Source organism: Oryza glaberrima, chromosome 5, assembly GCF_000147395.1.
Source record: "Oryza glaberrima chromosome 5, OglaRS2, whole genome shotgun sequence".
Classification (NCBI taxonomy): Eukaryota; Viridiplantae; Streptophyta; class Magnoliopsida; order Poales; family Poaceae; genus Oryza; species Oryza glaberrima.
The window spans coordinates 4,625,140-4,697,228 of record NC_068330.1 but is presented as its reverse complement, the minus strand read 5'-3'; the positions used below and the strand labels follow the sequence as shown (position 1 = coordinate 4,697,228).

The window sequence follows — 72,089 nt, the reverse complement described above, 5'->3', positions numbered from 1 at the left end:
CAATTGTTATATTGTCACAGGAGTCCCTAGTTGTAGCAAACTCATTCGCCACTAGTATTTTTTTATTAGTGGGAAAACTTCATATCGTCACGGGATACTATAATTGTGATGAATTTGTAAAATATCATCCATATCTAGTGGCATACAATTTTTTTCATAGAAATTCATATTAGCGAAAAAATGTGTTCTCACTATTCATTAATAATTGTTTGGATATGCCATGTACAATTTATTTAAAAACTATTTTTTAAATTTGTATTTCTTCCAAAAATTTTATTCACCGCATATACCGCCTATAATCAGTGGCAAAGCAACAAATTTTGGACAGAAAATTTTTACAAAAGAATTAAAGAGCAACATAATAATTTATTCTCCATATATTTTCCATACATGTTTTTTCTGTAAGCAACACACTCACATGTAGAAAATGGAATAAACATGTTTATTATCCGCTCAATAACAGAATATATTTGCGCCTCCTAAAATTCATATGTCCGTTTTATATAAATCACACAAGTCGTGTATTAAAGTACCATTAAAAACATAATTTATCTCAAAAACATAAACCGATAAGCTAACTTTCATCTGTGTCTTCCTCGTATGCTGATTCATTTCTGTCATCATCTGAAGAACTATACTCACCTCCATCACTGTCAATTTCAGACTCTTCTTCATCACTATCATCATCTTCTGGATTTATTCGATCTGCCTCAACTTGTTCACCTTCAACTTCTGGGTTGTTAAGTGTCCTGTTGGCATCATCTTCTATTACATTTGAGTTTGATGCATCAGTCATCTCCTCATTTTCCTGGCATGCTTGAGAACCAGCATTATTTGATTCACTTAAACCAATTTCTTCTTCAGGTACATCATACAGATCACGAGGTTTAGTTTTTACCACCACACACCATTTAGGATCTATCGTATCTTTGACATAATATACTTGTTCTACTTGAGACGCTAGAACATATGGCTCATCAACCAGCAATTTTCGTGTGGTATTTATCAGGGTAAACTTGTGCCGGTCTTTTTCCCCGTGCAGTATTCACATCCCACCAATCACATTTGAATAGTACGACATGGTACTTACCATATGATAGCTTTACTATATCTGTGAGCACACCAAAGTAATCTTTGTTTCCAGTCTCTTCATCACCTTTTACACATACCCCACTATTCTGTGTTTGAAGTAACATGTCTTTCTCTTTTATGTTATATTTCCATCCATCAATCATATAACTCGAGTAATGAGTCACTCGAGAATCAGGGCCGCTTGCTAGATCAAAGATCTCTTCTGTGATATAAGGATCTCCCTTGGAATATTGTTCCAATATCTGAAATACAATGAATAGATTTAGAAATATATAGTTTGAACTTATTTACTTAATAATATGATAGAACACTCACATATTTCTTGAACCACAAAAAAAACTCTTTGTCATGTTTGTTGGTTCCACTGGTCGTGCACTGTGTACTTGCATATTCATCGTAAATCCTATATAGATAGCAGAAAAATATTAAACAGTTGTAGTGACAAATTTTAGTCTTAATAAAGAAGTATGTCCATATTTAAAATAAAGTAATAGAAATTTGCGTACCTTTCATATTGTGAAATCTCTTCACAATTCTTGACTACATATATCCCAGCCTTTTCTAACTCAATTGGTTCCATTTCACAATATTTATTTCCAAGAAGTGGCCTGCCAACTCTAGCAAATATTTGCAGTTGTGCACTATCAGTACCATTTTCATCAGCATCATTACGGTTTGGTCTGTTAATTCTTGTTTCAACACCATGCAAGTACAATGAGCAGAAAGTAACACATTCTTGCATAATATAGGATTCGGCAATTGATCCTTCTGGGCGGGCTTTATTTTTGACAAATGATTTCAACCTCCTTAGATACCGTTCAATGGGATACATCCATCGGTACTGCACCGGTCCACCAGCCATAGCTTCCTTAGCTAAATGGACTGGAAGATGCATCATTATATCAAACAGTGAAGGAGGAAATATCTTCTCAAATTTGCACAGAGTTACCGAAATGGAGGAATCTAGCTTTTTAAGGAGCTCCATGTTTAACTTCTTGGAGCAAAGTTCTCTAAAAAAGTTGCACAACTCAATTATTGCCTCACATACATCTACTGGTAACACGCCATGGATTGACAATGGAAGGTACCTATGTAGAAAAACATGACAATCGTGGCACTTCATCCCAAATATTTTAGAACTTTTTGCATCTACATAATGAGATACCTTTGCAGAATAACCATCTGGGACCTTGATCTGTGTAAGAAATTCACAAAATGCTTTTCTCTGATGTGAAGACATGGTGTAGCAAGCAGGGTGGAATATATATTTACCATCACCGGTTGGAGTTGCATGAAGTTCAGGACGTATTCCCATGAGCTCCATATCAAAGCGAGATTTGATTGTATCTTTTGTCTTGCCATCTAGATTTAGCAAGGAGCCAACGATACTATCGCAAATGTTCTTCTCAATGTGCATGATATCCAGGTTATGCCTTATAGTCAGCTTGCTCCAATACGGGAGTTGGAAAAAAATACTTTTTTTTCTTCCAAGTACCATACAATGTACTAGAGCGTTTTCTTTTCTTCCCAGATTTCCCAAACTTCACCTGAGATAAACATGTGGCATGAAAGCTTAATATTCCTAACCAATGAGACAAATAAATTATTCTGTATTTAAATTTGCATCAGGGACAAACTATCCTCAAAATCAATTTAATAGTATTATCATGTCATGTCTAGTAAGTAAATCATCGAGCATAGTTTGATTTTTAAATTTAGAACCATCACACAAAAAGATTCAATAATAAGATGGAAGCAATAACCTGTTCGAATTTCTCAAACTGAGAAATAATATCATCTTCTGACAATGGTTTTGGAGCGCTTCGCTTTTCCTTTTGGCCATCAAAAGAAGCATCATTGTTCCTCCAGGCATGTCGCCTCGGCAAAAAGCGGCGATGTCCCATATAACAATATTTGTGCCCATTAACAAGTCTGTGGTAGTAGGTTTTAGTGTGGCATAAAGGACATGCATATTTACCTTTTGTGCTCATGCTAGACAAGTTTCCAAATGCTGGAAAATCATTAATTGTCCAAAGCAAAGCAGCACGTAAATTAAAAGCATCATATGCTTCCACACCATCCCACAATTGCAACAACTCATCAATTAATGGCTGCAAGTATACGTCAATGTCATTACTAGGTGCTTTTGGGCAAGGAATTATCATAGGATTTTACTTTTTGGCTCAACACCCTGCTCTCGACGTTTGCTCGGGACGGGAGGCTATGAAATAGTTGAAAGCAGATGCAACATTAAAGAAAGTAAATCCAGTAGCCTTAAGTCGTACCGGTCTATCACCATATATGGATCTTTCATGCACATCCAAGGTGGCAAGTTATATATAACAAGAACTACAGGCCAAATGCTATATGAGGAACTCATATTTCCAAATGGGTTGAATCCATCACTAGCAAGACCAAGACGGATGTTCCGTGCGTCCAATGCAAATGAAGGAAAGTTCCCATCGAAGTCCTTCCATTCTTTTGAATTAGCAGGATGTCTCATATATCCATCTTGTACTAACTTCTCCTTGTGCCATCGCATATGTGTTGCAAGTTTTGTAGACAAGTACATCCGTTTTAACCTCGGTACCAATGGGAAGTATCGCAATACCTTCTGTGGGACTTTCTTCACTCTTCTCCTCCTTGACTTAGAGACATTATTATGCCCTTCATTTTTCCATCTTGAAATGCCACAAACAGGACAAGAATCAGCCTTATCATAAGCCCCTCTATATAAGATGCAATCATTCAAACAAGCATCGATCTTTGTGTAATCCAATCCAAGATCTGTCATAGTCTTCTTTGCATCACTATATGACTTAGGCACTTTATTGCTACTAGGAAATGCTTTGCATAACATGGAAAACAGAGCCTCCATTGCATTTGCACTAAGATCATAGAGGCACTTGATATTTAACATTTGCACGATAAATGCTAGTGTTGATAAGGTACCACACCCTGGATATAATTCTTGTTCTGCATCTTCTAGAAGTCTGTAGAATTTGTTAGTTTCTTCATTAGTTACTGTAGAGCTATCCATGCCCTCATTCAAACCAGGTGTTGAGCCATCCAGTGATCCCATATTCACATCCATAGCTTCTCCAAAATCATTCATCATCTGATCCATACCATAGTTATCATGATTTTCATCCATATCAATACTGCCACTGTCTTCTGAATCTGGGACGTTTTCTCCATGATAGACCCATAATTTGTAGTCTTTCTGCACTCCATGGATAAAGAGATGTTCCTTTATATTATTCTGATCAAAGAAGTGATTATTTTTGCACTTTCTGCATGGGCATCGGAGGAATTTGTCTGCATTGTAATCTTTGAAAGCAAACCGAATAAATTGGTCAACTCCTTGCTCATATTCAGGAAGACTCCTATTAGATAAATCCATCCAGCTTTTATAATTTATTTTTTTATTGAACTATGTTTAATATTTCAAATACGTGTCCGTATATCCGATGTGACACGCAAAACTTTTTACCCCTGGAACTAAACACAGCCTAAACCATTAGTAATTTATTAATTGGCCATTATTTTTAATTTACCGTCATTACCTATCCATTAAAATAGTATGCGAGATTAAATTTTTGACACTGGCATGGATGCAAAATTAAATTGGACCCATCGGTCAATCAATGGTTTTTTTTTCTGCTAAAACGTAATGTAACTAGCTTGTATTAATCCAATATGTACACTCGTACTGTTGCTTAAAAAACTAATATGTAGGAGTACTACTCTTTATACAGTAGCGTTGAACTCCTCCTTATCCTCCTGTCTAGGAGTATTAAAGCCAGCAGCATCTAGAGTGTACTGGAGGCACCTACAGCAGCAACCAACATATTCTCGATCTGGATCTAGGCAGCCGCTTGCAAAATTTGGGCGGCAGCTTGAAAATTTCTCCTGAGGATTTCTGGGTTAGTACCGGACGGTGAGAAGTTCACAGGATGGCCAGGTATGAGTCGTTGAGGTGCAGAGATTTTGTTGGGATATTTTCTGTAGTATGAGGATTTCTGTGGTTTCTTGAGATATTTGCTCATTCTCAAGTTCGTTAGGATAACGCGTGTTCTTCTTCGGAGGGATTGTTTCTGCTACTAGCGGACTAATAAGCAACCAAAACTATGGTGAGGCAAACCGGCCTCCTTCTCCATTGCCGCAGGGTGTTTAGATTGAGAACCATCTTCCTATTTCCCTCCAAAGATTTGGCGTCAAATTATTTCTCCCGCCAAAAACGATGGGTCTATATATACAGCCTCATTTCCCAAACCAATCTTTTCAACATCTGGAGTCAAACAGAAACAGAACCTTGAGGTTTCTACGGTAGGTTTCCGGAGAGAAGCTGCAAGCGAAGGTAAAGTGCTAAACGATTCAATTCGATCTGGGAATACTATTTGTTAGTCAGCCTTGCACACAAACACACCACTATGTTTGTCCATCACTGCCTCTATTGCTGCAATCGCCGCCAACGATGACACCGCCGCTGCCGATGTCCATCGTATCCATTTGTTATGTCTTCTTCTCAATTATCATTCTTTCGGTTTAATTTGCTATTCATATCTTTTTCGTCCCCTGCTCTTATTGTCTGGACGTAGTAAATATTTTTTTTCAATGTTACAGGAAAAATGAGTTCCCGGCTGCGTCAGGCAAATCGACAAGTGGATACTGCAGATCAACCGGCCACACGTCAACGATCTCGTCAAGTGGGGACTGTGGGTGAACAAATGGCCATTGATCATGCCATTGATAGAAGCGAACAAGACATAGGCAAAATTTCTATTAAACGCAAGCACTTTGATGCATTAGGTGAAATAATTCATTAGCTAGAGCCTGTACAATATATATCTCTACAACTGAATTATTTATATTGTGGGGATAAATATTGTTTAAAGTCCATCTGTACTGTTATGTCTCAATTCAACATGTGCATTGCCAAATTCAGATGATCAGCAGGCCTCTGATGTTGCCATGGATGATGCAGAACAAATTGCCTCTACACTGCTAAACTCAAGATGTATGATTTGTTTCAAATAATGTTTTTGCCATGGTTAAATTGAACTATTTACATTGAAATGTCTAGTTTGACTGCTCCTGTTTTTACAATCTAATGACATAGGTCGTGCTCCAAGGAGGGGGGGCCGAAAAGTCACCATCAATACCAAACTTGTTAAGAAAAGGGCAAGAAGAGAAAGGCTAGATATTTCTTTTCCTCAACCATTTGGAAAAGTGTGTGGAAAGCATGCTAAATTATTTAAAAGTGAGGTTACCGTTATTGTAAGAAATCATGTGCCTCTGAAAGCCAAAAAATGGAAGACCATTGAAAAGCAACATCCTGGTACAATGGCTAATGTTTGGAAGAAGTTGAAGGTTGTTAAATATGCTTATGTCAACATATTTTACATATTTATTTTTTTTAGTTGCCAACATGGTAGTTTTGCTGACATGATACATTTCCTGAGCTGCGCAACGAAGATGAAGATTGTGCTATGAAGCAGGTTGAAGAGCAGTATACTAATCGGTGTTATCGTCTCCACTGCTTGCACCGTAACAAGAAACCAAGGCCAACCCATGTTTCACCAGAAGATTGGGCTTGACTGATAAAACATGTGTGGACTGATGAGGATTTTCAGGTGCTTATTTTTTTAATATAATTGTGCCTTGTTCCATGCATAATAATTGATATGCCTGAAATTTTATTATATAGAAAAGAAGCAACCAGAATGCAGCTAACAGGGCAAAGCAGGAGATGGGCTCTAAAGTGGGAACTAAATCAATTGCTCAAATTGCACATGAACTGGTGAGAACAATATAGCCATTTGTCTTTCACTTTCTCCGTATTTTTGTTAACTGTACAGCTCATTTTCTCATTTACATGCAGAGAAACAAAGAGACAGGTGAATGGCCTACAGCAATGCAAGTTTGGAAAGCAACCTATCAAAAGGCTGATGGAACATGGTCTGTTCCTAATGGCGAACGAGTTCTGGTATATATCTTTACTTATGACAACTTGTTTTTTTATATTTCGGCCTAAACTATATGATATGTGTCAATGTACCTTCTGAGTAGTACTGTTTTACCATTGGAAACGCTTCCATCTGCCCTATCTGTATGATTTTTTTGCTTACTGTTGTTTTCACATTACAAATGATTCTATTACTCTAAAATTTCTACTTAACAAGTCCACCTCACAAGAAGTACATACTAAATGGGCTAGGTGAACTACTGAACTGTGTTGTTACTAAATAATCAGTAAGTGATATCATTTATTTTATATTAGGCTCTGTTCGATCTAATACTTGCAAAAAAAACTAGAATAGTAAGTGATTAAAAATCATAATTGTTGTACCTTGAAACCTTGTATGAGATGTTAGTTTGTTTATGCTTATACATTTTCTTTTTATAATCTGTGTCAACAGTCTGAACTAAATGAAGTTGCTCAATCACAACAAGAAAAGATATGTTCTGCAGCAGTACCACTAGTAGAGCATTTTGCCTTGGTCCTTGGGAGAAAAGCGAACCATTCACGTGGTATGGGCTTACGTGCAATTAATGGAGTGGCTGAAGAAAGGATAAGGTTACTTGCACAAGTTGTGGCTGCTGAAAAGCATGCAGCTGCTGCCCAGGAGCGTGCTGATGCTGCTGAACAGCGAGCAGTAGCTATGGAAGACCAAGTCCGCAAATTGGATGATACAAATGCCCAGTTGCAAGTAGAGCAACAATCTCAACGTGATGAGTTGAACTCCCAGAGAAGGACAGTAGAGGGACAAGCTACAGATGTTGAAAGAATGGTACAACAAAAACTTGATGAGCAAATGGCCATATATTTCTCACGCTTCGCTTCTTCCAATGATGTTTCATCCTCACGATCTCCATCAGATGTAAGAAACAATAAAATATGACTAATGTTTTGTTTTTCTTGAAATGGCTTTTTAAGTACTGAAAGCTAAAAATATATTTGCTCATATTTACAGGACCATTAGAATGCATGATGTTGATCTCCAGAAGTCTATTTAATCAAGCTGAAGACAACCTAAGTCTATTTCACCAAATAATTTAGTATTAGTCCCATTTAAGTTTCTACTGGTTGCTTTAGTTCTCATCATGATGTTTATGTCAGCATTTCATGAGAAATTTTGAGCTTCTTGTTGAGTGCAACATTTGTTTGGTTGTAAGACTTCTGAATAAATATTTCAATATCATTGTTCCTGAATTTGTTTTAACTGAGATGTTATTTTTTTAATGGTGTTTGATGCAAAACAAAATTTGTATTTCATTAATACAATTGTCACGGTGAAAAATAGTAGTGGTCCTGGGGGTTTAAGTTCTTGTGATGAAAAATTGTCACACATCTTACGCGGCCTCATAAAAAAAAAGATTATTTGTGATAAAAAAATTAACATGAACTATTCATTTGTGGCGTTAAACACATCACTATTAATCGTCCTAATGAACGGAAATGGTATAGAGGTGAGAAGAAATTTCACCACATAAAACATCAAAAGTGACAGTAACGCTGCCACAGATCTAACGGAAGTAGTGGCCATATAAATAATCACATTTCTAAATCACAACAGTGACAATTTTATAGTCATAATTATCTACTAAACGTGGCAATTTTTGGGGCCACTATAAAAATCTTAAGTGATGAAACTATCGCCACTATTCTAAACATATTTGTGGCGGCGTATGTCGTCTCTGATGTAACTATTATCAGTGATAAATTTTATCATCACTAATATTTATAAATATTTGTGGCGAACACAAAATCATCACTATGTTATTTGTGGCTCGATTATCAGTGGCGACTAGTGACAACTTCAGAATTTGCCACAGTCGCTTGCTTGTGATCAAAAGAACATTTTTTGTGTCAAAATTAATCATCACAAAAACCAATTTTCCTTGTATATATAAAGCAAAAAAAAAGGAACATACGTATGTAGAACCATCGAAAAAAATCGAGGATCTCTAAAATAGAATTTATACCATATAAAAATAAAATATATTATTCTACGAACTAGATATAGGATACTAATATCAAACATCAAATCAATGTTCTATAAATGTTCACATTTTAAAATATTTTCAAATTATATATTTAATGTGTGATCCCGTTGTATACCTTTAGTTAAATATTTTCAAAGTCTGTTATCCTAAATACATCATGACGCATTGGGGTTGACAAATAGTAGTTAATATCATGATAATTATTTAAATAATTTCACATCATAATTTAGGGTTTCAAAAATCACTTCAAAATTATACGACGCTAATTTAAATCTACATACATAAAAAAAATAAAAACACCAAAATTTAGTTGCATATTTTCTCAAGTAGACATGATTTAAGAATGTAGATTTAAGGCTAAATTTCACAAAACAACATATGATCAAAGTACCTATAGTTTTGTGAAATTTACTATAATTTTAATTTGTTCGAGATTAATATTCTCAAAGTTTTTTATGAATATTTCAGAACTACTTGGTATTTGAAAAGTGAGTATCATACATGGTATGTAGATGTGAAAATAATCATAAAAAATATTTTGAGTTAATAATATTGCTATAATATAACCTCTTAATCCATGATGAGATTTATCGTCGTGTATGTATATTTTGTTTCCTTTGCCAAATAGTTTTGACAACAAATGAACAATCAAATAACATGTCCAATGAACTACTCATGTTATATTTTCTTATGGTTAAAGAATTTCAACATTTCAGGCATATTGATGGATGTATGTCACATACCTCACCGACGTGACTATAAATATTCTCCAACAAATTAGTTATTGTTAATAAGTTTAAAAATAAATATGTTTTTCAAATTAGTAAAGGTGTCTCATGTGATTATCAACAATAGGTGTTGAAACCCAGTAAAAAAAACAATAGGTGTTGAAAATAAACCAAGGGTTAAACTAGAGATATTTATCAAAATATAAATAATAATATGGTGCCCTAGAATTTATCATGGTAGTATGTCTATTTAGTTATAATTTTTTAGTTATAATTTTTTTAGTACCATCGAATGATAACCTCGCTCATTTTCAAATTAGAGTATCCTATCTATACCATAACCATTTGAGTATTAATGATTAACACGATAAACAAATGGTGTCTACTCTATACCACAAATATACTCGAAACCTTTTTAAAAAATATTATTTTGATCACATCCATGTTCACCCATTAGAGAGGCATCTATGTTTAGCTTTAATGATGTTGTCCCATTAATTTGTACATGTGGTATTTTTACAATATTTATATATGGATTTGAAAATAGGTGAGGCATGAAACACTTACGTAATGGATATGAGTGTTTTAATGATGTATTAGGCTTATTTTCTTGGTACATATGTAGTATCATCCATGAATAGGTACATATGTAATTAGTTGAAGTGATTAGGTATAGAAAGCTCATTACCACGTGATTAATTAGATATTAATTATTGTATACTTGAAATTTTGATTTTCTTTAAACAACTTCTATATAAAATATTTTTGCAAAAATATACCATTTAGCAATTTAAAAAGCGTGCTAATGAAGAACGAGAAAGTTGAAGTTTGCAGTTGGAGTATAGAACAGGGCGTAAGAACATTTATATGTAATCAGGGCAAAATGATTTTATTTAATCTAGGAGACATCCTTATCATTTAAATATATTAAAGTATACAATCTATTTCACGGAGTAGAAATGGTGATATATTACTTCTTTAAGCATTATTTTTATAAAAGAATAAATCAGATGCCCGCGTATCTGCGCGGGTTTTCTTCCTAGTTTATAAAATAATTTTATTTTTATACACGTATAAGCATAGGCCTATGTCCAGATTTTTATTTTAAAGAGAATTTATTTTGGGACAGATGCATATTTTTATATTCGGTATATAAAAATTAAAAATAAACTTGTTTTCAAAACGAAGGTCGTCCGTACTAGTCCACTATGCAATCAGCTACATATTAATTACAACAAACACATTATTTCTAGCACTTGACCCCGGAGTCAACCGCCACCCTCCAATGCAACCAGCTATGTTAATTACAACAACAACATCATTTCTAACACTTGATCCGTGTGTCGATCACTCGATCACCGGTCGTGATCCGACGGGATCGTATCCCGCTACTTACGCCAAGTCCGTCGGCGAGCACGAGGAGACCGCCGGTAAAATGGTGAGCTCGCACGTACGACGTCGCACCTCCATCCACGAACGGTTCTCCGTGAAGCGATCCACACACACAGCAGCTATATCGCACATATATCGATCTCCCCTCTACAGCAGCTCATAGCTCAAGAGCAGGTGATCGACGGCAACAATTAATAATGGCGACGCCGAGGTTACTCCTCTGCTCACGCTGTCAGCAGCGGCAACGGCGGCTCCTGCTTCTGCAGCAGCCAGGAGCCGAAGCCGCTGCCATACACTGAGGCAGCGTGAAGACGGCGGTGGAGGCGCACAACATCATCGACTGGAAGACGTTTCCGACGGATCGCGCCAAATACGTCGCCGACTACACATGACCGGCGACCGTTACTCGAACACTCCGTACGTTTCCACTACAAACAGTGAATAAAATTTTGGATATTCGTGACACGCTTTTCAAACTGCTAAACGGCACGTTTTGTGTGAAAACTTTCTATATAAAAGTTGCTCTAGAATATCAGATTAATCTACTTTTCAAGTTTGTAATAACTAAAACTCAATTAATCATACGTTAATACCATATCGTTTTGCGTAAAACACATAATATTAATCTTTTATCTTTATGGTCATGATGACGTCTTTTTAATCTACCATTCATGGACGTGCCTAAAGATTTAAAAGTGTTAACCAAGTCACCAACAACTATCTTGATCTACAAAAGCTCCTAACCAAAATGGTTTTTAGAGATTAAACCAGATAGTGGAGCTAATGTAGAGATCAAATCAGACGCAAGGCCAATTTAGATGAATATACGGGTAAACACCTGTTTTGTGGGCGAATTAGAAGGTTTACAGGACAAACATACAAATTAATTGTATCGCACTTTCGTGTTGAATATGAACAATTTACGGCTAATTCAATAAAGATGGACGAAAAGATAAAATAGAAAACATGACTAAAATGTAAAGGCGAAAGAACAATTCGATTGATTGAGGGGTCTCGGGTCAGAATCAAATCAACCATGGCTCTTATAAAGAGGTTAGTCTTACCTCCAGAGTGATTTCTCCTTATTAATTAAGACTCAGAAAATGTAGTACCATAGCAAGAAAAACTCACAAAATGCCTTAATTGGACTCGGACACGTTGCTGCCGGTTCGACCGCTAGGACAAAGGTGACCCAACCACAGTCTACCTCCTGGTCAGACTGATCAAATAATAGCGGTCCGAACAACCTTCATTGGAAGGCTCTGTTTTGTTCTAAATCTAACCTAGCTACTACCAAATTTAGTTGTTAACACTATTTTTTTTATCATGCATAAAATTTAATAATTCCCCCCTCTAAATAAATTAATAATATATAAATTTGGAATTACACCCATAAGTAAATATAAATGAGTACCTTGGACTCTTATTTTACAATCATATTCATTTAATTCCAAATAACACCTAACAAATTGTAATTATGTATGAACTCTATTTCTACCAAAGGAGCTATAGTTAATACTCAAATATAACCAACATATATATACTATATAATTAGATTTTTAATACCCAAAATATGAGCAGTAGTGACTCATACGGGAAAACATTGGTACTATGATGGTAGAGTCGTGAATGCATGACTCGACCAATCATGATGTAGTTTTATGTTGCCTACGAATATTACACACGTGAGTATGCATTCAGTACAAATTTAATGGGTCAGTGACTTGCAGCTAGTCTCCATCACTCTCATGGATGTGTCAGGGTAATGCACATACATACTTGTGTACATACATACTTGTGTATGTATGCTCATGTCCTTCATATAATAAAAAAACAATATAATATGTCGTACTAGTTAGCAACTACTTCTGTCTAAAAAGAATCAAATCGTGGAGATGAATATGGAAATGCACTATGTCCAGATTCATCTCTATGACAAGATTTTTTAGAGACCGAGTTACCATTGCCCTTTTTAGAGTTCAGCCAGCTTCCTTTAGTATGTGGCTGGGGCAAGCTCACCAGCACTGCAGGGAATGTTATGACTCTATCAACGACAGTTCCAGCTCGGCACCAAGCCGATGTTTCTAACCGATTGCATCGAGGACCGGAGGGCTGTCACCACCCACAAATCTCCTCCAGCAGGGCTACTACTCAGGGCTATACTACTGCTGGGAGAAGCTACTGCTCCAACCGGTTGTCCTCCAGACCTCAACTCAATCGTTCAAGGTATGTTATCATTAACAATATCGGTGACCAGTGGAGCGACATCCTTGAATCACCAGAAGGCTGCCGCAACTTCAAGTATCCAACCCTATGTACTAAGTCGCCTAGCTTGGCCGCTGGCCCCGTTGCTAGCTAAGCTAGCTTGGCTAGCTAGCTGCCTAGCTCGTCCAAGTTCACGTGTGTTTCATCCACTCAATTTCTTGTCATGAACTATTCTCGTAGTGGTTGACCTTTAAAGCATGCGGTTAATTTCTTCTGTGAACTGTTGATGACATGAGATTTAATATTTTTTTTTCATAACGCTTCTTTGGCACAGTTGGCCATTTTATTGATCAATGTATGGTGTTGAGCAAGCTGGTTGTATTTGTTACGGTATATAATTGTTAACGGAATGAATGGATGAGACAGTAGTGTGTCTCACTTAAACTTTTGCACTACTATTGACTGGATTTGTCTTTTCGTATACAGGAAGGACAAAAGTGGTGTGAGCGGTAAAGATCGTAAAAAAATATATAAAGATAACAAATTGACTGGTCTTGTTGGAATTAATAGATGGGCTAAGGCCCATTCGAAGATTAATTCTTTGGAAAATCACAAAGGTCTACCTCATGGGATGGCATGCATGTGGAGTTTAGTACCACATTGCTTATTCTAGGAGAGGGGGACCTCCTAAAAAGAGAGGATGCCCTACCAACCACTTGAAGCATGTGTGGTGGAGAAAAGAGGGAGAACACACGCGTGCGCTCACTCGCCTGGCATGGCAGGCGGCGCGTGCACGACGTAGCCTCCTTTTGCAGTTTTGTTTTGCTGCAGGAAAATTCGGATTTGTTTTGTTGTTGGAAAGATTCCGAAAAATCTGGTGCGTGAAAACGGCGTGGAGTCTAGATAAGTTACGCACAACTTATCTGGGTCGGTTACGCAGAGTGGAGATCGTGCGGGCGCCCTGATCAAGCGACCTATCTCTATATAAACCGTGCCGTCGCCTTCACGCAACACATGCGAAATCAATCTAGGGTTGCCTCTTCCTCTGTGTTGCGCCGTCACTCGTGGACTACTCCATCCCGCTTGCTAGTGTGCACCGGCGATCGGGAGAGCAGGTCTCCGGAACCTCTGCCTTCGACGTCCTGCATCGGGAGAAGGCGGCAATAACGTTTTTGGGAAGCGCTTCGCGCGACTGCTCCCTGTTCGTCCACGACGGCTCGCCTTCCTCTCTGCCTCGCGTGCTGCGCGCCTTCGTCGACGCTCGCAACCGCGAGTTGTTCCTGCCGATCAACCGGTCTTACCGCCACCTCGGTACGTGTTCGACATGTTGCGTATATTTGATCTATTCATGTTTTACTGCTTAGTTTAGATGTGTAGATCTAATAATGCGTTAATGCTAGTATACATCTGTAATGTCATGATTTATTTATGGAATATATTAAATCATTTTATGCCTATAGTCTCAACAATCCAAAAAACCTTATTATAGGCGTTGTGATTTTACTATGGCTGGTTTTGCCGATGCACTAAAGCCGGATAAATTTATCGGTGTGCACTTTAAGAGATGGCAGATCAGGGTCACTCTGCGGCTGACAGCTATGAAATACTTCTGAGTGAGTACTGGCAAGCCTATGGGCGTTCTTAATGCTGATCAGCAGAAAGATTTCGATGAGGCCACTACTCTCTTTGTGGGATGCATTCTTAGCGTGCTTGGCGATCGTCTGGTCGAGGTGTATATGCATATGACCGAAGCTAGGGAGTTGTGGGATGCACTGAATACTAAATTTGGTGCTACTGATGCTAGCAATAATCTGTATATCATGGAGCAGTTTCATGACTACAAGATGGCTGACAACCGTTCTGTAGTCGAACAGGCTCATGAGATACAAACCATGGCTAAGGAACTCGAACTCCTTAAGTGTGTCTTACCCGACAAATTTGTGGCCTGGTGCATTATTGCGAAACTACCTCCATCTTGGAGAGGTTTCGGTACTGCACTCAAACACAAGAGACAGGAATACTCCGTTGAGGGGTTGATAGCGTCTCTTGATGTTGAGGAGAAAGCTCGGGAAAAAGATGCCGCGTCTAAGGGCGATGGTGGGCAGTCCACTGCCAATGTTGTGCACAAGGCGCAGAACAAGAGCAAGGGGAAATACAAAGCTCAGCAGACCGCCAACTTCAAGAAGAAGAACAACAACAACAATCCTAATCAGGATGAGAGGACTTGCTTTGTGTATGGTCAACCTGGCCATCTGGCCAGGAAGTGTCCACAACGCAAGGGGATGAAGGCACCTGCAGGGTAAACCTCTAAGTCTGCTAATGTGACCATTGGCAATACTGGAGATGGAAGCGGGTATGGTAATTTACCTACTGTTTTTTCAGTTAATCAGTCTACTAATTGGTGGGTTGATACAGGGGCCAATGTACATATTTGTGCTGACATCTTATTGTTTTCTTCTTATCAGGTCGCACGGGGTTCCACCATCCTAATGGGGAATGGGTCACATGCTTCTGTTCATGGTGTTGGCACGGTAGATCTGAAGTTTACTTCGGAAAGATCGTGCAGCTGAAGAATGTGCAGCATGTCCCTTCTTTCGACAGGAATCTTGTTAGTGGCTCCCGTCTGACTAGAGACGGATTTAAGTTGGTTTTTGAGTCTAATAAAGTAGTCGTGTCTAAACATGGATATTTTATTGGTAAAGGTTATAAGTGCGGAGGCCTGTTCCGCTTTTCCCTTTCTGATTTCTGCAATAAGTCTGTGAACCATATTTGTGGCAGTGTGGATGATGAGGCTAATGTATGGCACTCACGTTTATGTCATATTAATTTTGGCTTGATGTCTCGGCTTTCCAGCATGTGTTTAATTTCTAAGTTTTCCATTGTCAAAGGTTCTAAGTACCATAGTTGTGTGCAATCAAAGCAACCTCGCAAGCCTCACAGGGCTGCTGAGGAGAGAAACTTGGCACCTCTAGAACTCCTACACTCAGATCTCTGTGAAATGAATGGAGTGTTGACGAAGGGTGGAAAACGATATTTCATAACATTGATTGATGATGCTACTAGATTTTGCTATGTGTATTTGTTGAAAACGAAAGATGAGGCTCTAGACTATTTTAAAATTTATAAGGTAGAAGTTGAAAATCAACTTGACAGAAAGATAAAAAGACTTAGGTCTGATCGTGGTGGAGAGTTTTTCTCAAACGAGTTTGACTTATTTTGTGAGGAACATGGCATTATACATGAGAGGACGCCTCCCTATTCTCCCGAGTCTAATGGGATTGTTGAAAGGAAGAACCGCACACTGACCGACTTGGTGAATGCCATGTTGGACACCGTGGGACTACCTAAGGCATGGTGGGGGGAGGCATTGTTGACCTCGAATCATGTGTTAAACAGAGTTCCTAACATAGATAAGGACAAAACACCATATGAGATATGGATTGGGAGAAAACCATCACTTTCTTACTTGCGCACATGGGGGTGCTTGGCGAAAGTCAATGTACCAATAACAAAGAAGCGCAAACTTGGACCTAAGATTGTGGACTGTGTCTTTCTGGGATATGCTCACCACAGCATTGCCTATAGATTTTTAATAGTTAAATCCGAGGTATCTGACATGCATGTTGGTACAATTATGGACTCTCGTGATGCTACCTTCTTTGAGAGCTTTTTCCCAATGAAGGATACACATAGTAGTTCTAGCCAACCCTTTGAAATAATTCCCAGTTCAATCACACCACCAGAACAAACTGAAAATACACACGAACATGTCACTGAGGAGGATGACAGTGAAGCTCCTTGAAGGAGCAAAAGACAAAGGACGCTAAGTCTTTTGGTGATGATTTCACTGTGTACCTCATGGATGACACTCCTAAGTTAATTTCAGAAGCATACGCATCTCCTGATGCAGACTGCTGGAAGGAGGCTGTCCGTAGTGAAATGGATTCCATTATCGCTAACGGGACTTGGGAGGTGACAGAGCGACCATATGGGTGTAAACCTGTGGGGTGCAAGTGGGTGTTCAAGAATAAGCTCAGGCCTGACGGTACTATTGAAAAGTACAAGGCTTGGCTTGTTGCTAAGGGCTATACTCAGAAAGAAGGTGAAGATTTTTTTGACACATACTCACCTATTGCTAGATTGACCACAATTCGTGTGCTACTTTCCCTAGCAGCCTCACATGGTCTTCTCGTTAATCAAATGGACGTTAAGACAACTTTTCTTAATGGAGAGCTGGATGAGGAGATCTATATAGATCAACCTGACGGGTTTGTAGTTGAAGGTCAAGAAGGCAAAGTGTGCAAATTGTTGAAGTCTTTGTATGGTCTGAAACAAGCTCCTAAGCAATGGCATGAGAAATTTAACAAAACATTAACTTCTGCAGGCTTTGCAGTCAATGAGGCAAATAAATGTGTGTACTATCGCCATGGTGGGGGTGAGGGAGTTATTCTGTGCTTGTATGTTGATGACATACTGATATTTGGGACAAACCTTGAGGTGATAAATGAGGTTAAATCATTCTTGTCTCAAAATTTTGATATGAAGGATTTGGAAGTAGCTGATGTTATCTTAAACATTAAGTTAATTAGAGGTGAGAATGGGATTACACTCTTGCAGTCCCATTATGTGGAGAAGATCTTGAATCGCTTTGGCTACATTGATAGTAAGCCTTCTCCAACACCTTATGATCCTAGCTTGTTGCTTCGCAAGAACAGGAGAATTGCTAGGAATCAACTGGAATACTCCCAAATCATTGGCTCGCTGATGTACCTGGCTAGTGCAATTACGCCTGATATCTCCTTTGCTGTGAGCAAGTTGAGCCGGTTTACCTCTAATCCGGGAGATGATCACTGGCGTGCGCTTGAGCGAGTAATGCACTATCTGAAAGGTACTATGGAATTGGGGCTTCACTATTCTGGGTATCCTGCAGTACTGGAGGGATATAGTGATTCTAACTGGATCTCTAATGTGGATGAGATCAAAGCCACTGGTGGATATGTCTTCACACTGGGTGGTGGTGCTGTTTCGTGGAGGTCTTGCAAACAGACTATTTTGACGAGGTCAACCATGGAAGCAGAACTGACGGCACTGGATACTGCTACTGTTGAGGCAGAATGGCTGCGTGATCTATTAATGGATCTGCCTATTGTTGAAAAACCGGTGCCGGCTATCCTCATGAACTGTGATAATCAAACGGTAATTGTCAAAGTGAATAGTTCTAAGGATAATATGAAATCGTCTAGACATGTGAAAAGACGATTGAAGTCTGTCAGAAAATTGAGAAACTCCAGAGTTATAACGTTGGATTACATCCAAACAGCTAGAAACCTAGCAGATCCCTTCACGAAGGGACTATCACGAAATGTGATAGATAATGCATCAAAGGAGATGGGTTTGTGACCTATGTGAGTTATACTATGGTGGTAACCTAGTGTATGTGATCGGAGATCCCGTGAATTATAACCTGGGAAGAACAAATCATTAGTAAACTAGAGGAGAGTACCAATCTATACCCTTTCTAAGTGAAGATGCATTTACTCTCGTGAGCTGCAAGGCAGGTTGGCTATGTTTTAATGAGTTCTGTTGGCTTTAGTTAGCGAAGATGCTGTCCTGCAGAGCATTCTTGAAAGAACTCAGCTTTGTAAGCTTGACTGTTGGTCGCAGTCTATGAAGATTTTGGGTGAATCTTCTAGGAAGCTTACTAAAGACCTAGGAGTATGACTTATACGCTCCACCCGAGGGGTAGTCTACAGACGGTCTAGTACCAGATAAGACTCTGAGTGAAACTTACTTGCACAAGACTTGCAATCCAAGGCGTAGTCCATTGTTCAAGTTGTGAGTAAGTGTAGTTTGGAGTTCTAGGTGGATGTTCAACCTTAATCGGTCTCCATCGAACTACTGGTATATAAACAGTACATTGGAAAAGGCAAATCTCAGTGGGATTTTGAGATTTGGTGGGGGATTGTTGGAATTAATAGATGGGCTAAGGCCCATTCGAAGATTAATTCTTTGCAAAATCACAAAAGCCCACCTAATGGGATGGCATGCATGTGGAGTTTAGTACCACCTTGCTTATTCTAGGAGAGGGGGACCTCCTTAAAAGGGAGGATGCCCTCCTAGCCACTTGAAGTATGTGTGGTGGAGAGAAGAGGGGGAACACGCGCGCGCGCTCGCTCGCCTGCCAGGCAGGGGCGCGCGTGCATGACGTACGCATCGAATGGTCCGAAGGAAAAATTGGCTCCTCACCTTGCGCAGATGCAGCCTACTTTTGCAGTTTTGTTTTGCTGCAGGAAGAGTGGAGATTGTGCGGGAACCCTGATCAAGCGACCTATCTCTATATAAACCGTGCCGCCGCCTTCACACAACACACATGAAATCAATCTAGGGTTTGCCTCTTCCTTTGTGTTGTGCCGTCGCTCGTGGACTACTCCATCCCGCTCGCCAGCGTGCACCGGCGATCGGGAGAGCAGATCTCCGGAACCTCTGCCTTCGACGTCCTGCACCAGGAGAAGGCGGCAATAAGGTTTTTGGGAAGCGCTTCGCGCGACTGCTCCCTGTTCGTCCGCGACGGCTCGCCTTCCTCTCCGCTCGCGTGCTGCGCGCCTTCGTCGACGCTCGGAACCGCGGGTAGTTCCTGCCGAGCAACCGGTCTTTCCACCACCTCGGTACGTGTTCGACATGTTGCGCATATTTGATCTGTTCATATTTTACTGCTTAGTTTACATGTGTAGATCTAATGATGTGTTAATGCTAGTATACATCTGTAATGTCATGATTTATTTATGGAATATATTACATCATTATATGCCTATATTGTCAACAGGTCTTTCATTATATTTGTTAGGTGTTATCAAAGCGTAATCGTCAAACGGATCGGAAGTAGGGTGTGTACGTAGGACTCCACCATGCATGCAGCTACATTAATTACAACAACAACATTATTTCTAACACTTGACCCCTAAGTCGATCGCCACCATGCAAGCAGCTAGCTATACTTTATTACACAACAACAACGTTATTTCTAACACTTGACCCACTGCGTCGATCGATGATCGCCGGGCGAACAGTCGCACTCCGGTCGTAATCCGAGGGGATCGTTAATTAAGTTTTCCACTACTTACGGCAAGTCCGGCCGGCGGAGCATGCATGCATGCACCCAGTTGAGCTCGCCAGCCGGTAAAATGTTGAGCTCGCACACGTACGATCGATCGATGTCGCATCCTCGACCGACAAACGGACGACCTCCGTGAAGCGATCGAGTCCATCCTTCACCAATCTCAGCTGGCTGCAGCTCACAGCAGCATCCGCGATCACACACACATTTCCTCTACTGCAGCTCGAAAGCTCAAAAGAAGGCGACGGCAACAATGGCGACGTCGAGGCTGCTCCTAGTGGTCACACGGTGGCGCAGCGGTGGGCTCCGCCTTCTGCAGCGGCCAGCGCCGCAGACGAAGGCGCCGCGGCCGCCGCCGCGTACTGCGGCAGCGTGAGGACGGCCTTAATTGGAGGCGCAGAATATCATCGATCGGCTGGAAGACGGTGCCGGCGAACTGCGCGGGCTACGTCGCCGGCCGGCTACATGACCGGCGACCGCTACGGCCGCGACTCCGACGTGGTGATCAACGAGGGCATCGCCTACGCCGAGAGCCTCAAGCTCTCCGGCAATGGCAAGGAGGTCTGTGTTAGAGATATTGTATTTTTATCCGGTTCGGTTTCCCTTAATTCTATCCCGATTCTGTTTCTATAAGTCGGGTATAGAGATAAGGATATACCGTCCCTATATATACTCGTGTCCGTGATCAATCTAAGTTATCGCGTTGACTTTATATGCTTTCAGTCTGGCTGTTCGAAGTCGACGAGACCGCGCTCTCCACCCTGCCCAGCCAAGCTTGGATGTGGGTACGTATACGGTATACGTCAAACACTAGGTCGATATAAATGCATAAATTTGGAATTAATAAATATAAATGTGCTCCCATCTTGGACTCTTGTTTTATTTATATAATCTATCTATTACATACTAAAAGTCCATTAAACTTCCTATAAACGCTCTTGAGTCATCAAGTGGCATCCTATAAACGCTCTCGAGTCATCAAGTGGCATTCTAATAAAAAAATCCGACCATTGATTTTTATTTAAATTGGTGGACCCATTATTTTAGATCGTTAGATCTATTTGTAAGTAAAAATCATATCCGGAAACTCCCCTCTACAAACAAACAAGCTTACGTAATGTGCAATGTACGTACGTACTTCTATATGTTTCTTTCTTTGTCTTTATGAGAAATTAATTAAAACCAAAATTATTTTCGTAGGCAAAAAGGCCCCACAAATAGACTTTCACCTACTAGGTCTACTAACTCTCCCTCTGTCACTTTATACATCTTACAACAAACACTTTTAAACCGCTACTTGGTGCTATTAAATTAAAGAAATCTATAAAATCATAAAAAAAGAAGTAATCGATTATTGATTTCTACTTAAATTGACGGATACATTGCCATGTGGCATTATTTAATCTCAACGTTGATTTTACTTAAATTGGTGGACCCATTATTTTACACCATTGGATTAGATAAAGCAAAACATCCATCCCTCGACTTTCAATTAAATTGGTGGTCCAACATTATCAACCGTTAGATTAGATTAATTAGGCGCACCTCCAGGGTGAAAACGGTCGGAAACGGTTGGAATCGGTAGCATCTCTTCGGAAACGATGCTCGATCGGTAGGTAACTGACCATATTTATCATTTAAACTACTCAGTGTCGACATTAATACGATGCAGAAATAAATTAGAAAAAACAAAATTTAAAAATAGCTAAAAAGGTATGATCGGAAAAAGTACCCCTTATACAGAAACTACGCTCGGTCGATTGGGAATTTCTGTGACTGTTTTTACCTCCTCATGTAAAACCCCACCTCTCGTCCTCCCACGTACTGGAGTACGTACGTACTCTAATACTTTTTTTAGATTGTTAGTATTTTTAAATAGAAAAACCCAAACCTCTCTCCTCTCCCCACCCCTATGCGACATTCAAATCCATTAAACATCTTATAGATGCTTCTAAACTATTATATGGCATAATTAAAGCAAAGAAAAATCTTTGAATTTTTGAAAAAAATAATCCAACCATTGGTTTTTATTTAAATCTATGGAAATATTATTTTCAATAGATTGACACATTATTTTGAGTCATTAGATCTTTTTCTTTTAAAAAAAAAGGCCAAACCTCCTTGCATCTCTCTTACTCCGTTGCGGCATGCGGTGTTAAACGTCCACCTATAAACACTCTTAAGACGTTATGTTGCTCTCATAGATCAGATAAAATCCTAAAAATTCTGACAAGAAAACAAAACATCCGACCATCGGTTTTGACTTAAACATCCAATACATTATTTTAGATGGTTAGATTGATCATTTAGAAAAACATCCCAAACCTCCCTCTCTCCTTGCCATTATTTTCTCTTTGTTTTCTATCTCCTTAACAATTAAAATTAAAATTAAAATTATCTATATGGGCAAAAAAAACAAATGGACCTCTATCTATTACTTATATCCCGTTAGACATATAGTGACTTTCTACCGACTTAATTAATTTCTCTTAACATGCATACGGGGCTATGTACTTATACAAATTGACCTTGATACTTTTAAAACAATCTTTTTCGGAAATAAATAAATGTTCTTAATAATGATGTTCATATCATCCAACTTACAAATATGATCTATGAAGTCACTAATAAATTAGAGAAAAAGAATTTTAAGTGACATATATAATTTTTTAATCATAAATGTACTCATCTAGCATTATAGACAACAAGTTGAAAATAAAGGTGTGGTCGGTTGAAGATCATACCAATAAGCATGTGGATTGCACCTAGGAATCTTAATAATGATACAACCTTGAGGTGGCCTTAGAAATATATCAAGTCAATTCCATATAAGAATTAAAGGCCATGTCCATTTTTTTTATTTTTCTAGTAAAACATGCTAACATTTTAAATCATGAGTCCTGATGTTGAACAATCTAGAAACATCTCCCTTCATTCCAAAATATAAGGCACAACCACCCTTAACCCAAATACCAAGAAACTATTATTATCACCTCCTAATTTGTATCACCCTAATAAATATAATGCATGCACCCAATAGATTAGAGATCTTGAGGGTGGAGGATTTTAAAAAATAATAATTTAATGGATAAGATGTGCTAATCAATTGCATGTATGCATGCACGCCTTATATTAATTATGGAACATCAGAAAAAAATAGTTGTGCTTTATATTATGGAATGGAGGGAGTATTATTTGTTATAAGACACTTCAGTTTAGTGATAATTCACAAAAAATACTATGACCACTACTTCAATATTTCATGAGATAAAATTTATAGCATATACCTTTACCCTATGCCATAAATGCATTTATATTTTCACCCTAAATTGCAAAGATCAAAGCATTTCAAGGATGATTCATAGAATGGAACTTTGAAAAAAAATAGGGCATGAAATAAATTGAAAACTAAAAAAATGTTGTTGGATTTAAAACCCATTCTAAATAGAAAAAAACATTTTATGAGGACTGTTACAATGAATATATATATATATATATATATATATAACTTAAAATAAAATCAAACAAAAATTGATATTATTGGATTTCTTTTGGGGTATCGAGATATCCTTCTGGGGAGTCAAAATACCCTAAATTTTCTCATAGGAACCACCTTCATTGTTTTGACATAATGCTTTCTCATAATTTCAAAACTGCATGATCTCAAGTAATTTTATTTTAGAATTTATATGTTGCAAGTGTAATTGTAAGAAAATAACTAGCATTCAAAGCACACTAAATAAGCTTAATTTTAGTTTAGAATATAGTAAAAAAATATTTTAATAAAAAGTCAGCCACACATAAATATTCATAATAAAATTCACACACATTATATAATAAGGTGCCCGCGCGTGTGTCTTTCTAGTTAGTTTAATACCCATAATATCATCAACAGTGACCCTTATGGGAAACACCGAAGCCGTGTGATGGTAGAGTTGTGGCTACGTGACTTGATTCAAATCTTAGTGTCCATGAATATATTACACACACGTGAGTGTTCGCGTCTTTTTCGATCCCAACACGAGACTCGCCTAAAGATTTGTGGTGTTAACGGAGTTGCCAACAACCTCGATCTAGACAGCTTGAAATCGATCAAGATAGATTTTGAAGATTAAACTAGCTAGCGGAGGCGATTTAGATATCAAAACTAGCCATGAGGCTGATTTAGATCAATTTGAAGATAATCACCCGTCTCGTGGGTGAACGGAAGGTTTACAGGACAAACCTACAAAAGGATAATTGCAATCTCGCAGCGACGACGGCTGATTTATGGCGCAAATCGATAAAGATGGACTGAACTATGGTAAAGTAAAAACATAGCGGAAAAGTAAAGTAAAAGCATGATTCAATATATTGTAGTGATTGAGAGATTGGGGTATTGGGGATAGGAATCAAACCGACCTTGGCTCTTATAAAGGAGTTGGTCTTGCCTTCTACAAGTACACTCCACATCCAACATAGGGTAGAAACCAATGGAAACCTGAAGCATCTCTTAATCGCACTATGACGGTCTGACGGACCCATCACGCCTGTCAGATCGGCCCACCGACGGTGGTTAGACCGGCTTCGTGGAGGAAACCCGGCGCCTTCCAAATTTTTGTAATATTTCCCTATTTTGACTCTAAGTGTTTAATTTGGATGTAAACAGAGAGTTTGTCTTCACTAAGAATTTAATGGGTCAGTGACTCGTAGCTGGTCTCCGTCATTCTGTCATGGGCGTTTTGGTATAATACATGTACATGCGTAGCAGTGTATGTGTGTGCCTGACTTTCGTATAATAAAAAAAATTAACATAACCCTTTGTACTGCTGGCCAATTTTTTTTCAAATTATCATTTTTCTTTTCAGAGTATAGCCATACGACCACGCGAGCTTCCTCCAGTAAATGGTAGGAGGGAGTGCACTAGAGCTACAGGGAACGCTACGACTCTCTCAATGGCTGCTCTAGGCATCAAGCCAGTATTTCTAACCGATCGCGCAGAGAACCAAAGGGCTATAACCACTCACAACCTCCACTTGCAGGGGCTACTACAGCTAGGAGAAGCCATTGTTCCAGTCGGTTGGACTCCAGACCTCAACTGCTTGTTCAAGACCAGCGAGCAGAAGAAGTTAGTGATCGCTGGCTATGTTATTGTTGGCAACATCGGTGACCAGTGGAGCAACATCCTCGGAGGGCCAGAGGGCTGTCGCATCTTCAAGTACCCTAACCCCATGTACTACGTCGCCTAGCTCGTCTGACAGCGTTATCATTAGCTAGCTAGTTGGCTAGCTAGCTATATCGATGGATCCAAGTTCGCGTGCGTTTGATTTACTCAATCCAATTCTTATGTTGTTTTTTTACCTTTCTCTACTATTATATATATTATGTAAATTGAACGTGTTTCTGCCACTACTTTGATATGTTGTTTATGTTTGAATTGGTTTTTGCGTTGGTATATATATATTTGTATATAATTGTTTTTTTTTCAAATTTTGACCAGCAACAACACGATTAAAGTTGTTTCCATTTAGTCCGATTGGTAAGTCGTGAGTCCATCCATGACTTCGCCTTGTCCGCGTACATGGCTCTGTCGAGCATCCTTTTCCATCCACTAATTACATACGTTGCCATACTATCGAAAAGTTCTATTAAATTACGTTTCCACTTGTCATCTAATTTGTGGCCTCATCTACGACCGGCCAACATTACCATGAGTAACTAGACAATATATGTACATACGACCTGTTACTTTCACTACTACAAAATAGCTTTTTACAAACGGTCAAAATGCATTTTCGCATGCGGTTGGGCGAACCGCATGGAAGAAAAGGACTGCGAAAGCATGACAGCCAGCGCAACCACATGAGAAAATCTGATTTTCACATGCGGGCGCTTAAGCCGACCGCATGCGAAAAGGAAAAAATTAGAAAAAAAATAAAAATTCCAGAAATAAAAAAATACACCGCTACTATAGGTGACCCACCACCGTTCCCGTCCTCCAGTCGCCGCCGCTGTTGTCCTCATCCTCCAGTAGCCCCCGTCGTCCTCATCCTCCTCCCTTCTTGCCACTAGTATGGGGGTGGGGGAGGGCGGCGGCCAGCGGATCTGGGCGGGGGAGGGTAGCGGCCAGTAGATTGGGGTGGGGGAGGGCCGCCGCCGCCGCCCACGCCTGACCCCGCCATGGCCCTTGTGCGTGGCCGCCGCTGGAGTCACACTGAGCCACGTAGGGCAGCGTCGCTCTGTTGATGAAAAACACGAGGCCTGGGAGATCTGCTTAACTCCAGTGCAGGTCCAAAACTCGTCTTTGAGTATGCTAGCGTGCCAGTTGATTTGATCATGCAATCAACAAGAAATAAAGGCAAAGAAACCATGGTTAAATCTATAAATGATAGCCGATCGGCTAGGTGCCGATGACATATCATTTATCTTTGAGCCGATGTCATATATGCATCGATCGGCAAGCATTAATAAATAAAACAGAACTAAATCTACTCGATCGGCTGTAGATATTAACGATATATAATCCTTATATCGATATATACTTAAATCAAGTGATTGGGATAGATCGGTCGCCATGCCAAGACAGTATAAATCACTTAAATCGAAATATATATTAATAATAAGATTATATATGTTCGTAGCATAGCCGATTAGATAGATCTAGCATGTATCGGCTAATACTCCGATACTACTCTACGTTAAGATATTAAAGCAAGCAGAATATACCAAACGAAAGCCTAATACACTCAGATGCAATAAGATCTTGACATAAAGGCAGATTTAACATGTCAATAAAGCATATAAAGCAAATATAGTTAAATCAGGTAAGATTGGCTGAAACTCCGATAGTACCCTAATCGGCAACCAAGAAGCAGGCTAGAGATTGCGATTCTAATCACGACTCATAAGATCAAACAACTGATGCAGCTATAAGTATAAAGAGAAGAACAATATCTAAACAATCAAGCTGTTGGAAGTTTCATAAGGTGGTGGATACCGTATATAATCTAAGCCAACATCGATATTTGACCTAATCGGCTGCCCTCTATCAATAGATGTTAGCCGATTGTAGGTTAGATAGCGATATTGTCAGAGATTATATAAGATATATGATAACTCGATGAATTACATAAACAAGATTAGAGTATCATAAAGATGGAAGCACTAATCCCGAGAACGCAAGTCGTCATAACAAGTATTACCTCTTGTTTTACCTCTTGTTGAAGATCGAAACCGATGCAGCTCAACCCGAAAGCAAGAACTCGTCGAAATAAAACTAAAGCAAAAAGGGTGGCGACGCGCCGAGATTGTATTGAACGTGTGTGTTAATTGATTACATGGGTTTCGGGGTCTATTTATACCCGAGAAATTACAAACAATGTCCATATCGGACATGACTCTTATCTCTAACAAACTCTAAGATATAGTAAGTCTTTACGGCAGACTTTTGCCTAAACATATCTCTAAGGAAATTACATAAAATATCCTAATTAATAGATACAATTGCCTTCTCAGGACTTTATCCATGCATGGCAATCACCTTGAAGCATATCAACTCAACCCAATGACTTATACCAAGTTGTATTGTCGGAATCGGCTATATCAACTTACCTAGTCTGACTCGGACTTAGCCGATTCCAATTGTAGCCGATCCGAACTTCAGCTGATTCCTACTTTGTTTCACCGATGATCCTCATCTTCGATTCCGGTTCGATCCAGTCTTCATCTCTGGCACTAATATTGCAAAATTTGGTCGTTAACACGCTCCTGGCCACCTCAGCGGCACCGCACGCTTCCATCTTCACCTCATCGGTCGCGCCGCGCGCTCTTGGCACTTCCTTGTCGGCCGTCGGCCGCCGCCCTCCTTGTCGGTGAGAGAGAGGGAAAGGAGAGGGAGGAAGAGAAAGAGAGGGAGAGGAGAGAATGAGAGAGTTCTCGGTGAGAGAGCGGAGAGGAAGAGAATGAGAGAGAGGGGAGAGGTGAAGTGGAAAAATTTGAAGTGTTGAGAAGGAAAAGAGACTGAGGAGGGGAGAAAATATCTATGTAAAAGAGAAGGAATATTTTTACATGTGGACCAATTAAGAGGTCCGCGTATGAAAATCTGTTTTTACATACGGCCCATTAAAAGGACCGCATGGGAAAATAGGCTCATATTTGCATGCGGCTCTTTAAGAGGACCGCATGGAAAATAGATTTTTTTCATGCGGGTCTCTTCACTACTACAACATTGATTTTCCTAGACATCCCCCCTTTTGTTTCCACGCGGTCCGTAAGTGGAACCGCACGGAAAAATAAAAAAATGGCGCTGGGTGTCGCCCGCACGGAAAAATCGATTTTCCCATGCGGGCGTCCTAACCCAACCGCATGGGATATTCCTACCTCCTTTCCCTCCCAACCACTTCAAAATTTCCCTATCTCTCTCCTCCTTTTTCCCTTTTTCCCGTACAACCTCAACCACTCCCAACTCCACATCTCTCTCTCTACCTTATCTCTTCTCCTCTTCTCTCCGGCTTCCCACCGGCCTCTAGCTCCTCCCCGGCTGGCTTCCCCTCCTCCTTCCCCCTCCCCTAGGCGAGGCGGTGGCCGGGCGCGGCGGCGGGGCGGATGGCGGCGGCTGGGCGTGGCGGCGGGGCGGATGGCGGCGGCTGGGCGAGGCGGCCGGGCCGACGCCTCATCTCCTCCTCCTGTGCATGGCGCCGACACCTCCTCTCCTCCAGGCGGCTCTCGGCGGCGGCGGCCTGGGCGACGGCGGCGGCGGGGCAGACGGCGGCGGCTGGGCGAGGCGGCCGGGCCGACGCCTCGTCTCCTCCTCCTGTGCATGGTGCTGACGCCTCCTCTCCTCCAGGTGGCTCTAGGCGGCGGCGGCTTGGGCGACGGCGGCAGCCTGGGCAACGGCGGCAGCGGGACGGACAGCGGCGGCTGTGCGAGACGGCCGGGCCGATGCCTCGTCTCCTCCTCCTGTGCATGGTGCCGACGCCTCCTCTCCTCCAGGCGGCTCTCGGCGCGCGGCTGACGACGACGACGAGGCGGCGGCCGGAAGTGGCGTACGTGTGCGCGACGACGATGACGACGGTAAGGCGGAGGCCGGGAGCAGGCCGACGATGACGAACAGGCCAGGCGGTGAGCCGGCCGCGGCAGCGAGCGGGCGAGGCGGCGGCTGGACGAGCCGGGCGCTGGGCGCGGCCGCAACCAAGCCATGTGGCGAACTGGGCGCGGCGGCGGCTGGGTGAGCCGGGCGCGGCAGCGAGTGGGCGAGCCGGCCGGCGAGGCGGCGAACCGGGCGCGGCGGCGGCCCAGATGACGACGTCGACGAGGAGGACCCAGATGATGACATCGACGAGGCGGCGGTTCGGCAGCAAGCCGAGCGCCGCGGCGGCACCGAGCGACCGATTCGTTTGTTTTATTTTTGGTATTTTTGATTCCGTGCGGACGTGTTTGAAAGCGCAGTTTTTGTCATAAACCGATTACCCTCCGCTCCAAATGGCTCTATTTTTCTCCCACAAAGTTCCCGAAACCAAGTTTATCAGCTTAAAACTGAAGAATCTACTCACAATTTTAATGTAGAACTGAAGAAGCACAATTTCCTTTAATGACGAGGACCGTTTCTTTCCTCACTCTCCAGGTGAGATAGCTGATACGCCCAACATCGGCCTAAAAGATGTCGCCGGGGATCGGTTGAAGCTACACTCTTGCTCTGCCTCGGTCTCCCGTAACCCGAAAAGGTTGGTTCTTCCCCTACAACCCCTACCCCTCCAAGGCAGTACTCTTCATCTGTTGACGAATAGAGGACGACAAAGATCTCTCTCGCAAAGAAGCAAGAAATGTAGGAATGAAACAAGGCCATGGAAAGTCCGAATGTCGTGGATGGACGTTGGAATCGGCCAGCTGGTAATGGCTTCGATCTTCGTGGGGTCAGCCTTGATCGAGATGCTCTGTATGAAGTTCTTGAATTTGAAACTGCCTGCAAGCTGGTATTAATCTCAATGAGAGGGACTTGTTGGTCAATACCGAAAAAACCTACTTATGGTGGTACCACCGTTTCCGGTTCGGCCAGGGGGCTTCGAAGAGTGAATAAGTTCGCAGTGATGTGTAATTCAATATCCTTACCACGCTTAGAATAAAATACAAATAAAGATAGAAGGGTATAACACAACCGCACGGGATAATCGATTATCCCGTGCGGTTGGACCGCCCGCATGCGAAAATGCTGATTTTCCCAGACGATTGGCTCCAGGCGGGCCGGACAACCGCACGGAAAAATCAAAATGCCCGTTTGGAAAAATCTTGAATGTAGTAGTGCTTAGTGAGCCATATGCGAAAATAAAGCTCGATTTTTGCAGATGGACTAGATACGGTGTGGTTGTAATCTATAGGGGTCCTTGTATAGAAATATCGTTTTATTAAGTATTTAGAACATGATTTTCCAATCGAAAATAATATAGACACTACTACAGGTATGGTTTTTCAATACGGCTGAGAACCATCTTTCCATGCGGTTGTGCCGAAATCGTCTGTAAAAATCAGCCTTTTTGCATGCGGCCGGCGCAACCGCATGCGAAAATAGGATTTTCGCATGCGGTTGCTCATACCGGCCGCATGCGAAAATAAGTTGAGCAAACAAAAAAAAATAAAATCGAAAAAACCCAAAACCAAACCCTAGCCCGCCACCGGAGCGCCGCATCCACGCCGCATGCCGTCGCCGGCGGCGGATCCATCGCTCCCGCCGGCCCCCGCCGTCGCCGGCGCCAGATCCGTCGGCGGCGGCACCGGATCCGTCACCCCCACCGCTCGGCGTCGTCATCGGCGGCGGATCCGTCGCCCCCGCCGCCCAGCGTCGTCACCGGCGGCGGATCCATCGCCCCCGCCGCGGCCGTCGTCGTTGTCGGCCGCTGAGCCGAGGTTGCCAAGCCGCCGCCGCGACCCCGCTGCGAGCCCGCCGCCGCCGTATCCGCTCCCGCCGCCCGCCGTCGCCGCTCTCACCGCGGCCGTCGTCGTCGGCGGCGGATCCGTCGCCCCCGCCGCCCAGCGTCGTCGCCGACGGCGGATCCATCGCCCCCGCCACCCATCGTCGGCACCGGTGCCAGATCCGTCGGCGGCGGCTTCGGATCCGTCGCCCCCGCCGCGGCCGTCGTCGTTGTCGGCCGCCGAGCCGCCGCCGCCGCCGTAGCCGCTCCCGCCGCCCGCCGTCGCCGCTCCCACCGCGGCCGTCGTCGTTGTCAGCCGCCGAGCCGAGGAAGCCGAGCCGCCGCCGCCCGCTGCCCGCTGCTCGACGCCGCCTGCCGCCGCTTCTCGGCGCCCCCTCGTTGGCCACGCGCAAAGGAGAGAAAGAGAGAGAGGAAGAGAAAGAGAGTGAGAGAGGAAGAGAAAGAAAAAGAGAGGGGTGAGGATATCAGAGAGAGGAGAGAGAGAGGAGAGGAGAGGAGGGGAGATGAATATTTTTGAAGTGGTGAGGAGGGAAAAAACTGAAAAAACTGTTGATATTTTTGCATGCGGACCACTTAAGGAGCCGCATGGAAAAATAGATTTTTGCATGCGGCTCCTTAAGTGGTCCGCATGTAAAAATAATCATTAAAAAATTAATTAAAAATGTGAGAACTTCGAATCAAATTTTATGGTCCTAAATAAACTCATATGAAAAAGTTGCCAAAAATAAAGTTGTAGAAGTCGTTGAGATCTACCAATTTTATTTTGGTAATTTCTCCATCCAAGTTTGATTGAACTATATAAATTTGAATTTTGAAATATAAGAAATTCAAATAGTTTTTTAGGTAGTAAATGATTTCAAATGGAAAAGTTATCAAAAACAAGTTGTATAACTTATCAAGATCTACAACTTTTCTATTGGTCATTTTTCTATATGACTTTGTTTGAACAGTATGAATTTGAATTTCAAATTATAACAACTTCAAACAACATTTTCAGATACTAAATGATTTCAACTGAAAAAGTCGTCAATAACAAATTGGTGTAACTCATTAATACCTATAACTTTTATTTTGGTCATTTATTCATCCGACAAAGTGATTTGTAAGATTATTCACAGAATGTACATATCTATTATATAGTTTTATAAACTATAAGAGAGAGATGTAAATTTTGTGAAAATGTTAGTATCACTTTGTCAAATGAAGAAATGACCAAAATAGAAATTATAGATCTTGATGAGTTATACAACTTTATTGTTGTTGACTTTTTCAGCTGAAATCGTTTATTGCTTCATAATATTATTTGAAGATTTGAAATTTAAATTTAAAATTGATAAAACAAAGTCACAAGAAAAAATGGCCTAAATAATAACAGTAATAACACAATAACATGATAGAGCATGATTTTAGAAACATTTAGGATAAAGAATCATCCAATTTGGAGTTCGTATGAGTGAGATACACTAGTTTCAAATTTTCAAATTTTTCAAATTTTATTTTCGCATGCGGGCGCTTAAGTGAGCCGCATGGAAAAATCGATTTTTCCATGCGGGCGCTTAAGTGAGCCGCTTGCATGTGCACCTCTTAAGAGACCCGTATGGGAAAATCGATTTTTCCATACGGGCTTCTTAAGGAGCCGTTTGCGAAAATGCCGCGCGATTTTTGCAGGCGCCACTAGTTATGGTCCGTTTGCAAAAATTATGGGGTCTCGTATAGAAAAATCACTTTTGTAGTAGTGAGATACGACGTTGTTGTTCGACCCCAGTGTATGATCAAAGCAACGATAAAAACCTCACAAACGATACATGATTCAGGCCGTGATGAATCTTGGCATGCGTCTATTAGCTGTGCCCACGCCGTAACACGGTCGGACAACAATCGGATGGCATCGTTGTACGTTCAGCAAGGTTCGATTCAAATATATACTTGACCACGAGGTGAAACCGTTATTATAACTTTTGTCAAATCCCGTTGCAATGCACGGGCCTGCCCCTCTGCTAGTAATATTAGAGAAAGGTACTAGAAAAACATACGTATTATAACACAAAACACATATGAAGCGCACTCTACCACGCAACCAAGAAGCGACATTAATAACAACAACAACGTTATTTCTAACACTTGACCCCTGTGTGTCGGTGGCCGGGCGCCCCGTCGCACTCCGGTCGACGTCGACGGTCGTCATCCGACGGGATCGTAATCCACAACTTACGGCAAGCTAGTCCGGCCGGTGGAGCATGCACCCAGCTGCTGATCTCGCCGGTCAAACGTTGAGCTCGCACGTACGACGTCGCACCTCGAAGAACATACGGACCTCCGTGAAGCGACTCCCTCACCAATCACTCGCCTCTACTATATAAACCCCATGGCCTCCTCGCTGAAGCTCACAGCCTCCTCGATCACACACATCTCCTCTAAAGCAGCTCACAGCTCAAGAGAAGGAGAGGGCAACAATGCCGACGGCGAGGTTGCTCCTCCTCCTCACGGTGGTGGCAGCGGCGGCGGGCTCCTGCTTCTGCAGCGGCCAGGAGGCGAAGCCACCAACGCCGCCGCCGCCACCGCCGTACTGCGGCAGCGTGAGGACGGCGGTGGAGGCGCACAATATCATCGGGTGGAAGACGTTTCCGGCGGATTGCGCCAAATACGTCGCCGACTACATCACCGGCGACCGCTACGGCCGCGACTCCGACGTGGTGATCAACGAGGCCGTCGCCTACGCCGAGAGCCTCAAGCTCTCCGGCAGTGGCAAGGAGGTCTGGGTGTTCGACGTCGACGAGACCGCACTCTCCACCGTGCCCTACCAGGCTAAGCATGGCTACGGGTACGTATATATACTCAAACACTAGGTAAACTTGTTTTTTTATTATCAATATTTATCCCATCATATTTTTCATGAAAAAATAGTCATGCACTTACATTGTAAATCCCTAAATTATATATTTACTTTTCATGTATTTAAAAAAGTCCCAAAAAGTGTGTCGACATAATTATAGCAACCGTATTTTTATCTTGCATAAAATTTTATAATTATTTCCCTCTAAAAAATAATAAACCTAAATTCTAATATAAACCTAAATTCTAATTTTATAAATATAAGTGATTTACTATTTTATTTATTTCACTCCAAATAACAATTAGCAAATTGTAATTATATATGAACTCTTTTTCAATCAAAGAGGCTATAGTTAATACTCAAAAATATCCAACAAACATATATGCTATATAATTAGATTTTTAATAATGATCATAATATCAACAACAATGACCCGTATGAGAAAACACAGACGTTGTCATGGTAGTGTTGTGGATGCATGACTCCTCCAAACCGTGATTCGAATCCTAGTGTCTACAAATATTACATACACACGAGTACATGTTCAATAAGAATTTAATGCGTAATTAAGTGACTAGCTAGCACATGGTCGCTGTCACTCTCATGGGCATGTTAGTGTAATGTGCCTGCGTAGTGGTGTATTTGCGCTTGGATCTTTCGTATAATAAAAAGAAGTAACATAAATAACACGTTGTACTACTGGTTGGCGATTACCATCTTTAAATCATCATTCCCCTTTCTAGAGTTCAGCCATACGACCACGCGAACTTCCTCCAGTACGTGGCTGGAGGGAGCGCACCGGCATTGCAGGGGACGCTGCGACTCTACCAACGGCTGCTCCAGCTCGGCATCAAGCCGGTGTTCCTAACCGACCGCACCGAGGACCAGATAGCCATCACCACCCACAACCTCCTCTCACAGGGCTACTCTAGCTGGGAGAAGCTACTGCTCCAGCCGATTGGGCTCCAGACCTCAACTCAAGCGTTCAAGACAAGTGAGCGGAAGAAGCTAGTGGATGCCGGCTATGTCATTGTCGGCAACATCGGTGACCAGTGGAGCGACATCCTCGGATCACCGGAGGGTTGCCGCACCTTTAAGTACCCCAATCCCATGTACTACGTTGCCTAGGTGGGCCACCAACATTATTGCTAGCCAGCTAGCTATATCGGTGGATGCAAGTTCGCGTGTGTTTCATTTACTTAATTTCTTGTCATCAAATATTCTTAGCGCGCGGTTACTTACTCTTTGACGTGTATGCTGGATTTCCTTCTTAGTTTGCTTTGTGAGAGATGAGATTTAAATTTGTAATAACGCTGGTTTGGCATGCCAAACCAGTTGGCTATTTCATTGATCATTGTATTATGTTGCCTGGTTGTAATTATTGATCAATGGATCAAGCAGTACCTTACATTAAAATATTCACTATTGATTGGATTTTTCATTTCATATACGTGAAGGAGAAAACTGATGAGTGTGGGAAGATCTTAGAAAAAGATAACAAATATGGTACATCTCTATTTCAAAAATTTTAAATTATTCTAGCCTTGCCCTACTTTAGCTTTACCAGATACTGGCTTTAACAAGTGGCAATTTAAAGCCGCAAGTAGATTTTTAGCTCTTGAAATTCTCTCAAATTAAAGTCCATTTTCATTGAAATAAAGTACTTTTTCACCCCAACAATTTCAAAACCAGATAGTAGAAAAAACTTGATGCAGAATTTTCATAGCAGTTTTACTTGAAAGTAAGGTGGTTTTCCTATTTCTACCCTCATTGTGCATATTTTGTTGGTGTATTGTCACTTAATTAGGTCTATAACAATGAATAAAACTTGCATAATTTATGTTCATGCTAAAGAAATATGCAGCTCTTTCAAATGAAGTCGGATATGATGATAAATATGAAGATTGTATCCCTCAAAGAGATGTACAACTTTTCTTGCTGAAAGTTTATTCATTTGAGATGGTTGAATTATTCTTTTTTTATCTCAGATCTGTTTTGAATGTATTTTTCTTATATTTCCAAACAACCTTAGATAGACACATGTATGTTCTATAAGAAAATTCTAGCCCTCGACGGGATCAACGACTTTCAAATTCAAGGTTTGTTCCTAAGAGATCATTATGGTTTCAAAAATTTGTTTTTTCTCAGATCTATTTTTGGTTTTGTCCTTTTAGTTCTCAAAATGACCTCAGATGGTGGCTTGTTCTATATTAAAAGTGTAGAGTTCGCTGACATCTTAAAAGTGTACAGTTCGATGACATATACAACTTTGTAGTTGGAAGGCTTTCGAATATGGAACATTTAGGTGCGTAAATATTCGTTATAAGTTTTGGCCAATATTTTTACAAGGGTTTCTACGTACTTTAGAATGTCCACACTTTAAAAAGTTGAAAATTCATATTAAACGTGATTGAGGTCAATCAAGCTCCTATATAGATTCTCGTAGTACTTCCTATAATATGAAAACTTTAATGCTTTCATGGAATATTTTTTTACTATTGCCATTCACTAATATCAAGTTACATACAAAATTGTTGATCCGGACGATATCTAAAACTTTGTACTCTTTTGTTTGAGATCTGTCGACGAGCTATACTCGAAAATGTTATTTACATGGGATGAGGATGGTGCTACTGAGGTATACACGAGGATTACAATAAAATAGATGGGAGAGGTATACACAAGATTACTATAAAACAAATGGGAGACGTGGATTTTTATACTACTTCAGGCACTTAGGATGGGTAATAACCCAACTCCAGTTTATATATATAGCTATGAAATATATCACACTGATTACAATGGGGGAGCAAGTTAGCTAATCTATCCCATTGACTAGTATCTTATGAGAACTAATCCGACGATTTGTAGTCGGTGGCTAGCGATCAACTTTCTCCTGGCTACATAAAAGTTTTTTTGGCAAACGGCTAAAACCTATTTTTGCAAATGGTTGAGCAGTCCGCCTCCCCATAGGTGTATATAAACATCGGCATTTTTCCAATCGGGCGACGCACCCACTCCGGAAATATGATTTTCGCAGGTGGTCAGTTAAGTCGCCCACTTGTGAAAATAATTCGTAAAATTAAAACCCTAGTTAGCTCCGATATACCGTCGCTGCCGCTGTTGTCGTTGCCGTTGTTGTCGTTGCCGCAGTTGGTCATTACCACCACGGTTCGCCATCATCAGTGTTGCCGCCAAGGTGCCACAGGTCCAGCGGCCAACGCCAGCGAATCTACCCCTCTCGAGGTCGGCGCAACTAGATCAACCAGCGTCGAGCACACAAGCACTAGATCCGCTATCATCATCGCCACCGCGAGGCCCCGCAGCTCCAAGGGATAGCAGCGGCAGATTAGCCTCTCCTAAGGGCTAAGACCAGCGGTGGCAGATCTGCCGCCGTCGAGTTCCCAAGCGTTAAAAACACCGTCATTGTCACCTCGAGGCCCCATAACTCCCGAGGCCGTTATTGGCGGATTAGCCTTTCTCGAAGCCGGTGCTGCTGGATCCGCTATCGCCAAGCTCCCGAGTGCCAGAATCGCCATCACCGAGCACCCCATCATCACCAAGCTCCCAACGCAGCATCCACCATCACCGAGCTCTCCAACACCGGATCCGTCGTTGTTCGAAGCCCATGCAAGACGCTGGAACCAACTCTTATGTATGTGGCTGCGGCCATTGATTTTGCCGTTGCCATCATCGAAAGCCCAACGCTCCTCTGCCTCCACCGCCCGAAGCTGCCTTCGTTGCCGCTGCCAGAAGCCCACCATAGATGCCCTCAGACTCACATCGCTGCCTGCAGGGGAGGAGTGGATACGAGGGAGAAGGGACCGATCGATTAGAGAGAACATGGAGAGAAATGAGGACAGAGGCTGATAGGTAAGAGAATAATTAATTAAAGGAGACAGACACGACGTGTGGCTGGTCAGTGCAATATTTTTACATACGGGTTTCTTAAGAGATCTATCTGCAAAAAACAATCTAAATTAACTTTTGGGGGCTGCTATATGCCGGAATCCCGTTGGGGTACTGTCCCAACGGGATCGCTCCCTGTCCACCTCCCTCAGACGCGAGAGCGCAAGCCACCGTGGGAGCAGCACAGATGAAGCTAACGCCAGTGGCGCTGACGCGGCCGGCGCCGACGACCTCTGGCGTGGAGGACGCGGCTGCCGGCGAGCTCCGGCGTGGTGCATGGTCGCATGGACGGCGGAGGATCTGCGTGGTGACAGAGACGGTGCCGGCGACGAGCTCTGGCGTGGGGCGTGGACGACGGAGGATCCTGCGTGGTGATGGCGGCGGCGCCAGTGACAAGCTTTGGCGTGGAGGACGCGGTCGCCGGCTGAGGTGATGGCGGCTGCCGGTGATGAGCTCCCAACGGAGGACATGGTCGTCGGCGACGAGCTCCGATGTGGACCATGGACGGGGGAGGAAGCGGCTGCCGGCGATGAGGTTTGGGTTCAGTGTGGAGCGTGGACGGGAGAGGACGCGGCCGCTGGCGACGATGCCTCGACACCTCGACGCCCAGCTCCTGGTATCTAGTAGGTATCATCTGAATATGATACCTCACAAGTATCACCCCGATACGTCGTAGAAATCGCACGATACCTGATAGGTATCATATGATACCTCACGAGTATCGCCTGATATGTGATAGGAATCGTATGATACCTGATACGTGGTAGAATCGCATGATACCTGGTATGTATCACCCGATACCAGCTAGTTATCAAGTGATACATATAAGTTATCATATGATTCTTGCCACGTAGAAGATGATAGTTGCGAGGTATCAAGTGATACTTAAGTAGGATCATGTTAAACCTGGGAGGTATCATGATCATCCTTAGTATCATGTCCTGTTTCACCAGGTTTCATAGGTGATACTTTGGGAGAATCATGTGATACCTGGGAGTATTGTCACATCCTGATTTTCGTTTTAGGATTTATAAATTATTTAATAAATTATTATTAGAATTTATATTAAATGTTCAGTAATTTACAAGTGAAGCTAAATGTGGGAAATAAAATTTGCTAAAAATAAAGTATGGCTGGATTTAATTTTTATTAAATTCGCCATAGTTAATTATACTATCTGGAATTTTCTCGGATTTTTCGGAACTTAATTCCTAATTTTAATCATACAAAGAACATTTCAGTAATTAATCACATATTAAATTAATTATTAAATGGTCCTCTTATAACTTTGTTAAATATTTATAGTGTTCAAGTACTTTCAAGATTTTTCTTGAAATTATTCGAGCATTGGAAGTATTTTTAACAATTCAAAGATCATTTTACTGATTAATTTAATTGGAAAAGTAAATTAAATACCATTTTCCTTTTCGGGCTGAAACTGGAAAAGTTCACCTTCATTCCTCGGCCCATTCTCCCTTCCTTTCGGCTGGCCTTATCCCTCTCCGAAGTCCATTTCAGGTCCCTCCTTCAATCCGGCCTAGTAAAGGAAGCTCACAGAGAAAGTCAGCTTTACGTCCCTTGCTACTGTTCATCTTCAACCTCAGGACAGCCGAACTGAGACCGAGTTGGCTCAGTTTTTCCCCTCCAAATCCGGCCTTATCTCTCGTGTATTCCGAAAATTAGTTGAGGGGATTTTTTTCCCTTATCCTCCTCTATCTTTTTCCCCAAAAATCCAGTTTTATCCCTTTGAATTAGACGTGAATTTGGATTCGTTTTCGAGTTTATCTCTCCACCAAACCCTAGGTTTTCCCGGCGCGATTCCTTGCGTTCCACGCCCGATCTCTCTCTCCCGTGGCTATAAATAGAGTCCCCTCCCTCTCCTCTTTCGTTTGCCACCATCGCCCGAGCTCGCAGTCGGCCGTAGCGCCCTAACCGCGTCTGCCCTAGCGCCGCCGTCGCCGCCAAGTTTCCAGCCGCGCCGCGCCGCCTTTGCAGCCGCCTTCTCCGGTCGCCGTCGCCACCATCGGGTTCGCGAGGAGGAGCCACACACCGTCCACCACTCGGCCAAAGCCGAAGCCCGCCGGAGCGCCGCCGACGCCGTCAAGCCGATCTGCTTCGCCTCCATCCGCGCCGTGCCGTCGCCTCGGTCGTCCCCGACCTATGCCGCCAACTCCCTTGGCATCGGAGCACCGAGGAGAAGCCCGTCCACCCCTCCGTTGCCGCTGCTCGTCACAGGAAAGCCACCGTCGTCGTCGTCCCTACTTCGCCGCCGTTCGGAGCTCATCGCTGGTTGTCTTCCATCGTCGTTCGTCGTCGTGCCGCCCCTTGGAGAGTTCGCCTCGTCGTCCTCTTCGCATAGATGCCCTCGGTTGGTGCGGCTGAGTCCTCTAGCGCCGGCGACCGTGTGGTCCAGTGTCTTATTCCGGCGATGATGTCATCAGTGACGTCATAAAGCTCTTTTCTTTTCTAAAATAAATCGTTAATCCTTTTCTGTATAAGGCTAAAATCAGTTTAATCTTAAATTCATAACTAATTCATATGAAGTCGGAATGAGGCCGTTCAACTCTCTAAATTCATCTAAAATCATGATCTACATGTTTGTTTACTTTTATGTACTGTTTATTTGGTTTTTATTAGTCTTTTTCTTCGTTTTGCTTGTTAGCTTGTCGTTTCCGTCGTTGCGAAGGTTCGTGAGTGCGTCGGAAGTGTTCAAGAAGACTAATTGAAGACCGATTATTGCAAGGCAAGTCACACAAATCCCAAACACAATTCCTTTGAGCATGTTGATCCTATATTTAAATTCTCTATTTATTTCAACCGTGCATTTATTTTTGAATGTCACCGGGTGGTGTGAACTTATTCCTTTGTTATGGCCAATTTGCATTGAATACCCTATTCCTTGATACATTGGGTAATAAATTGATTAGCTTGAACCTATATATTGGTTTGGTTCAGCTAAATGCTATATATATATATATATATATATATATATATATATATATACATATATATATAAATTGCTTAGCCATGCTTATAAACATTAGCACATGATTGGGATAACTAATGTTACACTATCACTTATGATTATATTTAATGGTAGCTCACGATGGTCAATCGTGATTGGTTAATTAATTATTTGCCAACTAAAACTTGACAATGGTGGGTTTTGAGCACATGGTTTTAAATATCGTGCTCATGACAATTAAGGACCGGTTCACGAGCTACTGTTGTGAGACATTAACCGTGCCAACCATAAGCCAGCGTGGGCAACGGCTTTACCTTTTGTATAACATGGTTCATTGCGGGGCACCAGACTGACAAGCGGCGAGAAGTCCATGGGGGTCGCTGAGGAGTCCATGCCTCTGGTTATATTTATAGAGGGGGTGATTATGATCTAGGAATGGTGCACTGTGGTGAGTTGTGTTGTGCAGGGGTATTGTCACAACCTCTATTCGGGTACTTTCCAGTATCGCGACGCATGGTAGACATGATGTTGAGGCTGTGTCTTGTAGGGCTAGTGGTACACCTCTGGCCAGAGTAAAACTATTCGAATAGCTGTGCCCACGGTCATGGGCGGGTTGAGCAATGTTTTTCGTGATTAGTCTCATACCTCTCACAATAATTATTGATGCTATAACTGGTAATAATTTGCTTAACTCCTGGTTTGGAGTTAGATCTGTATAGCCGGGTATGGTTGTTCAGAATGGTTGGGCCTGAGCAGCATGGGCATATTTGCTGTGTGGCTTGTTGAGTATGTCATATAATCACCTTGCAATAATCAATCAACCTCAGTTGAAGAAAAAGGATCTAGAAGGAGAAGACGTTTGGCTTATACCCTAGTTGAGTTGCCTGTGGGAGTGGAGCTGAAGCCATCGCTAGACCGTTAATTCCGCTGCTATTTTTCTTTTCTTTTGTAAGTATGTAAAGATGTTATTATAATGGATTTGTATATTAAATTGTCAATTTGTGTACCTCGGCTGATTCCTGGACGAGGATTTTATATACAAATAAGTTTGGAAATTACTAGTGAATTTCCGGGCGTGACAGGTATCATGATCCTCATATGTATCATGTCTGGTACCATCAGGTTTCACAAATGATATCCTAGGAGGATGTCACACCCCAAAGTTCTTTCCCAAGCCTAAATTGAAGTTATAAATGGTCTCAAGAAAATACTTGTGCAAATAAAGAGAAATCCCTAAGAAAGTAATACAAATAATAATCGAATTTGACATGTGGAATTTTTCTTGAGTTCTACATATCGAAATTCACTAACAGGATTTTTAGTGGAATTTTCAGAGCCCTAGAAATAATTTTAACCAATTAAAATTGAGCACATGCAATTTTAATCCCAGGAAAAATCCTTTTTCCTTCTTTTTCCTTTTTCTTTCTTTTCTTTTCTCTTTTTCCTTTGAATGGGCCGCCAGCCCATTCCTCTTTTTTTTCTCCCCCTCCTCCCGCTGGGCCGGCCGAAGGCCGAGGCCCAGCTAAGCCGCGTGGGCCGGCCGCCCGCCTCCCCTATCTCCCCAGGACGCCGACAGGTGGGCCCCACCTGTCGGGGTCGTCCCCTTCCTCCGGCCGCCCGTTCCCACGTCGCCCGCCCCGGTCGTGCGCCGCGCCTCCCGCGCCTGCCACCCCTCTCTCTCCCGCCCGCGCCCGCGCCCGAGATGGCCGGGATTCGATTTTCGAATCCCGCCTCTCTCTCTCTCTCTCTCTTCTCCCACTCCCCCACGTCGGCCGGCGATTCCTGCCTCTCCCGGCCACGTCTGGCCCCCTCTCTCCCTATTTAAGCTCCGCCGTCGCCCCCTCTCGCTTTTTCCCCATTTCGCCGAACTCTCCCGAGCTCTCCAACGCTCTCGCACCGTGCATCCACCCGCCGCCGCCTTTCTCGCCGCTCCGGCCGCCGCTCGCCGCTGCTAGGTTCACCACCGCACCGCGCCGTTGCCGCCGTCGGGTTCGCGTGGCCGAGATCCACCTCGTCCACCCCTCCTTCGTCGAGGTTCGCCGCCGGAGCGCCGTTCCCACCGTGCGACGGTGAGAGCCACCATGTCCGCCGCCTTCGGCCAAGGTTTCCGATCGCCGTGGTTCATCTCTCTCCCTCTAACCTCTCTCTTTTCTTCTCTTAGGGCATTCCGGACCTCGTCCGCCCGTCGCCGCCGTTTGCCCGTGGTCGCCGTCGCCGTTCGCCGTCGTCTTCCTCCGCGCCGGCCACTCTCGGTGAGGCATCCCTCTTCCCTCTATTCCCCTCCCTCTCCTTCCTAGCCGCCGCTTAGCGCCGCCGCCTTCGCGTCGCCTTCGCGCTGACGCCTCCGCCGCCGTATGCCGTCGCTGGCAACGCGTGCGCGCGCGCGCCGTCGCCATCGCCGTGGCCGGTCGGCCGGCCTTGAGCCGAGCCGAGCCAGGTCGCCGCCGTCCGTCCGATTAGCCCCGGGGGCGATCTGGGCCGTCAGTCCCGTGGACCGGCGGTGGACCACCCGCGTGGTCCCGGTCCACGGTGGACCGCCCCCCCTTTGAGCCGCTGCCGAGTGGGGCCCGCGTGCCGGCGCCCCTTTTCCCTCTCTCTCGAGCCGCTGACCGGTGGGCCCCGCGTGTCGGCGCCGCCCCCTGATGACGTCAGCCCTGGGATTTATTGCGCAATAAATGATTTAAGGACTTTTTGTTATAGTAATAAACACAGTGAATCTTCTAAAATTCATAACTAATTCATCCGTGCTCCGTTTAAGCCCATTCAAGTCTCAGTAAATCAAGAAAAATGTGTAGAATCCATTAAAAATGGTTTTGTTCTCTGTTTCAGTAGCCTTATAGCCTGTTTGCAATGTTTGCCTTGTATGTCGCTAGACTCCGGTTCTTCCGACGCTCCGGTGTATTTCGAGATAGTCGCCGAGGTTTCTCCAGCAGCAGAGCAAGGCAAGTCATGCTTGTGACTTGAACATGTTGATCCTATATTGCAAATGCTCTATTGTTTTTCTTCCAATATTGCATTGTTTTATAATGTTACTATGGGGTGTTTACCTATTGTTATAGCCATGCCATTTTGATACCATGCTCCTTTGTTAGCTTGGGTTATAACATGAATAGATTTTGGACTAGGAATTTCTTAGCCATGCTTAGTTCCACTAGCATACAATGGGGAAAGCTCACTAAAATATAGACTTTAGGTTCAATTGGTAAGGTTGGTTTAGTACCACCGTTTTGGTGTTGGTTAATTAAAATGAATCACATGGTGGGCTGTGGGTGCATGGTTTTGCTAGTCGCACCCATGGCAGTTAAGGACCGGTTCGCAGGATGCCCTGGAAGAACTTATCGTACTTACCACAAGTCAGCGTGGGCAACGGCTGGGCTTGTAGTGTAGCTTTCCTCTAGTCGACGCATCCAGGCAAGAGTGGGCGTGATGGAGCGGGGCGGGCCCTGCGACGGCCTCTGTCACTTCCGGATTCACCTAGGCACGAGAGGGGACTGCCCGTTGCCCACTGCCCGCTGGGGACGGGGGTGAAACCTGAGGTGTGGTGTGCTTGGCTAGAGGGGGTTGTGCGAAGGGTCCTGTCACGGCCTCTTTCCGGTATGTCGTGGTGGCATGTCGGCGCACGGAAACGTGTCGTGGGGCTGTGTCTTGTGGGTACAGTTGTACACCTCTGATCAGAGTAAAACTATTCGAATAGCCGTGCCCGCGGTTATGAGCGGTCAACCAGATTCACCGTGATTAGTCTCACCCTAGTGTAGTCTAATGAAATTGGATAGTATAGGTGGATGGTTGGGCCTGTTGCAATGTGGGATAGCGTTGGACAGCGGATGATCAATATTAATTAATTATTACAACTGTTTAAATCTTCCAACTTCTGTTTATAAATGCTCACTTTATGCAAATGAACCACTCTAGCTCTCCTTTGATAATTCCCTGCATCATATCCCCATTCCGGTATGACTTGCTGAGTACAGTGGGTAGTACTCAGTCTTGCTCTATTTTTCCCAACCCCAGAGTACGAGTATGTGTCAGATGGAGGTTTCTCCGAGGAGTAGACTTCGTCCGTGCCGTCGAGGATGCCTGTGGAGTGGTGTTCCTGCTGCAGTTCTAGTCAAGGCTTAGCTCCTGTTGTTTTTCGTTTTTCCGCTGCATTTATGTAAGACTTTTATAATGTTTGTAAGATGTGGATCTGAATGTCAACATTATCGTTTGTGTACCCCGGCCGGTCCTGGACGGGGATTTTAATGCACATTCTGCTTGGAATTCTATTCGGGAATTTCTGGGCGTGATAAGTTGGTATCAGAGCCGACCTTGACCGTAGGACGAGCCAAATGGAAAAACCTAAGAGCCCTTCTAATCCTTTTCATTGCATATGTTCTTTGCAATTGGATTTGTTCCGGGAAAATTGGTATCTGTTCTTGTGATTCAAGGGAAAAATCTTGGTCGCTCGTTTAAGTGAGATTTGTCAAAACAAGTCAGTCTAAGGTTTTAGTAAAATTATTTGGGGTTTATTCGTTAGTCAGTTGGGATTTGATGGGTGAAATGCATTAGGTCCTAGCTCAGGAATATGGGTTGCAAGGTATTTCTGCCTTTATTGTTATTATTAGTATGTATCTAATTTCCCCATTATTTTATCGTTATGTAAGTCTGTCTTATTTATTCGCTCTCATGCAAAATGATCTATGCATAAAATCTCGTTCTTATTTGATTCTCTTATTTGAGTCCTTTATTGCTTTATTTAAATTTGGATTTGAGCATGCATTGATCCTACTCCTTTGTCTTCTCTAGATGGCCGGCCACCCACCCAACCACCACGGAGAAGGCATGATTGACTTTGTGGCAGAGTTAGCACGTATAACGCTGGTAGTGGGCTACCCCAACGCGCCAGAGTACACGACTGTTCCACCGCTCAGTGGCGAGCTTCCTCACCGTGTCCGCCTGGAGGTCCATGGCTATGTGGGCACCTGCCTCGCTAACATGGTGGTTGAGGCGTCCGGAGGCACAACAGATCACGCCTGTCAGGAGGCAGCATACTTGATGATGGCCAGACTACGGGAGCGCCACAACTACATCTTCCACGACACGGCGTATCGATTTCACCCTCGTCAAGCCAGCGGTGATGATGTCAGTACTTTCCGTCAGACAGCCGGCGAGAACGACACCACCTTTGGTCACATGTGTGCTGTGATGAGGGGATTGGATAGGATGCACTCGGACCTGCACAAGGCGTCCAAGGCCTTGAATGATGGGAAGCTCATGAGGATCATCGCTCTGAAGGACGAGATAGCGCGCCTGAAGAGGGAGAATGCTCAGTTAAAGGGTCTTCCCGCGCCAGGAGGAGTCCGGATCTGCACTACGCCCCGCAAGACGACGACTGCACCCGTGCGCATCCAGCTCGCGCCCAGGAACCCACCTCCGCCCGCAGTTCCCGCACCTCCCGTTCCGCCCGCAGCTCCAGCACTTCCCGCCGCTCCAGCGCCAGCTCCAGCTCCTGTTCCCGCGTCAACTCCCACGTCCGCTCTCTCCTTCGCTCCAGCATCAGCCGCCAGGGGTCCAGCCAGTGGCAACGGAGGTTGGTTGTCTGCTACTCCCAGTGGCAGTCGCGACCTCAGCAGCAGCAGCTCCAGTGGCTCTGAGCCGGGCAGCGGCGAGACTTATCTGCCAGGCTCCAGGAGTCGCTCAGAGGGACCTGGTTACGAGCAGGAGGATGCCTTCGACTCCACCGACTTTAGGTTCCGTTCCGAGCATTAGGCTCGTCTTCCATTAGTTTATCGATTGTCTAGCATTTGTTTGTTAGTTTGTGTGTTTAGGTTGCTTGCTCGTGGGTCAGTCGACGGTCGATATCATGTGCCTATGATATGGCTGTCTTAATAAGGATTTTTGCTTGCTTTTTAAGTGTTTTAATTCAGATAAGAACAATTGCAGTTTTAAATTCCTATATAATAAAGCTTAGTTCTTGAGCCTCTGTTTTTCTTCTTTTCCCCGTCTGCTCTTCCTCCAGATGGTCTACACCAGGAATGGTAGCCGTACAATAGGCGAGGGCAGCAACGGCGAAGAGCGCACTGATGGCGTGCATCCCAACAGCGATTCCGGCAATGGTCCACCACCACTTCCCGAGAATCCGACGCTAGCCCAAGTGATGGCACATCAGACTCAGATGATGGCAGCCATGATGTAGCAGATGCAGCAGCAGCACCAGCAGATGCACCAGAGGATGCTGCAGCACGCCGAACAGCAGCACCAGCAGTTTGGTCCCCCTCCTCCTCAGTCCAAGTTGCCAGAGTTTCTACGTGTCAGGCCACCCACTTTCTCTAGCACCACCAACCCCATGAAGGCGAATGACTGGCTCCATGCCATAGAGAAGAAGCTGAATCTCCTGCGGTGCAATGATCAGGAGAAGGTTGCTTTCGCCACACACCAGCTTCAAGGTCCTGCGTCAGCTTGGTGGGACAATCACATGGCCACCCGCCCACCAGTTACTGAAGTCACTTGGGCAGAGTTCTGCCGTAGCTTCAGGAAGGCGTAGGTGCCAGACGGGGTCGGTGGCACAAAAGAAGAGGGAATTCCGGGCACTCCATCAGGGCAACAGGACTGTGACAGAGTATCTCCATGAGTTCAATCGCCTCGCGTGATATGCACCAGAGGATGTCCGCACCGACACCGAGAAGCAGGAAAAGTTCATGGCAGGTCTGGATGACGAGCTGACCAACCAACTGATATCTGGGGACTACGCTGATTTTGAGAGGCTGGTTGACAAGGCAATCCGTCAGGAGGATCAACGCAACAAGATGGACAGGAAGAGGAAGGCCGCTCAGTTCAGGGCACATCAGGGAAGTCACCAGAGGCCGCGCCTCACTCCCGGACAGCAGGGTGGACCTACCACCATGATCGTCCGCCAGTACCGCCCGTTCAACCCTAGCAACTTCCACCAGGGCGCCAGTGGCAATCAGAACCACCATGGCGGTCAGCCCAACCGCGGTGCAGCTCCACGCCCACCAGTGGCACCGGCACAGTCAGGCCCGTCCGAGCAAGCCAAGAAGGAGACTGGAACAAAACCAGGGTCCTGCTTCAACTGTGGTGAGCTTGGCCACTTCGCTGACAAATGCCCGAAGCCTAGGCGTGCCGGGCCAAGGTTTGTCCAGGCTCGTGTCAACCACGCATCTGCGGAGGAGGCACAAGCAGCACCAGAGGTCGTACTGGGTACGTTTCCTGTTAACTCAATCCCTGCAACAGTACTTTTTGATTCTGGTGCAACGCATTCGTTCATTTCAAAGAAGTTTGTCGGGATGCATGGGTTAATAAGAGAGGAACTTAGCACACCAATGCGGGTTCATACCCTAGGGAATAGCTCCACTTCGGTTCAATTCAGCCCTTCTATAACAATAGAAATTCAAAGATCACCATTTCTAGCCAACCTCATTCTTCTCGAATCCAAAGACCTAGATGTCATTCTTGGGATGGATTGGCTGACCAAGTTCAAGGGAGTCATTGATTGCGCGAATCGCACAGTCACCTTGACCAACAAGAAGGGAGAAATAGTAGTGTACAAATCACCAGACTCACCAAAGCAAGGGGTCTCCTTGAATCAGATTGAAGCGGAAATCCCAGTGGTTACCGTGGAGAAGAATTCGAGGAAATTGGAAGATATCCACATAGTCTGCGAGTATCCAGAAGTGTTCCCCGAAGACCTCACTACCATGCCACCCAATTGAGAGATCGAATTCCGGATTGACTTGGCACCGGGAACCGCTCCAATTTACAAGAGACCGTACAGAATGGCGGCCAACGAACTAGAAGAGGTCAAGAAGCAGGTTGATGAGTAGCTGCAGAAAGGGTACATTCGACCAAGTACTTCACCTTGGGGTGCACCGGTCATTTTTGTGGAGAAAAAGGATAAGACGAAAAGGATGTGCGTCGATTATCGCGCACTCAACGAGGTCACAATCAAGAATAAATATCCGTTGCCGCGAATCGATGATTTGTTTGATCAACTGAAAGGAGCTAAAGTGTTTTCTAAGATAGACCTGCGATCAGGCTACCACCAGTTGAGAATTCGGGAAGAGGATATTCCAAAGACGGCCTTCACCACTCGGTACGGGCTGTATGAGTGCACGGTTATGTCTTTCGGACTTACCAACGCACCCGCATTCTTCATGAATCTGATGAACAAAGTGTTCATGGAATTTCTGGACAAGTTTGTTGTGGTATTCATCGACGACATACTTATCTATTCAAAGTCTGAAGAAGAACATGAACAGCATCTCCGTCTGGTACTCGAGAAGTTGAAGGAGCACCAGTTATACGCCAAGTTCAGCAAGTGTGATTTCTGGTTGACGGAAGTCAAATTTCTGGGCCATGTCATTACAGCTCAAGGTGTGGCAGTTGATCCATCGAACGTGGAGTCAATTACCAAATGGACCCCACCGAAGACCGTGTCGCAGATTCGAAGTTTTCTTGGACTTGCAGGTTATTACCGCCGATTCATCGAAAACATCTCCAGGATCGCCCGACCCATGACTCAGTTGCTTAAGAAAGACAAGAAGTTTAAATGGACGGCTGAGTGCGACAAGAGTTTTGAGGAGCTCAAAAAGAAATTAGTATCCGCACCAGTTTTGATTCTGCCCGACCAGCTGAAAGACTTCCAAGTCTATTGCGATGCATCCCGCCACGGACTTGGATGTGTCCTAATGCAAGAGGGCAGAGTGGTTGCGTATGCCTCGCGGCAGTTGCGTCCACACGAAGCGAATTATCCAACTCATGACCTGGAATTGGCAGCGGTGGTTCATGCTTTGAAGATCTGGAGGCACTATCTGATAGGCAACCGCTGCGAAGTATATACGGACCATAAGAGTCTGAAATACATCTTCACCCAACCGGACCTAAATCTCCGACAACGAAGATGGTTGGAATTAATCAAAGACTATGATATGAGCATTCACTACCACCCGGGGAAAGCCAATGTGGTGGCAGACGCATTAAGCAGGAAAAGTTACTGCACTGCCCTATGCATTGAGGGCATGTGTGAGGAATTGCGGCAGGAGTTTGAGCATCTCAACGTGGGAATTGTTGAACACGGGTTCATAGCCGCTCTGGAGGCACGGCCTACGCTCATGGATCAAGTCAGAGCAGCTCAAGTGAATGATCCTGAAATAGCAGAGCTAAAAAAGAACATGAGAGTCGGAAAGGCTCGGGATTTCCTTGAGGATGAACACGGCACAATCTGGTTAGGAGAAAGATTGTGTGTACCTGACGACAAGGAACTAAAGGATCTGATACTCACCGAGGCTCATCAGACCCAGTACTCCATTCACCCAGGCAGCACCAAAATGTATCATGACCTCAAAGAAAAGTTTTGGTGGGTCAGCATGAGGAGAGAAATAGCTGAATTCGTCGCACTCTGTGATGTTTGCCAACGAGTGAAGGCAGAGCACCAAAGGCCAGCAGGTTTACTCCAATCTCTTCAAATCCCGGAATGGAAATGGGAGGAGATTGGAATGGACTTTATAACAGGACTGCCCCGGACATCATCGGGTCACGATTCAATCTGGGTAGTCGTGGATCGACTCACTAAGGTTGCTCACTTCATACCAGTACATACCACGTATACGGGTAAAAGGTTGGCGGAGCTATACCTCTCGAGAATCATGTGTCTACATGGAGTACCCAAAAAGATTGTATCTGATCGAGGGAGTCAGTTCACTTCAAAGTTCTGGCAGAAATTGCAAGAGGAATTGGGGACCCGTTTAAAATTTAGCACGGCCTATCACCCGCAAACTGATGGTCAGACCGAGCGAGTCAATCAAATCTTGGAAGATATGTTGAGAGCTTGCGCTCTTGATTTTGGTGGAGCTTGGGACAAAAGCTTGCCATATGCGGAATTCTCGTACAACAACAGCTACTAGGCCAGTCTACAGATGGCACCGTTTGAAGCTTTATACAGCCGGAAGTGCCGCACACCTCTCTTCTGGGATCAGACAGGCGAGCGTCAACTGTTCGGGACAGAGGTATTAGCGGAAGCAGAAGAGAAAGTCAGAACCATCAGGGAAAGGTTGAGGATTGCCCAGTCTCGACAGAAGAGCTACGCGGATAACCGCCGAAGGGAGCTCACTTTTGAAGCAGGGGATTACGTGTACCTTCGTGTCACTCCGCACCGGGGAGTACACCATTTTCAGACGAAAGGCAAGTTGGCACCACGCTTCGTGGGACCATACAAAATCTTGGAACGAAGGGGGGAAGTTGCTTATCAGCTAGAACTTCCATCCAATATGATCGACATTAATGACGTGTTCCACGTGTCCCAATTAAAGAAGTGCTTAAGAGTACCCGAAGAACAAGCTGATTCGGAGCATATTGATATTCAGGAGGACCTGACATATGTGGAGAAGCCGGTTCGTATACTTGATACCAGCGAAAGAAGAACCAGAAACAAGGTCACCAGGTTTTGCCGAGTTCAGTGGAGTCACCATTCAGAGGAGGAAGCAACCTGGGAAAGGGAAGATGAGTTGAAAGCCGCCCATCCGCACCTCTTCGCCAGCTCCTCCGAATCTCGGGGTCGAGATTCCGTTTAAGGGGGGTAGGTTTGTCAAACCCCAAAGTTCTTTCCCAAGCCTAAATTGAAGTTATAAATGGTCTCAAGAAAATACTTGTGTAAATCAAGAGAAAACCCTAAGAAAGTAATACAAATAATAATCGAATTTGACATGTGGAATTTTTCTTGAGTTCTACATGTCGAAATTCACTAACAGGATTTTTAGTGGAATTTTCAGAGCCCTAGAAATAATTTTAACCAATTAAAATTGAGCACATGCAATTTTAATCCCAGGAAAAATCCTTTTTCCTTCTTTTTCCTTTTTCTTTCTTTTCTTTTCTCTTTTTCCTTTGAATGGGCCGCCGGCCCATTCCTCTTTTTTTTCTCCCCCTCCTCCCACTGGGCCGGCCGAAGGCCGAGGCCCAGCTAAGCCGCGCGGGCCGGCCGCCCGCCTCCCCTCTCTCCCTGGGACGCCGACAGGTGGGCCCCACCTATCGGGGTAGTCCCCTTCCTCCGGCCGCCTGTTCCCACATCGCCACCACCGCCGAAATCGCCGCCGCGCCCACGTCCCGCCCCCTCCGGGCCACGTCGGCCGCCCCGGTCGTGCGCCGCGCCTCCCGCGCCCGCCTCCCCTCTCTCTCCCACCCGCGCTCGCGCCCGAGATGACCGGGATTCGATTTTCGAATCCCGCCTCTCTCTCTCTCTCTCTTCTCCCACTCCCCCACGTCGGCCGGCGATTCCCGCCTCTCCCGACCACGTCCGGCCCCCTCTCTCCCTATTTAAGCTCCGCCGTCGCCCCCTCTCGCTTTTTCCCCATTTCGCCGAACTCTCCCAAGCTCTCCATCGCTCTCGCACCGTGCATCCACCCGCCGCCGCCTTTCTCGCCGCTCCGGCCGCCGCTCGCCGCTGCTAGGTTCACCGCCACACCGCGCCGTTGCCGCCGTCAGGTTCGCGTGGCCGAGATCCACCTCGTCCACCCCTCCTTCGTCGAGGTTCACCGCCGGAGCGCCGTTCCCACCGTGCGACGGTGAGAGCCACCATGTCCGCCGCCTTCGGCCATGGTTTCCGATCACCGTGGTTCATCTCTCTCCCTCTAACCTCTCTCTTTTCTTCTCTTAGGGCATTCCGGACCTCGTCCGCCCGTCGCCGCCGTTTGCCCGTGGTCGCCGTCGCCGTTCGCCGTCGTCTTCATCCGCGCCGGCCACTCTCGGTGAGGCATCCCTCTTCCCTCTATTCCCCTCCCTCTCCTTCCTAGCCGCCGCTTAGCGCCGCCGCCTTCGCGTCGCCTTCGCGCCGACGCCTCCGCCGCCGTATGCCGTCGCTGGCAACGCGTGCGCGCGCGCGCGCCGTCGCCATCGCCGTGGCCGGTCGGCCGGCCTTGAGCCGAGCCGAGCCGGGTCGCCGCCGTCCGTCCGATCAGCCCCGGGGGCGATCTGGGCCGTCAGTCCCGTGGACCGGCGGTGGACCACCCGCGTGGTCCTGGTCCACGGTGGACCGCCCCCCCCCCTTTGAGCCGCTGCCGAGTGGGGCCCGCGTGCCGGCGCCCCTTTTCCCTCTCTCTCGAGCCGCTGACCGGTGGGCCCCGCGTGTCGGCGCCGCCCCCCCTGATGACGTCAGCCCTGGGATTTATTGCGCAATAAATGATTTAAGGACTTTTTGTTATAGTAATAAACACAGTGAATCTTCTAAAATTCATAAATAATTCATCCGTGCTCCGTTTAAGCCCATTCAAGTCTCAGTAAATCAAGAAAAATGTGTAGAATCCATTAAAAATGGTTTTGTTCTCTGTTTCAGTAGCCTTATAGCCTGTTTGCAATGTTTGCCTTGTATGTCGCTAGACTCCGGTTCTTCCGACGCTCCGGTGTATTTCGAGATAGTCGCCGAGGTTTCTCCAGCAGCAGAGCAAGGCAAGTCACGCTTGTCACTTGAACATGTTGATCCTATATTGCAATGCTCTATTGTTTTTCTTCCAATATTGCATTGTTTTATAATGTTACTATGGGGTGTTTACCTATTGTTACAGCCATGCCATTTTGATACCATGCTCCTTTGTTAGCTTGGGTTATAACATGAATAGATTTTGGACTAGGAATTGCTTAGCCATGCTTAGTTCCACTAGCACACAATGGGGAAAGCTCACTAAAATATAGACTTTAGGTTCAATTGGTAAGGTTGGTTTAGTACCATCGTTTTGGTGTTGGTTAATTAAAGTGAATCACATGGTGGGCTGTGGGTGCATGGTTTTGCTAGTCGCACCCATGGCAGTTAAGGACCGGTTCGCGGAATGCCCTGGAAGAACTTATCGTACTTACCACAAGCCAGCGTGGGCAACGGCAGGGCTTGTAGTGTAGCTTTCCTCTAGTCGACGCATCCAGGCAAGGGTGGGCGTGATGGAGCGGGGCGGGCCCTGCGACGGCCTCTGTCGCTTCCGGATTCACCTAGGCACGAGAAGGGACTGCCCGTTGCCCGCTGGGGACGGGGGTGAAACCTGAGGTGTGGTGTGCTTGGCTAGAGGGGGTTATGCGAAGGGTCCTATCACGGCCTCTTTCCGGTATGTCGTGGTGGCATGTCGACGCATGGAAATGTGTCGTGGGGCTGTGTCTTGTGGGTACAGTTGTACACCTCTGATCAGAGTAAAACTATTCGAATAGCCGTGCCCGCGGTTATGGGCGGTCAACCAGATTCACCGTGATTAGTCTCACCCTAGTTTAGTCTAATGAAATTGGATAGTATAGGTGGATGGTTGGGCCTGTTGCAACGTGGGATAGCGTTGGACAGCGGATGATCAATATTAATTAATTATTACAACTGTTTAAATCTTCCAACTTCTGTTTATGAATGCTCACTTTATGCAAATGAACCACTCTAGCTCTCCTTTGATAATTCCCTGCATCATATCCCCATTCCGGTATGACTTGCTGAGTACAGTGGGTAGTACTCAGTCTTGCTCTATTTTTCCCAACCCCAGAGTACGAGTATGTGTCAGATGGAGGTTTCTCCGAGGAGTAGGCTTCGTCCGTGCCGTCGAGGATGCCTGTGGAGTGGTGTTCCCGCTGCAGTTCTAGTCAAGGCTTAGCTCCTGTTGTTTTTCGTTTTTCCGCTGCATTTATGTAAGACTTCTATAATGTTTGTAAGACGTGGATCTGAATGTCAACATTGTCGTTTGTGTACCCCGGCCGGTCCTGGACGGGGATTTTAATGCACATTCTGCTTGGAATTCTATTCGGGAATTTCTGAGTGTGACAGAGGATCACATGATCCTCCTCAAAAGTATCATTATGTGTGATACCTGTGCAGTACCACATGACCCTACTTAGGTATCATGTCTAGTAACAAGATCCTATGGGTTTCGCAGATGATACTTTAGTAAGATCGTGTGATACTTGCGTTTCTACCACATATCATATGATACTTACGAGGTATCAGATGATACCTATCAGGTATCATGCGATTCTTACCACGTGGTGGGTGATGCTTGCGATGTATCAGGTCCTGATACCTAGCCGGTATCGGGTAATACCTACTAGGTATCATGCGATTCTACCACGTTTCAGGTGATAATTGAGAGGTATCAGATGATACCTATCAAGTATCATGTGATTCTTACAACGTAGAAGATGATACCTATCATGTATCATGCGATTCTTACCACGTAGAAAATGATTCTACCACACTCCACAGCCAGCCATGACCAAGTTAACAAGTTCTTTGCACCCAATCTTGTCTCTTTGCTCCCCCGAAGCAGCAGATGGATAGGATGAAGGCCCGAACTTGTAGCAGGATCGACGACCGGCGATGAAGGCGCCGACCGGAGAGGGCCCGCGACGGAGTGGGGGCGCCGGCGGAGGGCGCACCGGCTGGCCATGCAGATGGAGCCGAGGGTGGGCGTTAACGGCGGCGCCGTGGATGGCAGGCGGCGATGCTGGAGCTCCAGGAGGCAATCCGATGACCACTTCGCCGACGGCCACGTCGCCGGTGACGGAGTTGGGGCACCGGCGGAGGGCGCACCGGCCGACCACGTGGATGGAGCACTAGGCAGCAATCTGGCGACCACGTCGCCGGCGGCCACGTCTCTGGCGACCGCATCCTCCTCTCCCCGAGCGGGTCTTCTTCCCCAGCCTGTGCCGAAGTCGCCGATGGCCACCTCCTCCTCACAGCTTAGCGCTCAGGCTCGTTCCTATTTGGATGGGAAAGGTGGACGAAGGGTATCCCGTCGGGTATACCGGTATACAGTATTTCCGTTAACTTTTACATACGGATGTTATTTTAGCCCGTTTGTAGCGGTCGTTTAATTATAAAAATAAAGAGGTATGTATCTGCAAAAAAATATTTTTTAGTATCCGTCCAAAATAAATTCACTTTTATACATTAATTTGAACATAAACTATATATCCAGATTAATTGAAAAAAATAAACTTATTTTAGAAAATTAGAAGAGAGGGTGTGTCGGTAGTACTCCACTATATATGCGATTAAGCATCTACATTAATTACAACAACAACACTATTTCGAACACTTGACCCCTGCGTCGATCTCCACCAAGCAAGCAGCTACTAGTACATTATTACTACAACAACAACATTATTTCTAACACTTGGCCCATGTGTCGATCGCCAGGCGCAGCGTCGCACTCCGGTCATAACCCGACGGGATCGTACTCCGCTACTTACGCCAGCTCCGGCGGCAAGCGCGCGGAGAGATCGCCGGCCGGTAAAATGTTGAGCTCGCACGTACGACGTCGCACCTCGGTTCACGATCGTGAAGCGATCGACGCAACACAGCATTATAAACCCAGTGGCCGGCCTCCTCGATCACACACATCGATCTCCTTTAGCTTACAGAAAATCACAGCTCAAGAGAAGGCGACGGCAACAATGGCGACGGCGCGAGGTTACTCCTCCTGCTCACGGTGGCAAAGGGCTGCTGCTTCTGCAGCGGCTAGGAAGAGGCGTAGTCGCCGCCGTACTGCGGCAGCGTGAGGACGGCGGTGGAGGCGCACAACATCGTCGACTGGAAGACGTTTCTGGCGGATTTCGCCAAATACGCACTGGAACGGGATCGCTTATCTGTGACGGGCTGAAAGCCTCATCACTATCGGTAAGGCCTCCGTCACTGAGCAAAGGTCACTGATGTGAGGAAAAATCTCAATCGGGCAAAAGGCCGTCACGGATAGATGTTATCTCAATCGGGCTGAAAACAAAGTCCGTCACAGATGAGTTTGACCCATCAAACTAGCGTAGTTAAGAGCCCGTCACGGATGACTAATCTCAATCGGGCATACCACTAAGCCCGTCACGGATGACTAGTCATCTCAATCGGGCATTTAGATAGAGCCCGTCACCGATTGATTTGACCCCACGTGTTGAGTCAAACGAGTCACGGTTCAAATGACTTATCTCTATCAGGCTTACTCTAAAAGCCCAGCAAGGATGACATAGCTCTATCGGGCTTATTCTAAAAGCCCATCACGGATGACATATCTTGTTTTGGCAATACTAATATGCCCGTCAGGAATGAGTTTGGAACCAAAAAGAAAATAAAATTTTATAATTTGGCTAGCCTCAGGCCTTTGCTAGCCATGCCCGCTGCAAAAATTGACAGAAGCATATATATAGTCACATTCCCAGCAACCCCATTCCCAGCATCACAGCATTCACAGCCAATTCACAATATTTATATTCCCAACATCACAGCATTTACATTCCATCACAAAACATGCAGTCACAGCCAATTCACAACTCATTCAGATTTTTATTCCATCACAACACATGCATTCACATCACATATACTCCCTCCGTTTTACAATCTAAGGCTTTTTAGCATTGGCCACATACATATAGATGTTAATGAATCTAGACACATATGTCTAGATTGATTCATTAACATTTGAATAAATGTGGCAATGCTAGAAAGTCTTACAATGTGAAAAAGAGGAAGTATATGTCATTCACATCCATTTTTCTCTCCAAACCGCCGACATGCATCAAAACCTGCAAAGCTAAGTTAAATTGGAACAATTTTATATGTAATTAGAAATGCAAGTATATACAGAGACGAGCTACCTAGGATTTTACTCTAAAAACTTTAATTGTATTACAAAGAATATTTACAAAAATCAAATGTTTGTCGCATATGCATTGCAAATGTTCTGCCATTCCGAGACGAGCTTCCTAGGACTTCACTCTAAACATCCCTTTCGGTGACAAGATATCATCTAGTATGAATTGTGCTATCTCCTCTCTAATGATTTCGAAGTTGATTTCCGGAATCCTTGAAATAAATTCCTGCATGTTCGGCGCCAAGTTAGTCTACATACTTGTAAATTCGTCATCCTATGTGTGTATAAACAATTGAATTACACACCTCAGGGTCGAGCAATGTCACCTTGTCTGCGAAGCTCCTCATGTTATGGCAGACATGGAACCCGCACTGGTCGCCAACTTGTTGACGTATTGGGAAGTCTTTCTTGTGACCGAGTTTGGGATGCCCATCCTTATGCCTTCCGCCTCTTGCCACGTATTGGTCCCATGCCTCGTTCAAGGCATATTCGATGGCCGACCAATCGTATATTTCTGGCTTGATATTGGAGTTAAGGTAGTGTACCAAACTCCACTTCAGCGTTATTACTAGAAGAATCCAATGTTGCCTGCGAAATTATTAAATTGCTAGTTACATACTACAATTGCACGCGTCGAGTATTTGAGTACAAGTACGGTACACGCTTACTGTTGATTGTAGGCACACATAATGAAGTCCTTGTCTTGATGGACAAATAAGCAGTTCTTGATATAGCCCACCATGTTTGCTCGATCGTTTTTCAGCGTTGTCTTGTTGACAACAGCTGGATCGAGTAAGGCAACATGAGGTGCTTTACGATGGACATGCTTCCAGGTTAACCTACGAGCAAGACAAGAGTCAGGGTAAGCGTAATTTATGGACAGTTACTACCATATCACGTACCCAGAAATACTTACAAGGAGTAGCACTTAAGGAGGTTGGTGTCGATCGCTCGCACCCTGTAGAGATCCCTTAGATCTTTGAAGTCTACGGCGATGAAGGCAGTAGGCCCAAGGAACGGCTGACCATCGTGTTGGCCCAACATGGAGGTCTCTCTATTCTTCCTCCTTGCGTTGGACTTCTCCATGTAGTACCCGTGCAACTCTTTGCATGCAGGGCCCATCTTGAATAAGGCATCGTCTCCGACCAATGGCATGCCCAATGTGAATTCGGCTGGAGGCTTTGGAGGAGCTACTGGCACCTTGCCAAGATCAAATTTCTTTGGGGCTAATGGCACCTATACTTTTCCTCTCCCCGTTCCAACAGCTTTTCTGCGTGTGTCAAGCTTGGGTAGAGAAGATTTCACCCTCTTGCTCCTTTTGGCAGGAGGGGGAGGTGCGGCCTGCTGTCGACCTCCATACCGTCCTCCCCAAAATCTGTATCATACTGTAATTGGAGATCTTCATCTCTTTGTTCAACGACAGGAGGGAGAGATACAACAGTTGGATGGGGACGCGTCTGCAGCGGACGAGAACTTGGCGCTGGCCTTGGAGTTATATTGATCTCAATGCTGTGCTTGGGCCATTGAATAAAGGTCCCACGTGTAGCCCCAAGGGTCAGAATCTCGTCATTAGGTGGGTGTGGGATAGTGTAGCCAACCCAATCGGGCTTCACTAAGTCCACCTGAACTTTAGCATTGCTGGCTAGCAGTTGCGCCCCATGCACTCGGGTCTCCGGGGTAGACTTGAACGCTTGACCCTCTGCGGCAGTAATTGCAAATCCTGGTGTCACCCTAACGACTAGGGTACACGATGTGGGTTCCTGCGATAGATTCATTAGTGTCCTTAGTATATGTTGCAATGTATTGTGGTGCTAATACAATATATGCGTTATTAAGTTGTTTTTACCGTTATGTGGTCCACCGCAGCGGGACCTTCAGGTTGTTCTGCCGGAGCCTCAGTTGATGTGCAGCTGCTACGCCTCTGCGTGGGGCTCACTTGTACTTTGGGGGATGTGTGCCTCTATCCGAACCTCCATACCTAACAGCTTGGCAGTGAGCTCTTCTCTAAGCTCTTCTTTAAGCTCCACCCGAAGTTGGGCCATAAGGCGTGCAGCTTTCTGCGCCTTGGAAAGCTTGTGCTTCTTGTACTGCCACGCGTATTGGGGAAACCCAAACTTCCATGGAACATTGGAGCCAATGCCCCTTCTTCGTCCACGGTGTTCTTCGTTTCCCAACGTTTTCGTGAGGATGTCATCCTCGCGTCTTTGTGAGCAGACCTGTCTCTCAGCATTCAGTTCGACCTGGGGTACAGTTAGGATGCGTTAGACGAAGAATACGATACAACATAATGAAACTTATTCTATGTGTTCAACTTATGATTTTCTGGTACACCGCTTGATCTTCGGGATTTGGGAACGAAAGAGTTCCGTCACTATTCTTCTTCACCCTTGCCCTTGCCTAGTTCCGTGCCTGCTGGACCGGGATATCAGCAAGCAGGGTGTTAGATTCCACTGCAGCTTCATCCTCCTTGTCCCATTCTGCCTATTTCCCCGCGTAGCCTCCGGTGCCAAGCCGGTGCGGGTGAAGGTTCCTTGCCTGCAGATCACGGTAGTCCTGGCTTTTTGCCCGAGACTCTTTCGTTGATTTGGCGGCATGGAACTCATCCCACACGGTTCGGGTGATGAATGGGTATTTCCCAAATGGTTCTGGCTGGGCGGGGTTGAGGACGTACTCCGTGACCAGCATTGTCTTGAAATTTTTCCAACAATTGCCCATCTTACGGATAGCCTGCCGCTTGAGTCCTGCCTCGGCCTATGTAGGGTATTGGAAGCTTTCCTTGAACTGCCTCCAGGCCTCTTCTTTTTCTTCTTGAGGGACCAGATCGATGTGGTCCTTCAGAATAGTGAAGTTCCCCTTGCCAACCTTTGTAATATCTCACTTGGGCCATCGGTCGACCGTGCTACACGATCCTTGAACCATTCGTTGAAACGAGCACCATGTTCTCTGTTGATCCAAATATCTGATCGACCAATATTGTCCCGTCGGACTTTCGCTAAATGCTCCTCAAAGTATGGGGTTACTTTAGCTATATGTTGCAGCACTGCGAAATGAGCCTGCGCGTAGGAAGCTTGATCAGGAACTATTCTTTTTCTGCCAGTTGTGTCGACACCTGCCAACCTTCCTTCGTGGCGAGACGCAGGAACTCCGATAGGATCAGTCTCGGCCATGTAATCGATACAGAACTCAATAGCTTCCTCGGTCATGTAACCTTCAATGATGCTCCCCTATGATTTTGCTCTCTTCCAAACGTAGGACTTCAGAATTCCCATGTACCGCTCGAACAGCCACATTTCTCTCATTAAAGCTGTCCCACATATTTTTGTTTGCTTCACTAGGTGAACAGTGAGATGAACCATAATATCGAAGAAAGCCAATGGAAAATACATCTCCAAGTGACACAGGGTACTGACAATATCGGCCTGCAACCCATCTAGGTCTTCTGGATCTATAATCTTCTGACCGATTGCATTGAAGAAGGCACAAAGCCGTTGGATCGTGTGACAGACTTGTGGTGGTAGAATGCCTCTGATAGCAACTGGCAAGATCTGTGTGATTAGCACATGGCAATCGTGAGACTTAATTCCAATCAGCTCTAGATCCTCCAATTTAACGTACTTACTTATTCTCGCACAACAGCCCGAAGGAAATTTAATATCTGCCAAACATGATAGCATTGCGATCTTCTCATCCTTCGACAATGTGTGGCAAGCTGGTGGGAGGTACACTCTTCATGTCTTCTCATCCGTAACATGCTGAAGTTCACTGCGAATGTTCATCTCCTGTAGATCAAGACGCGCATTCAACTCGTCCTTTGTCTTGCCAGGCATATTCAGCAATAGCCCCAGCATGCTATCGCACACATTCTTCTCTACGTGCATCAGATCAATGCAATGACGGACCTCAAGATCTTCCCAGTAAGCTAGCCGCCAAAATATGGATTTTTTCTTCCACATCCTCTTCTTGTCCTCCTTGCTACGTTTTCTTTTCTTCCCAAACTCATTAGTAATGTCCTTCACCATGTTATGTACCTGATCTCCGGACAAATCATTGAAAATTTTCTTCTTCCTTCTAAAGGAGTGCCGTAGGGGGAGCCATCTTTTCACGCCCTAAAAATCGCCTAAATTAATAATCCATATTTTAAATCATTTCTAGAAATTATTTTAAAAGCCTACAAGTTAAACTCTAATAATCTAGGAAAAATTTCAACATAAAATTGTGCTATATAAAATTTCATTAAATACTTTGCTTATTTATCTATTTTCTAGATTTTTTGAGAATTATTTGAGCAAGGAAAGTATTTTTAATAAATGAAACATCATTTCACGAATTATTTTAATTGGAAAAGTTTTTAAAATCCTCTCCTAGGCTGTTGGGCCGAATTCGGCCCAACATCTCTTTCCCTCGCACGCGGCTGTGCAGCCCAGTCGGCCCAGCTGAGCCGCCCTTTTCCTTTTCTTTTCTTTTTTCCGTTTTTCCTTTTTCTCAGCCAGCCCAAGGTTAAAAGTCTGATCTGCCTCCCTCGGCACTGTTCATCTTCAACCTCAGGACAGCCGAACTGTGACCGAGTGGGCTCGGTTTTTCCCCTCCAAATCCGACCTTTTCCCTTTTGTTTTCCTAAAATTAGTTGAGGGAAAATACTCTCCTCCTTATCCTCTTCCTTTCCCTAAAGTCTCAGAGACCAATTTCTCCCGGATAAACCAAATAGAGTCCGTTTGAGTTTATCTCTCCAAACTAACCCGAAGATTTTCCGGATTCGATTCCTCTTGGTTGGAGCCCGATCTCTTCAATCCAAGCCTATATATAGCATCCCCTTGGAGTCCTCTTTCATTTGCCCCAACTCCCGAGCTCCCTCGTCACCCGTAGTGCCACCGCCACGCCGCCCGAGCCGCCGCCGACGCCGGCCGTCTTCCAGCCGCGCCGCGCCGTCGCTAGCGCCGTCGCCGCCGCTCCCCGTCGCCGCCGTTAGGTGCGCACGGAGGTGGGGAACCTCGGCCGCCTCTTCGCCGCCGTCCCTAGTCACCGGAGAGCCGCCGCCGCCGACGACCCGAGCCGCGCCGCCTTAGGAGCTCGACGCCGGCCGCCGTTCGTCGTCGTCCGTCGCGTTTTCTTGCACCGGTGAGTTCGCGTCATCGTCCTCTACGTGTAGATGGCCTTAGATCGCTCGGCCGACCTCTCTATCGCCGGCGAGGTCGTCGCTCGCGTCATGCCGTGATAATGATGTCATCATGACGTCATAATCCTTTTCTTTTAGTTTTTCTTTATTAGATGCAAATCGATTAAACTTCGGAAATTTATAACTAAATCATCGTAACTCCGATTCGAGTGGTTCAAGTTGCTAAATTTTTCTAAAATCAAGATCTACATGTTAAAAATATCCACATGTACTGTTTATGCTTATTTTGTACTGTTTTGTTGATTTTGTCGTTTTGCTTTAGTTTTCGACGTTCCCGAAGAGAGCGCTTTCGTTGAGGAAGGTTCGGAAGTGTTTGTAGAAGCTCAAGGCAAGTCACACAGATCCCAAACAACCCTTTGAGCATATCGAACCCATTTAAAGCTAATGTTTTATTTCAAGTTATGCATTATTTTCGAATGTCATCGGGTGGTGAGCCTTTCCCAATTAATTAATGGCCGAAGATGACTTTATTTTCCTATGGGTTATAATTTGATTAGCTAGAACCTTATATATTGGTTTGGTTCAGCTAAATGCTATATATATATTTGCTTAGCCATGCTTAAAAACATTAACTCATTAATGGGATGAATCATATATACTACATTATTAATTATGGTTATATTTAATGGTAGCTCACGATGGTTAATCGTGTAATGTTAATTAGTTGATAATTAAAACCTGATTAAAGGTGGGTTGTGAGCATATGGTTTTGAAGGTCGTGCTCATGACAATTAAGGACCGGTTCGCGAGCTACTGTTGTGAAACATTTACCGTGCCAACCACAAGCCAGCGTGGGCAACGGCTTTACCTTTTGTATAGCATGATTCATTATAGTGTGCCAGACTGTGAAGCGGCGAGAAGTCCGTGGGGGTCGCTGGGGAGTCCATTACCTCTGGTTTTGAGGGGGAGATTATGATCCAGGAACGGTGCACTGTGGTGAGTTGTGTTGTGCGAGGGGTATTGTCACAGTTCCTTTCCAAGGTACCGTGGTGGTATTGAGGCGCATGGTGACATGTTGTGGAGCTGTGTCTTGTGGGTATAGTGGTACACCTCTGATCAAAGTAAAACTATTTGAATAGCCGTGCCTGCGGTTATGGGTGAGTTAAACAATGTTTTTCGTGATTAGTCCCACACTACTCATTAATGGTAATTGTGTTAATCAATTTGACTCCTGGTTTGGAATGGTATATTCCTGGTTTGGAGGTTTGATTTGTACAACCGGGGTTGGTTGTTCAGATGAGGTTGGGCCTATGCAACACGGGTGTGTTGTGTAGTGTTTATTTAATACTACTTAATTATTCAACTATTTTACTATTCTCTTTAATATTTAGTAAATGTTGTTTATGCAAATGAGCTTTATTATGCCGTCCTTTGTTATCCTGTGCACTTGCATATTTGCTGTGTGGCTTGTTGAGTATGTCATATGCTCATTCTTGCAATATTCATTCATCAGAGGAGGAGTACTTCAGTGAAGGTGATGATCTGGAGGATTAGGCTTGGTCCGGGTTAAGTTGCCTGTGGAGTGGAGTCGCCATAGCTGTTCCGTCTTTTGGTTTATTTTTCCGCTGCGTAGAATTTTATTCTTTGAGAGAAACTATCCACCTCTGTAATAATTTATTTTGCGAATATTAATTAGCTGTTTAAGAGTACTCTATTATCAATTTGTTATTGTGTGCCTCGGCTGATTCCTAGACGAGGATTTAACACACATGTAAGCGTTTGGAATTTTGGATAGAAATTCCGAGCGTGACACATCTCCTATGACCCATGTAAACCATCTTTCTTGATTTCTTCAGCCACATACTGTGTGTATGTTCCATACAGTCAGAGCATGCCTTCTTTCCTTTCACGGTTTATCCAGAAAGATTACCCAGCGTGGGATAATCATTAATGGTGCAGAACAATAGAACTCGTAGCGTGAAGTTCTCCTAACCATATGCATCCCAAGTTTCCACACCCTCTTTCCACAGATTCTCAAGGTCATCGATAACAGGCTTCAAGAACACATCGATATCATTGCCGGGTTGTCTCGGACCTTGGATTAACAAGCACAACATAATATATTTCCTTTTGAAGCACAACCATGGCGGGAGGTTATAGTTTGCAATAAGAACTGGCCAAGTGCTGTGAGAACTGCTCTTGTCTCCGAAAGCAATCATGCCATCCGTACACAAACATATCCTCATGTTTCTGGGGTCGGCAACAAAGTCCTTGTGCTTTCGATCTATATTCCTCCATTGAATCGAATCCGCAGGGTGTCTTAGCAAACCGTCATTCCTTCTCTCTGTGGCATGCCAACGTACTTTGCTTCATTGGGGTTGGCAAATATTCTCTTGAAACGACCAATGATTGGTAGATACCACACAACCTTCGCTGGACCACCCCGCTTTGACTTCTTTCCCTCCCCCGTGCTCTTCTTTCGCTTGTATTGCAGACAGGACAAGCATCTAAGTCCGCGTATTGCTTGTGGTACAATATGCAATCGTTTGGACATGCGTGAATTCTCCGGACCTCTAACCCCAGGGGACACAGAACCTGTTTTGCTTCATATGTCGTCTCGGGCAATGTGTTCTCCTGAGCAAGCATGTCCTTCAATATTCCCAAAAGTTCTGTAAAACTCTTGTCTGACCATCCACTACTAGCCTTCAACTTCATTAGGTCTAATGTTGCTGACAATTTGGTGTGCTTTGGCTTGCATCCTATGTATAGAGGAGTCTCCGAGTCACTGACCAACCTGCTGAACTTCATGGAATCTCTCTCATTCATAGCTGGGTAATCAACGTCACGTAACAAGTCTTGCAGCAGATCAGGGTCCACATGAACCATTTCACCACCCAATGGAGATGGGACAAACATGTCATGCTCTTCTTCATCTCCTTCTTCATGATTGTTTGCACCACTTCCGTCTGCAGCTGCACCATCAGTACCCGGATCTTGCTCTCCATGCTTCACCCAACATGTGTATCTCTCCATGAATCCCCGACGTATCAAGTGAGCGTGTACTTCCTTTTCATTTTCCCACGAAATCTCATTCCTACAATCTCTACATGGACAACACATGTACTTGTCATTTCTTCTTATCCTATCCTCCTCTGCGGCTTTCATAAAACTTAATACGTCATCTCTATACTCCTTGTACTGACGCCTCAAGCCAGTCGTATACATCCAACTTCGATTCATCGCTGAACAATGAACAAAATATTAGTTAACATCTCATAACATAAGTACTACTAAATTAATAGGAAATGATTAGGACCCTTTTACTTACTTTTATGATTTTCCTGTTTTGTTTGCAAAAAAATTACAAAAATTCGCCCCCTTCAACCTCCCACCAAAATAGTGAACAGTAGGATAACTACGGACAACAGACTGCTAGAGTATATATAGTGTGCAAAGTATATCTCAATCGGGCCAAAAAAATGTCATCTCTAACGGGCGCACACTAATCTCTAACGGGCGCAAATAGAAGCCCGACACTGATAAGAGTCATCGGTGACGGGCATTAAGGCCATCTCAATCAGGCCTTCTTTGGAGCCCGTCACCGATGACACTCATCTGTTACAGGCTCAATATTTGGGCTCGATTGACATAGTGGAGGTCATCTCAATCGGGCCTAACTTCGAGCCCGTCACAGATGAGTGTCATCGATGACGGGCTATAGCAATATGCACCCCGACGAGTACATCTACAACGGCAAAAATTTAGGGCCGATTGAGATGACTTCGTTCAGACGGCCCACGTTGCCCAGGCATATGATAAGCCGTCACAGATGAGAGGATCTGTACTAGTGACGTTGCCGACAACATCACCGGCGACCGTTACGGCCGTGACTCCGATGTGGTCATCAACGAGGCCATCGCCTACGCCGAGAGCCTCAAGCTCTCCGGCCATGGCAAGGAGATCTGGGTGTTCGACATCGACGAGACCACCCTCTTCACCCTGCCCTACCAGGCCAAGCATGGCTACGGGTACGTATATATACTCAAACACTAGGTCAAAGTACTATTTTTTTTCTATCATGCATAAAATTTAATAATTCCTTCCCTGTAAAAAAGTAAATTTGGAATTAATAAATATAAATGTGTACCTTAAACTCTTACTTTGACTATTTGATTTATTTGATTCCAAATAACAATTAGCAAATTATAATTATATATGAACTCTTTTTCAATAAAAGAAGCTGTAGTTATAAAAAAAATAGCTAACACATATGCACTACTCCATAGTATCAGCAACAGTGACCCATCCATGAAAACACCGGCGCTATGATGCTATGATGGTAGAGTTTTGGGTGCAAGACTTCCCCAAACCACGATTCAAATTCTCGTCCATGAATATTACACACACGGGAGTCCCGTAAGAATTTAATGGGTTAGTGACTTGCAGTTGTTCTCCATCACTCTCATGAGCGTGCGTACATGCGTGGTGGTGTATGCATGCTCGTGTTTTTCATATAATAGAAAAAGTTCATAAAACTTGTTGTATTGGTTGGCGATTATCATTTTTAAATCATCATTTCCCTTTCCAGAGTTCAGCCATACGACCAACGCGAGCTTCCTCCAGTATGTGGCTAGAGTGAGCGCTCTGTCATTGCAAGGAACGCTGCGACTCTACCATCGGCTGCTCCAGCTCGAAATCAAGCCGGTGTTCCTATCCGGCCGCACCGAGGACCAAATAGGTGTCACCACCCACAACCTCCTCTCACAGGGCTACTCTAGCTGGGAGAAGCTACTGCTCCAGCCAGTTGGGCTCCAAACCTCAACTCAAGCGTTCAAGATAGTGAGCGGAAAAAGCTAGTAGACGCCAGCTATATCATTATCGGCAACATCGGTGACCAGTGGAGCGACCTCGGATCACCGGAGGGTTGCCGCACCTTCAAGTACCCTAACCCTAACCCTATGTACTACGTCGCCTAGCTGGGCCACTGGCCCCATGGCTAGAATATAATGGCTAGAGAGCTAGCTCATCGACGGATCCAAGTTCGTGTCATCTACGTAATTTCTTGTCATGAACTGTTTACTTGATTTGCTTGTTGGTTTGTTGATGAGATGGGCAAGATTTTAAAATTTGTAATAACGCGTGTTTGGCAGTTGGCCATATTCATTGATCAGTGTATTGTATTGAGAGAGCTGATTTTCATTGATCAATGTATTGATCAATGATCAAGCAGTTCCTTACATTAAACATATTTAGTAGTAATTATATTTGTCATTTCATACATGTACGTGAATGTTATGAGTGGCATGATCTTAAAATAGACAATAAATTGACAAGTCTCTATTTCAAAACTTTTAATTTATTCTAGTCTAACCTACTTTAGCTAAGCCAAATATTGGTTTTAACAAGTGGCAATTTAAAACATGAAGTCCATTTTTAGTACTTGAACTTCGATTAAATTGAAGTTCATTTTTGTTTACTGAGTTAAAGTCCATTTTTCAAACCCTGAATAACAAAACAGGTTATTTTTCACCCCAACACTTTCATAACTAGAGAATAAAAAACACCTTGATGCAGAAGTTTTACAACAGTTTAATTTGTTTGAAATTAACGTGATTTTCCTATTTCTACCCTTATTCATAGTATTTTAATTCATGTGACTGTCACTTAATTAGGTCTACAACCAAGAAACTTGCCTAATTAATTAGTTTTCATGGTAATGAACACTGGTGGAGAAACCATCTTTGGTCGGTCAACCAGATTTTACAATAGTCCCGGTTGTATTAAAAACTAGGACTAAAAATATCTTTAGTCCCGGTTTAAAAGCTACAGAGTAATTTTCAATCTTTAGTACCGGTTAGTGTTACCAACCGGGACTAAAGATCTATTTGTAGTCCCGGTTGATAACAGCAACCGGGAAAAAAGATCGCCATACGCTTTACTCCCGGTTGGTAACACACCAACCGGGACTAAAGATCTATTTATAGTCCCGGTTGGTTTAAAAAAGATCGACACGGAGATCAGAGAGGTGTGCGCGATCGGATCGAGGTATCTCCTCCTCTCCTTTAACTCCTCTCTCCTCCTCTCCTCAACCTTATCTCCTCCTCTCATTTTTAATTCCTCTCCTCAACCTTATTAATTCTTCTTATCTCTATTCCTCTCCTTCTCCACTCTACTGCCAGGCCGGCGCGACGGCGGGACGCGATGGGCCGGCCGGCCGGTGCAGCGGCGGCACTGTGCGTGGTGAGGCGGCGGCCTTCAACGGCGACCGGCGGGGCGGCGGCCTGTGGTGGCAGCCGGCCGGCCGGCGCGGCGGCGGCGCGCGGCGAGGCAGATGCTTTCTCTTTTTTTTTTGAGAATCTGAGATTGTTGTGTGATGTATTTGATTTGTGTGTGATGTGAATATGTGATGAATTTTGTAGAAGTTGTGATGTAATTTTTTTAAAGATTTTGTGATGTATTTGAGTATTTGAGATGATCGATTTGTGGATTTGGAGGCAATTTGAGGATGAATTATTTGGGATTTTAGGGAGGGATGGGGTGAAATCAATATATTTAAAAACAATGAAGAAAAGAAAAGAATAAAGAGAAACCGGAAAGAGCAACCGGATTAGCCTCTTAAGTCTAGGTTGGTGTTAGATGCTTAAAAATGGATTTTTACTCCCGATTTTTTCACCCGGGACTAAAGATAGCGATCTTTAGTCCCGGATTCATAGTCCCGGTTGGAAAACCGGGACTATAGGGGGTTGCGAACCGAGAGTAATAACCCCTTCTCCACCAGTGGAAAGACTACTATCATGTATATGAATCAAAACCAACATTAAATATGATTTAGGGTGTTATATGCTAAGTTTTAAAAGTTGACGATGAAAAATAACATGTCCTACAATTTGGGTTTGAAAAATGAGACCTTCGAGCAAAGTTCAACGCCGACTTCAATTATCCCATTTTAAAATCCATTCATACTGTTTTGACTTCAAAATAGTGTGACTTTATAAATTATGAAAGAAATTTACAAATCAAGAATCTATGGTTCAAAAGAGATTTTCTTTATAGCTATATATGCAAACTTTCGAGAAATAATTATCTAAGGAACTATTAATTAATAAGTACGGAAAATAGATCAGGTAGACGTACTAATTTTGGTTCACGAGATGTCTCTTTTGATCCTTTCACAAACATGTGGCATTAACTTGCAAGATGAAAACTTCATCTACAAAGTACATATGAAGAAATAAAAGTAACACTCCAACTATTCGAATTTGGCCGAAAAGGTAACCTGCTTTAATTTATTCTCTATTTTCTTTAAAATATTTTTTAAATGAAGGCTCATACCCTTGAGGGCTTAAAATAGTTCCTTGCATGCAGACATATCTATCATGTGACTAAATATCAAGAGACGAAAAACGAAACATGGAGCACATCCGATCGACCAATTCGGTCATACATTAAGAGATTGGTTTAGAACCTATAGAAATACCTGCAAAGGAGTAGATGCATGCATGCAATGCAACTATATATATCACCGCTGATATGGCTAGATATGTTAGGCGTTATTGAAAATGGACACCTCAGAAATCAACCCTACAAATAATATATTGTCCTCTTTACATCAACAACCAACTTGCGCACATTAATTTTACGTACGGGTACTGCTTTTCGCTGGATGCATGGGAGATATGTTGGTCCCTATATATGTCCTTGGTTTGTTACATAGATGAAGAACAATTTGACCCTATATGTAGGGTATTACTCATAGAGCTTGGTGGTTGGAAGGAGACATGTGGCCTCCCATCTTTTTGAAATAGACTATACGGCTGCATGTGTATTTACTATCAACATAATGACCTCTCCACCCCATATGGCCCTTTATAAGGGCACCCGCAATGGTTATCTATCGGCTCTCTACAAGAGATCCATGTCAGCATATTTTCCTATTTGAAAGAGATTAAATGAAGAGAGAGAACAAAGCTATATACTAACCTGGAGATAATCTATAGAGAAAAACGAGGCAATAGATTAGAGAGCTATAGATACCCATGTAGACATACCATTGAAGTGGTTTACTATTAATCTAGTCTATTGCTCAGATGTACATGTTTTATAGATAGCACCTTACTTTACCTTTGCGGGTGCTCTAATGAATGTTTTAAGGACTTGTGTATGTAATAGGATGTGCTTCGCCCACCTATTAACACTAATTAACTAATTAGCTAGATGGATGGAATATGGCATTGGACTTTTCTTTCCTTATATACCTAAGCGCTTAGGTAGCGGTTCTGTTCTTGGTCTATTGTTGGTGCCTTAAATCCTTCAAGAGTACTGATATACATCCACTGGTACAGAAACCGCCATAGGTGCTGGTTGGAAATCGGCTACCTATTGGTCGGCACCAATAAGAAAAACCGACACCCATGCCAAAATAGAACCGGCACCTTTAGCTTTGCTTGAGCAAAAAAAAAAGAGCGAGCCAACTCGAATCGAGCTGAACTCACCATCCACACTCCACCACCGTTCCTCCCTCGAGCCCATCCCTACTCCCCTTCATCACCACCTCTCGGATCCGAGATAAACTCAACAACAAACTAGTATATTCATCAAGATCTAGGTCACCAAGAACTAGCGAATAGTACAAATCATTAAGAACTCAAGTTTAGGACTAGAACTCAACAAGAAATCAAAAAGAGAAACTCAAGAACACATGCCACAGGGGTTTCTTCAAAAAAGAGCCCGTGCCACCGCTGTCCTCCACGGTCACCGTCATCGCCGCATGGGGAGGGTGCGGCCGCTGCTGCCGCCGCCGCCTCTGGCAGGCGGGAGCCCGTCGCCTCCCCACTAGCTCCCCTGGCGCCGGATCTAGCGGAGAGGAGCTTGCCGCCTCCCCTCCCGCTGGATCTGGCGGAGAGGAGGGTGCAGCCGCCGCCGCTGCCGCCACCTCTGCCAGCCAGCCGCCGGCCATGGGAGGGGTGCCCGCCGCCGCCACCTCTGCCAGCCAGCGCCCGGCCATGGGAGGGAGAGCGATGCGAGAGAGAGAGGGGAGAGAGAGAGACGCGAGAAGGGATGGGATCGATGTGTAGATAAGGACTGTGTGGTGTGGACGACTAGATAAGGATGTTTGGTGGGTGTGGACCGTGTGGTGCTGCTGAGCCACTGATGGCTCGGCTCGGCTTAAGCTATATGTGTCGGTTCTTTCAAAAAACCGGCACCTATAATATATGAGCCCTTTTTTTCGCTAGAACCGACA

The 72,089-nt window shown here is 44.4% G+C and overlaps 1 protein-coding gene and 3 pseudogenes across 1 annotated transcript; all 4 read left to right on the top strand.

The window, feature by feature from the left end:
- The first annotated feature begins 4,951 nt into the window (after positions 1 to 4,951).
- Positions 4,952 to 8,249, top strand: LOC127772494 (uncharacterized). Its single transcript, XM_052298421.1, has 9 exons — positions 4,952 to 5,056; positions 5,719 to 5,904; positions 6,041 to 6,112; positions 6,215 to 6,465; positions 6,594 to 6,728; positions 6,803 to 6,895; positions 6,977 to 7,081; positions 7,515 to 7,976; positions 8,070 to 8,249. Exons 6-9 carry the CDS (start codon positions 6,845 to 6,847, stop codon positions 8,076 to 8,078), a joined length of 627 nt encoding a protein of 208 aa, XP_052154381.1. The 5' UTR covers positions 4,952 to 5,056; positions 5,719 to 5,904; positions 6,041 to 6,112; positions 6,215 to 6,465; positions 6,594 to 6,728; positions 6,803 to 6,844; the 3' UTR covers positions 8,079 to 8,249.
- Positions 8,250 to 20,724: 12,475 nt separating this feature from the next.
- Positions 20,725 to 25,769, top strand: LOC127772492 (acid phosphatase 1-like; annotated as a pseudogene).
- Positions 25,770 to 29,195: 3,426 nt separating this feature from the next.
- Positions 29,196 to 29,939, top strand: LOC127773417 (uncharacterized; annotated as a pseudogene).
- A 3,887-nt stretch (positions 29,940 to 33,826) lies between these two features.
- On the top strand, positions 33,827 to 67,824 carry LOC127773415 (stem 28 kDa glycoprotein-like; annotated as a pseudogene).
- The last annotated feature ends 4,265 nt before the right edge of the window (positions 67,825 to 72,089 follow it).

Bases quoted from the DNA above. Each gene is read 5' to 3' on its own strand.
- LOC127772494 (XM_052298421.1), top strand. From the start codon at position 6,845: ATGGGCTCTAAAGTGGGAACTAAATCAATTGCTCAAATTGCACATGAA. The intron at 6,896-6,976 runs GTGAGAACAATA...ATTTACATGCAG, and splicing joins CTCAAATTGCACATGAACTG to AGAAACAAAGAGACAGGTGA. The intron at 7,082-7,514 runs GTATATATCTTT...CTGTGTCAACAG, and splicing joins CTAATGGCGAACGAGTTCTG to TCTGAACTAAATGAAGTTGC.